The 71,713-nt window shown below is 31.7% G+C and overlaps 4 protein-coding genes across 6 annotated transcripts in view; 2 read left to right on the top strand and 2 right to left on the bottom strand.

Moving 5' to 3' along the window:
• The first annotated feature begins 15,206 nt into the window (after positions 1–15,206).
• Positions 15,207–16,815, top strand: LOC102605706 (protein BIG GRAIN 1-like A). The gene has a single exon (XM_006342886.2). It carries the CDS (start codon positions 15,559–15,561, stop codon positions 16,765–16,767), a length of 1,209 nt encoding a protein of 402 aa, XP_006342948.1. The 5' UTR covers positions 15,207–15,558; the 3' UTR covers positions 16,768–16,815.
• A 15,772-nt stretch (positions 16,816–32,587) lies between these two features.
• On the bottom strand, positions 32,588–40,834 carry LOC102605365 (developmentally-regulated G-protein 1-like). The gene is made up of 12 exons (XM_006342885.2): positions 40,663–40,834; positions 39,708–39,792; positions 38,597–38,664; positions 38,300–38,376; positions 36,237–36,417; positions 36,068–36,124; positions 35,337–35,411; positions 34,689–34,808; positions 34,414–34,584; positions 33,834–33,947; positions 33,453–33,623; positions 32,588–33,090 (listed from the first exon to the last, which is right to left on the bottom strand). The coding sequence occupies exons 2-12, from the start codon at positions 39,775–39,777 to the stop codon at positions 32,992–32,994; spliced, it is 1,203 nt and encodes a 400-aa protein (XP_006342947.1). The 5' UTR covers positions 39,778–39,792; positions 40,663–40,834; the 3' UTR covers positions 32,588–32,991.
• A 1,498-nt stretch (positions 40,835–42,332) lies between these two features.
• Positions 42,333–48,868, bottom strand: LOC102604816 (uncharacterized). Of its 3 annotated transcripts, XM_006342884.2 has the most exons (10): positions 48,578–48,868; positions 48,341–48,465; positions 48,105–48,241; positions 46,587–46,761; positions 46,366–46,427; positions 44,761–45,582; positions 44,149–44,286; positions 43,656–43,940; positions 43,479–43,535; positions 42,333–42,670 (listed from the first exon to the last, which is right to left on the bottom strand). In XM_006342884.2, the coding sequence occupies exons 3-10, from the start codon at positions 48,210–48,212 to the stop codon at positions 42,497–42,499; spliced, it is 1,821 nt and encodes a 606-aa protein (XP_006342946.1). In that variant the 5' UTR covers positions 48,213–48,241; positions 48,341–48,465; positions 48,578–48,868; the 3' UTR covers positions 42,333–42,496. The 3 variants fall into 3 exon arrangements, with proteins under 3 accessions (XP_006342946.1, XP_006342945.1, XP_015162223.1); XM_006342883.2 differs by lacking the exon at positions 48,341–48,465; XM_015306737.1 differs by lacking the exons at positions 48,105–48,241; positions 48,341–48,465.
• Positions 48,869–63,422: 14,554 nt separating this feature from the next.
• The window catches only part of PPS7 (transcription initiation factor TFIID subunit 12b-like), a 9,541-nt gene continuing 1,250 nt past the window's right edge, over positions 63,423–71,713 (top strand). The window contains 8 exon segments of the mRNA NM_001288381.1: positions 63,423–64,314; positions 64,793–65,002; positions 67,902–68,402; positions 68,868–68,942; positions 69,202–69,280; positions 70,510–70,574; positions 71,343–71,378; positions 71,459–71,685. Of these exon segments, the coding sequence (NP_001275310.1) occupies positions 63,535–64,314; positions 64,793–65,002; positions 67,902–68,402; positions 68,868–68,942; positions 69,202–69,280; positions 70,510–70,574; positions 71,343–71,378; positions 71,459–71,632 (1,920 nt within the window). The 5' untranslated portion in view covers positions 63,423–63,534 and the 3' untranslated portion in view covers positions 71,633–71,685.

Raw genomic sequence — 71,713 nt, 5'->3', positions numbered from 1 at the left:
CGCCGCCGGCAACGGCAGAAGTGTCGGCGAAACAGGGAAGTTAATGGGTGACTGAATTAAAAAGAAAAAAAAAATGTGAGTAATTTAGAGGGGGCGATTGGGTGGCGGAGAGCTGTGTGGGACCGGAAGAGGGAAAACAATTAATTTACGTAACGTGGCGTGTAATATTATATTAACATACTGTTTGATTGATGAAGACTGTTATGTACATTTTATTTTAGTAAAATCAGCGTGCCATAGAGGACCAAAGGAGCTGATTAACCGGACGATTCGTTTTTCGTTTGATGTTTGATATTTTTAGTAACACATCAACTATTTCAGCCATGTGTGAAGTTGTGGAGGAAATCAATCAATATATTGGTTGTATGGAGAGTGGGGACACAACTCAATAGTTCACAAGAAGTCAAACTTTTTGAGTAGGATTGTAGGGGGTTGAGTATGCAGGAAAACAGCCAATTGTCAGTGTTACTACTCCGGAAACTTCTAATGTTGGACCACAAGAATTAATAATGGGCAAATTTTATGTCTCACGATCTTTGTTAATTAACTTAATTTAATGTATGATATAAGAATTTGAATTTGAAAATTTTAATTAAGTGTGGAACAATACATTAGATAAAGCTTCTTTTTTATGATTAGGTCTGAGAGCAATTTTATGATCTAATATATTCCCTATAATCAAATGACACAAAAAAAATATAATAAGCCGATTGACCTAAACAAATAATATGTCAATTAAAAAGGATTTGCGAGTTAGAAAACACATAAGCTAGGTATAGTTTACAATCTTGTATTTTATTTATTTTTTTGGTTTATTATTGTTGTTCACTTTTGGATTTGAAAAAAGGAAAAAGGTAATAAACGTTTGGAATAATTTGCATTGTTGAATTATTTTGTTTATTATTGTTGTTAACTTTTGAATTTGATAAAATGGGAAAAAACGATAAACGTTAGGTGAAACCTTTTGCCACCATTTCCATCTTACGGGATATTAAATTATTTGTTTGACATTTTAAAAATACATATTTTGATTGTCCCTATTAATTAATTATACATTGTGTAAACAAATGATGTGCAATTTTAGTCACATGTCACACAGATCTATAGTTAGTTTTCATTGAATAAAAGCTAACGTGTGTCGTCACATGCCTTCACGTCTTTAGACTTTATGTTTAATTTTTATTTATTTATTTTTTGGGGTGGGGGAAGGGGGGTGTGGATTTAATTAAGTGATATGCAAAATCTTTAATTTGGATATCATCACATATGGTTGAAAAACTGATTTAAATTTATTTTTTTTGCTTGTGTTAACTATTTTGGTTGACTTCCTTTATGGGAAAATTAGCAATTAAGTCATAATATCTAACATAATTAGTTAAAATAACAACATTTTAAAATATTTATTTAAAATGACAGAATGACAATATTTTTATAAAATAATATGTATTCATATTTTAGTATTTAAAATTAATTTTATTTATGGAAAGAGTCCTATATTGGGCCAAATTACATACCAACAACCGTTTAAAAAGAAAAAAAAATTAAACTAATACCTATTAACTTCACCATTCACGTTCCTTCCCCACCTTTCATGTTTCTTCCCCTCCTTCCACGTTTCAAAATTATCTTTCTTCAAGGTGCTCAATTATTATTCATCAAGAAATTTTCTTTATTGTTAAACGATATCTCTTTATTAATTCAAGCAGATTTCTCGATTGGCAAGGTAATTTCCATTATCTATTTTGATTTGATGTTTAAATCACCGATTCTATATATTACGGATTTACAGTCGAATTTTTCAATTTTTATGTGATTTTGTTTAGATATTCATCAAATAGTTATGATATTTTACATATTACGGAGTTATTGCTCTGTGCATTTGTGGCTACTTGCTGCTAGTGACCCATGAATATTTTACATGAGTTGAGACTTGAGAGAGAACTTGAGGCATAAGTTCTTATAATATATATTTCAAACGTAGCTTTGGGCTTCCATAATAGTCTATATGGACTTGATATATTAGTTGGGTTGTAACAGTTTTTTGGATGAATTGTACATTTCATCAAACATGTTGAGATATAAGAGTGGAAATTACGGAAAGAGAATACAACATGACTCACAAAAAGTTCTACTTTATTAGGGAAAAAAGAGTTTGAATTACAATTTGTGTTATGGAGAATATAGCTGAAAAAAATAGTTTAAATTGAGTAGCTTATTGGGCTAACTGTATTCATTCTATCTATATATAAAAAAGTTTCACATTTTTTGTTTTTACTATTGTATTTCAATCTCAATTAGTATACCAACATATTTGTATTTCCTTCTTAATTTGTATTCATTCTAACTGTATGCTAACAATTTTGTATTTTATTGGATATTCATTATGTATTTCAATCTCAATTTATATGTGAACAAGTTTGTATTTTTCTTTTGTTTTGTAGTCAACCTAATTGTATACCAACAAGTTTGTATTTTATGTGCCTACTTTACCTTTCAAAGTCACTTTGTATTTCAAATGAAGCGAGTATTTCTTTTGTATTTCAAATGAAGTGAGTATTTCTTTTGTATTCACAACTTTATATTCAATCTCACTTTGCATATTCATCTCACTTTTGTATTCATATATTGTTGTATTCAACATATAGTTCATGATCGATTAGTTTGTATTTTACCTTTCAAAGTCACTTTGTATTTCAAATGGAGAAAGTTTTTCTTTTGTATTCACAGCTTTATATTCAATATCACTTTGTATTTATAACTTTGTATTTTCATTCTCACTTTTGTATTCATGTATTGTCGTATTCAACATATAGTTCATGATCGATTAGTTACATTAACTTAATGGGATACAAATTATAGTATGCATTCAAACAGAAAAAAAATAGCTACTAAACTAAAAAAAAAAACAATTTCATTCATTATACATCATAATTTGGATACAAAATGTTAGAAAAAAACTATAAATTCCAATACATACAAAGATTTCACTGATTCAATAAAAAAAACATTCTTGTACTCGACATATACGAATATCTCAGTCAAACAAATAAAAAAAAACCTAATTATTTTTCGATTGTTCACTGGATGCGACAAATTTATAGTCGTCAATTTTGAAAAATTCTGTTTCAAAAATATGCCGTATTCGACTTGAAGAAGCTTTGGAAGTTATCAGATGAATGATTCGGAAGACAAACTAAATTATTTTTTAAAAAAAATTGATCTTCTTAAGAAGAAAGCAAAAAAACACTCGACAGAAAGATGACTATTTATGCTGTTTTCAAAACGTAACTAATTTGTATTTAAAATCTTTTTAACCTTTTTTGAATTTTTTTATTCCCTGATTTTCTCTATTCTGTTATTAATTATTTGTATAATTTCAAATTAATCAAAATAAAATAAATACATAACTAATCCCTTAACAAACTAAAATAATGACATTTTTAATAACTAATGAAAATGTTGTTAAGGAGTCCCACTTAAAGCTAAAATATTGTTGTTTTGAAAATTTTCCCTTCATTTATATTTGAAGTTCATGCACATAAGATTAAAGTTTAAATAGAAATGAGTAAATATTAGGAGTATATGTATAGTCAACGTTCAGGTAAAAATAATTAAAATCCATCTATTTTTGCATTGCGTGTCTGAAGTATCATATGTGCAAAAAATATAATTAAAAATAGGTACAAATTAAATAACGCCATAACAATGTCAAAAGAAGTTGTCCTGTGAATTTTTACGTGATAGCTGATTCAAAAGAATTTGCTTATTGTACGTAAGCTTTTAATACATGTGATTTGGATCATAATTTTAAGTTCTAAAAAAAACATGATTTGATTTCAAATTTTTTAAGTACAAATTTTTTGTTTTGACTCAAATTTGATCCAAGAAGAAATCTTGGCCCAAGAAACAGATGCAGATTAAGAGCAGAGAAATATTTTGGGCTAAGGCCCAACTATTTGAGGAAAAGCAGGAATAAGAGAAGAGTTGGGTTAAGCCCAAAATCATTCAGTAGAAAAAATTTGGGCTACGGCTTGAATTCATTTAAGTTTTGTTCTTATCATTCTTTGTTTGATTGACATTTAAATATTTAAATATCTACTTTTAACTTAGATGAATTCCCACAAGAGTTTGAATTTATTTAATAAGTGTTGCTATGATATGAAAAATTGTCTTCATCTTTTTATCCTTGCAATTATTTATCAAACTTCATTTATTAGGTAAACTTAAGCTTTGAGACTAACTTGATGTTCTTTCATAAAGTGATTTGTTGTTTGTTGGTGTGACTAAAGTGGCCAATCTTTTAAACTGGCACAAAAACGCACCAGTTGGGCCTCTCTCTTTGTTTCGATAAGTGTCTCAATACTCGCACTCTTGGGTAACTATTTGGAAAAACCTACTTAATTAGAGATATTTTACTACCATATATACTATTACTATCTATACTTTCAAAATATTACGTATCTTACCACTAATTAAAAGTTTCCCACCAAATATTAAAGAAGATACACTTAGATACATATATTTTCTTATCAGATACACTAAAATAGGGAGAGAAGCAAGCGAGATGGGAGGGAGGCGAGCGAGATACATATATTCTGAACGTATCTAGATACACTAAAATTTGTAGATGAATTAACTTAAATAGTCGTCAATTCAACTCTTTAAACTAGAAATAGTCAGTAGATGTATAATATACGTGTATTATCTACGTATACCGATTACGAAAAGTTAACAGATGGGCTAGTTATTTGATTAAAGATTAAAATGATAAATAACTGTCTTATTCATCTTTTTAAAATGAAAAAATATTTAATATTTTATAAAATTTAAAATCTTACATGTTAAATAATTTCTCTAGATTTAAATTATTTATTTTTATTTTTATTATATATTAAATAAATTTTACTTTAAAAATTATAGAAATAGTCACATTAATTTAGAATAATTTTTTTTTCATTTTAAAAAAAGAAGAAGAAAAGAACACGTCCCTTTGCTTAGTGGTAATATAAAATTAAAATTACTTAAAATGCAGAAAGAAAAATCGAAATAAAAAAAGTACCCATTAAAACTTCCCACTAATTTAAAAAACTGTTGCATGAAAATATATAATTTTTTTTAAAAAATAATAATAATAATATGATTTTAAATGTGATTTTATCAAATTATGTAACAAATCCAGTTAATACTATTTTTAAAAAACTGCTCTACCCATTATCTCTATTCTCTATTTATACACAAACAAATTCAATTAAAAAATTAATGGATATATTCTTCTTCCAACATGTAATTTTTTTGTTAAACTATTAGGAGTACTATTCTTCTTATCTTCATCTTTTTTGCCATTTGTAATATTTGTTGAGTCTTACTGTGATTAATATTAATAATATTTTTTAGGATTGTGTGTTATTTTGGCATCTTTAAGATTTTCAATAAAGAAAATAAGCGTACACTTTCTAGGTTTTTTTACCCAACAAATAACATTGGGAGAATTTGTAAGTATGAAATTCACCAAAGACCAAATCTTTGATCCATTTGATAAATTTTAGAGAAGAGATTTCGTACTTGAAGTGTATGCACAAGTATAAAGTATGTATCGAAATTTTATTTAATTTTTCAGTTCTTTTTTAGTTTGTAACCATCTTCAAATTCAGTAGAACATGCAATTTCTATAAATAAATTTCGCTTTGACTTCTTATTTAATTTATTTTGTGTCTTTTTTGGTGGATTTTTCAGGTTTTGCTTTCGTTTATATAGTACAGTTTTAAATTTGGTTTACGGATAACTTTTTTTAAAAATATTTATTGAATAAAAAAAAAAGATAAAGGAGAAAGGTGTTCCAATGAAAAAGGGAGTTGATGCATAGTTTTTTGAGCAACTTTCACATATAGCAAACACAAAAATCATATTTGTATGCTATAGCTATAGTTTGCATAATTGCGCTTCATAGCATCCTTTATGTTTGCTATGATTATTTCGCTATACATATATACAAAAGAAAGCAGTGTATAATCTGTTTCGGTATACATACAAAAGATCAATTGTATAATCTGTATTTGTATAAAGCGAGAAAGAGAGAAAGAAAATTGGGCAGGGGAAGATTGTATTTATCTAATCATAAGTGTATAGGACGAAAATATATACATTTGTATTTGTATATAAAATTTTCTTTCGCTTTATACAAACACAAACGCAATGTATACATTTGTGTTTGTATAAAGTGAGAGTGACTAGTGAGATCTGGGAGAGGGGAACGAAAATATATGTATATATACAATTTTCTCTCGCTTTATACAAACACAAACGCATTTTATACATTTGTGTTTGTATAAAAGCGAGGGAGGCGAGCGAGACTGCCACCAAAACAAGAGTGACGAGCGAGATTCCACCAGGGAGAGAGGCAAAAATAGCAATAGTTTGTTATAGGGTACAATTAAATCAAACTATGTCTATAACATTTAATTTGAATTAATAATTTGCTATTATATACAATTTTCCCATTAAAATTCCCATTCATAATATGCTAGACACGAGAACAATATTACATGGGGAGGCATAATAGTCGTGATGCATGCAAGTTGACCTGAACATCACCCTCGGGATACAAGACAAGTGAGGTTTGGTTGATTTGCATCATGATTTCAGATTCCTGCTGATCTGCTTTGGTAGTTACTAATTTTAAAGTAACTTACAGTACGTGTGAACAGCCAGAACAAAAGTTCAAAATTCCCTCTTGATCTCACTTTAATTCCCTTTTCTTTTCTTTTTTGCTTTTAAGGTGTTTTGCTTGATAGAGAAGCTGACGGACTTTCAAGTTTCACATCTAAACATCTTATAAGATGATTCCTTTATATTTTGTTCAATTGTTTTTTAGTGCAAGCGTGCAGTTTAATCACCTAGGGATCAACAAAGATTACTTTATAGGAAAAATCTTTTTGGTCAGAACAATATTTTATCTATGTTATTTTATCTTTTAAAAAATATTTTTATTATTTTAACTTTAATACCTTTTAACTAAAAAATGAAAAAAAAATTAATTTTAAAATTAATTTTTTTTTCATTTTTTAGTTAAAAGGTATTAAAGTTAAAATAATAAAAAATATTTTTTATTATTTTAACTTTAATACCTTTTAACTAAAAAATGAAAAAAAAATTAATTTTAAAATTAATTTTTTTTTCATTTTTAGTTAAAAGGTATTAAAGTTAAAATAATAAAAAATATTTTTTATTATTTTAACTTTAATACCTTTTAACTAAAAAATGAAAAAAAAAATTATTTTAAAATTAAAAAAATATTATAGTTTTTTAAAATTTTCTGGCCAAATTCTGATCAAATTTTCTGGCCATTTATCACTTCCTTACTTTATATACCTCATCTTCATTTTTGTTTTCTACACCTCTTTAATTTTAAACAGAATAAAGGAAAAAACTTTGATACTTTGGAGGAATATGGAACAATCTTACGCTCTTTTTCCCTTTATTAAACTTGAAACTAAAGCCTTTTTTTCTTTTTCTTCTTTGTCTCTTTGGTCATATATAATTTGATCCAATACTTTATGTAGATTCTTAATACTACTATTTCGCATCAGGGATTGTGAGTGCTAAAGTAAAAAAATTCGTTAAGGATATTCAAGATTTAATAGAATATGTATGAAAAATAATTTTTGTCATATATATTTCGTATAATTTGCTATTTACATAGTATAAGACGAAGGGCGTCGAATAGGCCACCCTGAGCTATATGTGGATACATCATTGTCCGATTGTAGAAAATAGGAAACTTCGAAAATTGATCGAGTTAACATTTTATTTCGTGATGAGCTCTCGTTGGTACCACTAAGACTATATATAAGTCATAATGGTGTTCTTAACCTGAACCTTGAATCATCAAAGTTTTTTTTTTTTTATAGAATCGGCCTACGCCGCTAGGTAATTAAAATTTATGTGTGGATTACATGAATCTGGTAAAAAAATTTATTCACGGAATCTCTACAAATAATCAACTGTAAATATGGTTATTATCATATGTTAACTTGTAATTGTTATAAGAATTTATATAATTTAAATTCTGAACCTACGTGTTAATTGATGCTTCAAAAGGAGAAATTGTTGTAATTTGGTTACCTATCTTTAGTAGGGACCGGAAGGCCTTTAGTCTTTTGATTAAAGTAGCGGTCATCCGTTATTGAATTTTGTACTTCATTTTTTTATGAGCTATTTTCCAACTTTAATGGAATTGCTTGGTGGAAGCTTTTAAAGTGTCTTAAACCCTAATAAACCCTTCACTTAATGACTGAGCTCTCAGTATGTGAATATATTGAATGAATGTGTGCTTAAATTATACTGTCGGCGCTGAATTTTAAACAGTGATTACGAAACATTGCCGATTTTGTTTTCTTTCTTTAAGGCCGGCCTCTCTTGACAAAGACAAATCCAAACTCTCTTAGGCCACGTTTTGTTAGGGTACAAGTTATTTTAAGATTAACTATTTCAGAATAAATTATCTCAAAACTGTTTTAAATATGGAATAAGCTATCTTAAAATTAATTTCAAAATTGTTAGCAATTAACATAATAGTTGTTGTGGAAATTATATGCTCCCACGTGATGATAATAGAGGCGGATTAATCATGATTTTGAAGTTATAAGTTTCACTTCATGTTAATATGGAATCTACACATACATATATATGGTTTATATAAATTCGTAATCAGACTTTTAAATCTATCTTCATATACAAATATATACATGTCACCGTCAAACTAAAAGAATATGGTATAATGGACGAATCTTTTCGCTCTTAATCAGATATGTCACATTCAAGTTTTAGGAACAAGAATACCTCATTTCCTATTTTACATCATGAAAAGTTGAATTAGTCGAATCGGTATATTTCAGATTTAACAAAATATGGTGTGATGACACGATATAGTAGCATTAATAGAATGGGACAAATTGTATTGGGATGAGCACTAACGTCGATTGATAAGACAAGTGCAATTGGAGGATAGCAAAGAGCGTGTTTCTCATGAACTTTAGTTTACATCTAACATGACTCCAACGTAGTACAATGTTTTTCTATTTATTGCCATGCATGGAAATAGAATCGAAAATGGATTGACACTTTTTCCCTAAAAAAAATAAAATTGTTTTCCTCTCACTTTCATGGATTGTACATTTGGTCATTTCAATATTTAAAAGGAATCTAACTCCCTTCTTTTATATTATTTCCCCTAAATTTAAGAATCTTTTGTTTTAGTCTTCTCCTCTTTCATTTCCTCACGTATATCACTTGGACTTTCAAGAGACCTTTTTAATAGGAAAAACTACCTAACTACACATACATCACTATCATATATACTATATTTACCTCTAGTTTAAAACAATTACATATACTACCACTTTTAATATTTATACCACATATTTTAAAAGATTTAATTAGATACACAAATCCCTTAAATATGATATTGAATAATTATCTTAAATTTAATCTCCTTAATTAATGGTCCACATTAACAATCCAAATTTTTTATCACATAAATCACACCTGCCGTTCCCCACCCCACGTCCACTAACCCTCATTCTTCCTCCATCTTCTCCCTTTTTCTTCCTTCATCCTCTCAATACATATTTGCATGTTCAAAATCAGCATTATACATATATGTTTGTTTCTATTATTTTATTATTCTCATGTATCTTGGTTTTGTATCTGAGTTAAAGTTCATAATGTTCTGACATTCAATTTTAAAAAGTTCTATAAATTAGGTTTTATATTTTTTGATTTTGTTGTTTCTCAAATATTTTAATGGTTGGTCATTCTCATAATCAGATGATTCTTGTTAAAGGTACTACACATTAACAATATTATACTAAATCAAACAACTTCTATTTGTTATTTTCACTCATGAGTTTTTCATTGTAGGGACTGACTCTTCATCCGGTAACATTCAAGCCGAGAATAGATCTAAGTATAGGAACGACTCAATCAAGAGGGAAGAGTTATGCCAAGCTTTACTTAACAAAATAAATACACTATTAGATATGCAACAATGTTGGATACACATCAGATGTACATGTATCTAGTTAAGAGTTGATGTATCTAAGTTAAAATTATATGTATTTGTGAGAAAAAATTCAGATCCTAAAAAAAAGGAAGAATTTTGAAATTCTTTACTTTTTTTTTGGATTAGTGATAAGGCAGATACTCTAACATCGTGAGTTGTTCCTAAATTCGATTGTTTCAATTACATTCCATATTTAGATACACATAATTTATGTATATGCTTACTATGTATTCGAGATACACGTTTTTGAATATAATGTATGAAATTGATACTTGATACATCAAATTAATACTAGATACATATGAAAGATACATGAAATTAAAATTAGATCATATACATACATACATAAAATTAATAATAGACACATATAGAAAATACACGAAATTAATACTAGATACTTCTATTTTACATATGAATGTACTTGTATGATACTCATGTATCTAAGTGTTTAGTTTGTTAGGATACATCATCTATTGATAATAGATACATCAAATTAATGAATTTATTATTTTAAGAGTAATAAAATGAAATTAATCAAATTACATGACCAAGATATACATGTTTTTGTTTTTATTAATAATAATGTTAATGAATTTATTATTTCAAAGAATAATAAATGAAATTAATTAAACATAAATGCACTCCTTGATTTGCCCTATATTAAGAGATTTGATTAATTTAATTTCCAGAATTAATTGTCCATATATTCTAAAAATCATCAATTACTCCTACTAATTAAGGAAATCAGTTATAATCAATTAATTTAAACAAATAAAATACGTATCTCAATTTTAAAATTCGGCAAATACATGTATCTCACAAATTCAAATCCATGTATCCTAAGTATGAAATATGGTAGAGGAAGTAATATTTGAAACTATTGGGAATCTTAGTAATTAGGACCAAACTAGTGGGATTTATGTAGTTTCCCCTTTTTAATAATCATCGTATTCGTGACAGTTTATATGTAGAATTTTATTAATTGTATGTAATGTTTGTTGATGAAAATATCATAAATTATAATTGGAAATAAAATGATAAGAAGTGAGTAAACAAATATATATTCTGATTGAGGCACATCTCCTTTTTTTAAGGGAGATTCAGATTCGCTATGGTAGTAATATTCATGGATCCAGAATAAACTCAAACAACTTCAAATTTGTTGAAAAGTATTTGTTAATTTTTCATCCAATACATTTATCGAGTAATTCTATTCACCAAAACTTGGTCAGATGAGGAGAAATCACAACTACTATTTTTTGCATTTACTAAGCTCTGAATCTTATAATTTCCAACTATTCACACTTGTATATTCATTAATTTTTATATTTTGGAATTAGTAGTTTGAAAAATAATATAAATTACTTGTTATAATACAAATAAATTATATAGTTTTTCTTATGCTAGTAGAATTAGAATTCATAAATTGAATTTTTTTAGTATTATTTGTAGGTCAATTTTTATGAATTGTCATATATTTGTGATATTGATCCGTTACTCCATAAAGATTGACAGCCACGAGTGCAATGATTAATTTAGCATTATGTAAATCATGTTTGACATAAAGTTGGCCACTTTTGGGGTCTCTTTCTCAATCTAACACATATCTTCTATACAAATAATAATTATAATAATAATAATGAACGACTTGGAAGTATGCACTTATGCACATCATTGAAATTTCTGCCATTCTTTCTTTTATTATATGATAGAGAATCCTTTTTTCGATCTCATATAATAGTCATTTTCGTAATCGTATTAAATCTCCGAGGTGAATAATATAATCTCTGATCGATGAAAATAAAAGTAAGAAAAGTTGATTAAAATGGATTAATAATTTCAAGAAAATAATTAATCTTGTATATGTCATAGAGTCAAAGTCCCGAAAAAGAAGAAATCATTTTTTGTAAATTTAGATTATTTCAAAATATTTAGGTATTTCTAGACTCTAGAGCTTAGGAGAAGGTTTATTACCCCTATTCCTTTCTTCTTTATGGTCGATTTTTTGCTTTGTTGATGTATATATTGGGTAATTCAATTTTGATGGTCAGGAGGCTCCGTTATTTTTGTAGGTGTTATCAAACTTATTCCACATATGACATCTTCTTTGATCAATTTTATAATGTTTTGATCCGAAAAAGAGAAATAAAAGTTACTTACGAATCCTACCTTTTTAAAACCTAATTTTAATGCTCCAATTAATGGGTAGTTGAGATATTTAACAAGTACACTGAATAGAAAAGATAAGTTTGGACAAAACTCTAATAATTAGAATTTAGAGCTATTACTTAAATGTTTTTTTATGAATGAGAGTGCAACAACAATCCCGTTTAAATAATATAGACGGGATGGAGGAATATTTAAAGATGATTTTAATGCTTAAAAGCTCCAAAAGAATTTCATCTTATAAGGTTTAGATTGATTTCAAAATAAATTAAGCAAAAAACATTAGTTAGAAGTTAATTAATTCTTACAACTGATTGTTAATAAGATATAGTACGTCTTTTAATTTAATTCATATACAGTTACAAAATTTGGGATGAACGCAAAATCGTAAAGATTATATAAGTATATATAGTGTTTATTTTAGGCAAAGTAAAAAACTAAAAAAAGGACGAGAAATTAAAGTAATGATCTTTTGAGATTAACAAAACATGAGACTATCTTGAAATCATGCAACCGCTATCATTCAAATAAGCGTCGGATATATCTGTTTTCATATAATAGCTTGTAAATTACATAAAAAATATACATTATACTATATGAATTTAATAAATAAGCTCGACTCAAATCTCGACCTCCTTTATAAGATATCACCAGATACATCAACTTAGTCACCTTCACGGATATTATAATTAGATTATCTTGATTACCCTTTTTCCTTTCTATTTTGAGTCTTCTATTTTCGTAATTTTGTTGTTAAAGATAATGACTAGGAGATTATCTTCATTCCCTTTTCCCCTTTCAAAGCAGAAATTATCAATTTTAATTAAATTAAAAGGGAGATATTGTTTGGGAAAAAGAAAAAGAAAGATAATGTTGGAGATTAAGGTAACATAATTAAATAATATGCAGACTGTTGTGTTAAAAGGAATGTCTAGCTTAATATGGCACATTGCTTCATCTTTAAGACTCTTTTTTTGCTAAATCTTTTCAGTTTTCACACTCGTCATTCTTTTAATATATTTATTTATATACAAAAATTAATTATATTCATAGATATAATAAAAAAATGAAATTTAAAAGGGGAATAATTTATATAATATTTCAGTTTTGTTAGGATAAATTATTCTGAATAAGACATAATACCAAACAGCTCAATAGTATTTTCTTTCGCACTCGCTTGTTAAATCAATACCTACTGTTTATTCATATATTAAAATACATGTTAATGCATGAAGTAATTCAGATACGATCAAAAAATCTAATGAATAAACGGTCTAAATTATGTCTTGTCAACTATACTTTTGTAGTTCATTTTATAAATCATAATAATTAAAATTAACGTGAATTTACATTTACTAAAAAGTTCTAACATATAAATCTTGGCCCCTTTATTTAATTTCACAAGTGGAGTAAAAATGAAAAGTAAAAATATATTATTGTCCGAAATTATAATCTCTTGACACTGAGTTATCTACTTAACTTTCTTCAAATAACGAACGACATCAACAAAAGTTGGAAGCAGCAATTCACTCAACATCATAATTATTTTCTTAAAAAAGTATATATATATATATCATTATTATTATTATTTTTATTTATTTTTTTAAATATCGTAGCTTTTAAAATGTTTTGAAATTTTAAATTTTAAATACACAATAAGAGAAAAAGAGTAAAGACTATTCAATAAAAGAAAAAAGAAAAAACTATTCAATAAATATCTCTGGTTTCAATTAAGAATTGTTACTTCTAGTCTGGCAAGACAGATTATGATGGGCAAGTATTTTTTATATTTTTTAGAACCCATATAAATTAATAGTCACTAATTTTTTAGGTGCACAAAGTAAATTTATATTTTTACAATTATTTACCAATCACAGTAGAATATAAATTACATTAAACAGATTTAATGCGACCTAACTCTAATAAAAAAGATATTGATAGAAAATCAATAGTTGGTCTCCCTTTATGAGTACGAAGGGCAAGTATTATTATTGTTTTTTTTTTTGGAACTTTTGCATATAGTCGCTCAAAAATAGCTTCATTACGCTTTATAGCTATAGTTTGCTAATAACGATTCGTGTCTACATGTTATAGGGAGGAGAGTGGCGAGCGAGATTGAGGGAGGGAGGAGAGAGGACAAAGAGTGGGAGAGAGACGAATTGTATATGTATATCGGTTAGATAATTGTATATATGTAACTGATATACATATGTATTTGTATATCTGGTGAGCGAGATTGGGAGAGGGAGTAGACAGGTGAGCGAGATTGAGAGAGAGGAGAGAGGCGAGCGAGAGAGGGCAATTATTTGTATAATTCGCGAGTATGTTTGTATAATTCGCGTGTTTTGTATAATTGAGTAATACAAAGTCTGGAATTATACAAATATGATAAAACTCGAAATAACAAATTGATACAAACATAAACATATGAACTTTAAACAGTTATACAAATTAAGATTGATTGTATGTGGTGATAAAACTAAAAACCAAAAGAAATCATCGGCATATACATATACAAACCATCGTATACAAATACAAATCAAACAAAGAATTGTTAGTTGCGAATTATACAAATGTGGCGAATTATACAAACGTGACTAATTATACAAACTCGATGACAACCACGTAATTAATGATTAATGGTAGTCGCGAGTTGTAATTATAGCAACATATAGCTATGATGACTAATTAAGTAGTATAAGTTTGTTTAATCACATAATTTTCCATTATTTTTATCATATTAAGTTATATTATATTATACATTAACTTATTAAATTAACGTACGTATTCCTCGTGAAGAAATAAATACGCATTGCCATGTCATCATTGCCAGGTTGGCATTGCGTCCTTGTTGGACCACCCCACCCCCTACTTACCCCCCACCCCTCACCCATCACCCACCACCCACCCACTGTTCCCGTGTTTTCAAGTTTGATAATCATATAAAGCCCAAAGTGGAACAGAACACAGAATAAAAACACATACACACACAGTGTTCTCTCTCTCTTCTTCAGGCGTGTCATCCAAATTACAGTCTCTCATTATGCTCTGTTTTCTCTCTCCCTAAAACCATCATCAGTTATCCATAACTCTTTGTCTCCATTGTCTCTTCTTCGCATTCATATTATTATTATTTTTGTGTGTATGTGTATGTGTATGATGATCAATGGCATGAATTCCTCATTGACATCTCTATTTTCCTGCAGCTTTTGACTCATCTATAACAGACAATAAAGACATTCCTTCAATCATTTTTCACCCCACTCCTTCACTTCCTCTGTTTTTCTTCCTGTTGCTCTGTTTTTTTCTACTTCTATAAAAAATACTCATATATGGATAGGTATAGTTATCAACGAGAGAGGGAAATTTCTCATTCCTCAAACCCATCTTTTTCTTCTACACTTCTTGACGCAATTTATCGTTCAATTGATCAAGGAGAAGAAGAAGAGGTTGTTCTTTACAAAGAAACAATGCGTAAGAAACAGAGCAGCAACAATATGGAGAGTTTTCAAAAAGCTTGTATGATTGAGAAATGGATGGAACATAAAGTAAGTGAAAAAGTTGTTGTTCGGAGAAAATCTATAGCTGATTTAGAGAGGAAATCGAGGAATCTGATGAACTCGAGCTCGAGTTCTTCAGATTCCAGCTGTGGGGGTGTGTTTTCTTCTTCGGAAACTGAATCCAGTTACAATAATGTAGTAGTAAATCCAGCTGGGTCATCTTCTTCATGCTATGGTCTAAACAGGCCTAAACCAATCAGAACCTCAATTTCCAGTACAAACCCAGAAAAACTCAGCAAAAACCAAGCTAAACAGCTCAATAATTATGGCCATAATAATCCTCAAATGGAAAGAGATTTCGCTCCCAAAACCAAAAGTGAAACTGGTTTTATAAAGACGAAATCAAAAGCTTTGAAGATTTACGGAGATTTAAAGAAAGTGAAGCAACCAATTTCTCCGGGAGGTCGATTAGCAAGTTTCTTGAACTCACTTTTCACTGCTGGAAATACAAAGAAACCCAAAGTTGTTTCTGCAAATGCATCGTCTACGTGTTCTTCAGCCTCTTCATTCTCCAGGTCATGTTTAAGCAAAAGCACACCCAAATCCAGCAGCAACGGAACGAAACGTTCTGTGAGATTTTACCCAGTGAGTATCATCGTAGACGAAGATTGTCAGCCATGCGGACACAAAAATCTGTATGAAGAAAAAATACCCAATCCAGAATCTCTAAAGAATATCAGAAACTCCATTAACGACGAGCTCAAATTCCATTCAATGGAGAAAAATCATCGAGTTGAGGAAGCTACTAAAGAGTTGCTGAGAAATTATCAGAGAAATTCAAATTCCCAAATCAAGAAAATGGAAATTTTCGACGATGAAGATGAAGATGATGGTGCAAGTTGTGCTAGTTCAGATTTATTCGAACTTGATAATCTTTCTGCAATTGGAATAGATAGTAATAGGTATCTTGAAGAATTACCAGTTTATGAAACTACTCATCTTGATACTAATCGAGCCATTGCTAATGGTTTAATTTTGTAATAAGTGTATTATTTATTGTTAACTAATGTAATTTTGTAATTGGTTTGATTGGGGGTTTTATTTTACATTTGAGAGAAATGAAATTTCTTCTCAAAATTAATCTTTAATATCTATCTTGTGTATGTGTAACTTATTTACATCAATTTGCTTGTTTGCTTAAGGAGAAAAATAGGTAAACTTATCTCTTTGTCATAGGTTGGGTGTTGAGTTGAGATCGAGTTCAACTGAGTTATAAATAATAGTAATATTGAGTTGAGCTGAATCCAATCGAGCTTGTTATAGTAGTATTAAGTTGAGTTTAATAAAGCCTTGTTAAGAGTATAATTGAGCTCTGATTGAGTTGAGCAAGTTTGAGTTTGATTCTTTAATATTTGATTTTACATAGTACTATGTCATTGGAAAAGTTAAATTAATAATAAACTGGCTGATTAAGGGGAAAAATGTAATTACTAGTAGTTTAAATTGGTAATTAAATTTAAATATGATTGAATTATTAAAAGTAAAATAAGGTTAACTTAATGTTTTTTTTTTTAAAAAAAAGTTCAGTATAATAGTTATTAAACTCCAAAAATGAAAAGGAGGATTATTGAGAGATCATGTTCACACGAGAAGAATATGAAGTAAAAGCAATTCAAGAAAAGGTCACAAAGGCAGATCGTTGTATTCATCAAAGAGAGAGTTCAGACTGTTTCTTTCTTTTTTAACTCCGTTTCTATGAGCTCGTTCACATTATTGTTTTGAACTCCAGATAGAATGAAGAATTGTCGAAGGTTAATCGAAAACATTTTTCCTCTCCAATAAAAGTAAGAATAAGGCCACACATATCTTGTTCTCTCCTGATTACATTTATAAAATTTAACTGAATTTATTGTTGTTATCGTTATTCTATTGCTTCTTTTTTTCTTGGTTATTGTGGGTCCTTTTTTTTGCTTGAGGATGGAGCTAGCATCACTACCATAAATATCCCCTTCGAATTATCAAGTCAAAAAGCAACTCCTACTATAGCTTATTTATCAAAACTAGAGTAGTACAAATGCTACTTCTTCAACTTGGATACATTTATTATTTCCTTTATTTATGAACTATATTTCACTGCTAGTAAATGCTACTTTTACTACTAGTTGCATGTAGCAATTTTTCAAAAAAAAATTGTTTTTATTGCTCCAGCAGAGTGTTAATTAATTAAGATAGATATTTGAGAGAGAAATAAATAAGAATTTAGGCTAATATAATTAAAATTGAAGTGATTTAGTATTTTAACAAGTGTATAAATATTTTAAAAGATAAGATAATAAGATCAGGAGACATTAACCATGATGGTAATTAATAAAGCAAAGTAAAAATGTGGATGATGAAAATGATAATTGAAAGAAGAAAAAGATGATCAAAGGATCAAAGAGGGATTGCTCATGGTCTCCAAAAGTTTAGGACATAATATCTATGGTCAGATTTTTGTTGGGTCACCCTTTACCTATTCTTATTTTTTTATGTTTTATTTCTTACTCGATATTCGATACTCACTTCATCTCAACTAATTTAAATTTGCTATGAAAAGTTTCAGTTTGAAAGTAAAACATTCTCAGTGACAGAGCTAATATTTTAGCTAAAAATTTCAAAATATAAAAAGGTAAATACATGAAGAAATCAAGAGAATTCAACCTCTACTATTTATATATAGATAAAAAATATTTTTAACCTTATACATATATATATATTACATATATAATATATAGTGTAATTTTTCCAAGAAAGAGGTTGGGATAAAACCACGTATGGTACCTTGGCTCCACCCCAGCTCACTTCCAAAGTCAATTTATTTCTTAATTCTCAAATTCAAGACATTTAATTAAAAATAAAGAAATTAGAAACATATATATAACTAAAATATAAATGGATCGAACTGAATAATTTTGGTCCAAATTTAAAAGATCATTTTTTTGTTGGGTGAGGAAACTAGTCATTATTTTCCATTTCTACTTTTTTTTTTAAGTAAAAAATTAAAATAATAATCACCTGATATTTTACAGTTATAATTGAAACTCGATCACATATGCGCCGAAAAGTTCTACTTAATTAATAAAATATTCTATTTTCTCCACTCAAACTCAATATATCTAACAAAAATAGAAAAATATTTATCATTCCGTCACGAGCTTTGATGTTCACAGTACTGCCACCTATTTAGGTAGAAAAATGAAATGGTCCAAGAAATTAATTAAGTATACTGACAGTACTACTGGTTTGTGTACACAAAGGTCAAATTAAAGAGTCTTTATTTTTCAAAGGGAACTGTTTTTCTTCTCACCCCAATATGCCAACAATATACAATTTTGTTCCTACTGGAACCACATTGATATGATGACCTCCAGTGGAACTCTCAAGAAACTATATTAAAATTATCATATAAAAACTTTATATGATAATTATTAATATTAATAATAATGTGTGGTTGTCCACATATATAGATCAAACATCAATAGACTGAGGCCCCTCATTTTGGAATCCTAAGTTGCTTAATAACTCTATTTTAAATAAATATATACAATAGTAATATGTGCATTAAGTTTTGAAAAAATATATATTTTATAGACAAGTTAAATATGTAGGGATCATCAATAATACATAAATTGTAATGGAGAAATTAGTAATCTAAATAATGCAATGCAGGAATTGTTTTTATTAGGTGTTTAGTATAAATATCAAGTATAAATTAGTATATACTGTATAATTGAAAATTCATATTTATTATTTGATTAAACAAAATAAATGTTTGTTTTACTCACTATTAGAAACAGAGGTTTCTCTGTCATGAATCAATGGAACTTAAATAGTGAGAAGCTTTCTTATTTTTCTGTATGTAAACATTATAATTTTTTTCTCACAATTCAATCGAGATATTTATGAAAATAGTTACTAGACATTTTTGCCCGAAAAACTTTAGTGGGAAAATAGTTACTTTTTAGTAGTTATTGTTATGAAGGTTAGTTTTTATTTATTTTTTAAATAAATTTTAGCGTTTTTAGTTATGACTATAATTGATCACATTCCGTTTCATATAAAATAATATATATGCATTTATAGGACAATTTTTAAATTTACTACTAATAAAAAGTTTTTTTTTAGGACTAATAAAAAGTTTCTCATTTTCTTATTCATGCTTTTACTATTCGTTTGATGATTAGTTTTAGTTCATTTGTTACTCATCCTAGTACTGTTAACTTTAATTAATAAATTAATTAATTGCTGGTTAGGGGCCAAATGTACAATTTCTACAGCTAAAAGTATGCCTATTGTGAGCTGTGATACGTACTGAAGTAATCAGAAATTTTGTAAACAGTATACTAAAGCAACTTAATTAATTAGTACACGTGATGTCCACGATCAAAAGTTCAAATTAAAGTAATTACTCTACTAATTAGCAACTGTAATGTTAATTATCTCGTGATTACTGTAAAGATATGTGAAATCTAAGAAAAAGGAATGCTTAGGAGAGAGAAACGGATTCAAAATTCTGAATTTATTAATTTTGGGACAGAACAGTAACTGGGTTTAGAATAAATCATTTATGGGTTAATAACTTCTTTTTTTTCGTTTTTCACTTAGTTATGATTCTGATTTTAATCTTTGTAACAGCCGACTAAGCACATTTAACCTTCGATCACTTGAAATATATATTTTTGATTCCTTTGCTCATTAATGATCATAAATTTCCCGAAGTACAATAACAAAATCAATATAATCTCACAAGTAATGTCCGGAGAGGGTGAGGTGTATGCAGACCTTACACGATTGTTTCCGATAGACGATCAACTCAAGATTTTTTTTTTCTTTTTCAGAAAAGTACAAGCGTAAAGAAAGTTATAATGAAAATATCGATGGAAAAATATTGACATTAAATTGTTAATGTGCACATTTGACGGTAATATTCTTCTAAAAATAATTTTAATATAATATATTAATCGCATAAAATAATAAAAAACACATTAATTAATTGAAAATATCATAATATATACGACATAAAATAAAGTCTTAACGCTATTATATAGTTTAACTTAATATTGTTGAATTCAGTCAAATTCGTAACTTGAGAGGTGGACCTTCCGCACTTATAATTAGAATAAGTACCCTAGAAGGGAAGTTAAAAAATAAAATAGGAGATTAGAGATGAGGACCACTATCATAACAGTTTGATACGCTAATTAAACTATATATATATTTTATGCTTAACTTCCACATTAGTATAATATAATATAATCACAAAGTTAAGGGTAGCTTGAACTATAGGAAAAGAAAAGCCTATATCCTACTTATAGACTTTGAATTGCCTATGCACAAAAAAAGATATAATTTTTTTATTTAGGACCCATTTTTGTTAGTTCACAACCAAAGTTTGATGGCTCTAAGGACTTTAACGTACAATATTTAATGTAATTAATTATAGAAAAGACTTTGAAGTGTATAGAAGGTTTATATCAATAAATTTTAGTACTAAAAGAGAATACTCATTATTAGGTAAACGGCTCATTTAAGACCTAGCTAGTACTCCCTCTGTCTCAATTTATGTGACACATTTTGCTTTTCGAAAGTCAAACAATTTAAGTTTGATCGAGAATTTGCTTATTGAATCTTCAATTTTTTCAAAATGAAATTTATATATTTTATAAACTACATAAAAAGTACTATAAGTCACAATAATTGATAATTCAAAATATTTAAAAGATATATGAAAAATTTACGGTCAAAGATAGACTTGTTTGAATTTCAAAATCTAAAATGTGTCACATAAATTGGGACAGAGGGAGTATATGATATGCTAAGACTTTAAGCTATGATTTTTAAATTTCATACTATATACTAAAATTTTAATTAATTTCATATATGAATAAGTACATAATACTTTTGTTGATCATGCACGCCTATAAAGTAGGCATGTTGCATGCTCAGATTCCTTGTCCCATTTCACATTACACTAAACTAGCTAGTTAAATTAGTGGTACTACAATATATAGCCCTGTCTTATTTTTCAGGCTATTGATTTAACTTGTATAGATAATTATATGTACCGAAAAAAAAAAAATTGGACAGAAAATTTGATTAAAATTTGGCAAGAATGATATTTTACCTTCTTTTTTGTTTTTGAATATTTTTACCTTCTTGCTTAAACCTTTTAACTAAAAAAAATTAAATTAGTTTATTTTAAAATAAAAAAGATATTATATATTTTTAAAATTTCTGGCCAAATTTCGTGGTCATTTAGTGAAAAATTACTAGTTTTTCAATGCAATTTTGTGCTGAATAATGTTTAGTGGTTATTTTTTTTTAGATATTTTGATTGAATCAGTGTGAAAATAATAATAGTGTTTTTACACAAAAAAAATAAGAAGTTTTTCAATATTTCAGTGAGAATCTGTTTAATTTTCACCACATATTTTTTCAGTGAGCTGATTCGATGGAACATGAATGAAAAATTATGTTTGGTGGGAAAAGCCTTTGTTTCTAGTTGTGTGTGTGCATGTATGTATGTATGCAAATCTGTTTCTAGTTTCTAATTCCAAAATGTCGGTGTCTATTGTTCTTGTTATAGATGAATGTTTAGATGAAATATACCTCCTGAATTTCATCCTTCATTGCATGCATTTGTTAATTCACTTCCCTCAACGACAATGAAATATATATATATATATATATATCCCAGGATATAATACAAGATTATTTTATCTCACATAGAAAATGGGATAGCTAATTTCATCCTTGTGTTTATCTCATCCCACATACCAAACGATCCTACGTGTGATGACCGTGTTAAAATTTAATTACAATCTCAATCTATAAAAGTTAATCAAACTCAATAACTATACATGAAATATGTGTTTGTTTTTTCAATTCATTTTTAAAAAAAGTTTAGTATTCATTAACCAAGGAATAGTGGGGAATCAACATTAATCATGAGAAGAAAAAGGAAACTCCTCTACTCAAGTCAAAAGTTGCTAAAAGAACATTCTCTAAAGTTTATTTAGTTTGGATACATATATAGAAATGGATTTTTCAAATGAGAAAAATTAGCAAAACAATTTAGTTTAAGACGTAAAGCTTTGTATAGATTTAATTAATTAATGGCGCGTTGAGATAAGATCCTAAACTTGCTTTATAATATATGGTTGGTGAGGTGGGGAAATTAAGTTAAACTTCAATTAATCATGAAATTAAATAGGAGTCTAGACGTGAGACCACTCTGAGTTGACTATTTTGTTTAGTTTCAAACATAGAGATAATCATGATCCTAATCTTCTCCATAATGTAAAGTTTGACACACTTACTAGAACTAGCTAGTACAATTTTTTTATAATTATTTCCTATTAGAGTAGGTTATTTCTTTTATTTTTCAGGTTACTAATTTCAACAAAATGAATTATTATGAGTAGTTATTTTTTTTAGTTGACTTGGTAAATTATACTACCTTCTATCTCGATGTAAATTACTATAATATCCATTTGCAAGTTTGAATTCTATGCACCATTTTTTTTATTTTTTTTATATATATATATTTGGTCTCTAATAAAATAATTACTAATAATTAATTTCTAGGATAATCATTAATTAGTGATCTGGTAAAAATTGTAATTGATAATCAATTGTTACAGCAGGTTAAACAATACTTAGAGTCGGAGGTAAAGCATAAAGTTGGTCATAATTCCGTAGTTGTGGTTCAAATTCTATATAGGTTTTAAAAAAATACTGTATAAATTTAAAACTCACGAATTCAAATTTTGAATTTCCATCTGGTTATACTAATATTGAATAATTTTAACACATATATATCAGTGAAGCTAATTAGCTAGCCAAAAAAATCTGGAATAATATGCTGCCCCAATCAATAATTAAATGAATGTTTCAAACTCAATCTGAGTTGTTACAATCACAGCATAGTTAGTGTCTTTTTGTGTGCATGCATATCCTATACAAGATCCAACTATAACTCATCTTTGAATATGTATTATTCTTATATTATAATTATATACAATTATTTCTCCTATATATTATGTGTAATATGCTGGAGTTGTTACATACCAACCATGCACATGGAATTTTCATATATGTGGCTGCTGTTACTGAATTTATCAAGTGTGTAGGACACATTGATTCAAAGTTATATACTCAAAAGAATGACACAAAAGGTAGAAATTAATTGTTTTTTGTTTTTATTATTAGTAGTTGGTTCGTTCTTTCGATATGTTGTGTACTGCTTTTCATTTCGCATTATTTCGTTGTTGTTACTGTTCTCATTTATGCATTGAAAACAACTTCTCTATCTCTACGAGCTAGGCCCTACGAGTAAGGTCTGCTGATCTCACCTAACCGACTTGTAGGATTACACTGGATATGTTGCTATTTGTGGTTTGAAAAAGAAGAATTAATCAATGGGTTCTTCATAAATAAGTTGTTGTTTTAGAAGGGTGCATAGAGGGTCATAGAGTAAGGTACCTACCCAGACAAAACTGATCCTTTTGTAAGGCTGTGTTTCATCTGTTCTTGACTTGTTACCATCTTTTTATTTATAAAATGATTTGTCTATTGTCTGGTCTTGATGATAATAGTTTCTCTATACTGTCCTTCTCCTGAATTATTCACAATGGAAACATAATATCTATATTGTTCGGATCCTTAAAAAAATATCGTTGTAGTCGTGTTAGACTTACCTCTAAATTTATAACTTCTAGAAGATTCGATTAGAACTGAGCTATAGTTCTGCTTACGAATTCGATAAAATTTAATAGCTTCAACCTAAACGTTGTATTTATGTTAAAAATTCACTTAATATATATAATTAGTTTTTTCATAATCAAGTAAATTTTCTATTTTAAAAATTCAGAACTTATAAAATTGAAATACCTAACTGATGCTGAAACTATTATTTGCGTGTACATGGAACTGCCTTGTCGTGGAAGCTAGGGGTGCACTATGGACTCATTGATTAGTCCCCATCCACAGAGAACAACATATATATATTCTGACTCTAGACACCGAGTGGGAAACCAAAAAGAGAACATATAGATATTTTGATTTTAATTACTACAACATTTATATCGACTAATGAAATCAGGTTATGAGTAACCGTATAGTACTGCCTGGTACGTGATATTTTATGTGACAAGCTTTCTTTAGTCTACTACGAAAAGAATCACATATTCTTATATTCAGTAAAATTTAACTTGAATTTCTCCATTTTTTTCTTAATTCCATGGTTTTATAGCAACGAAAATGCTTATGGCATGTTCTAGAGTACCATATGTTTTTAAAGTTCTTATTTCTTTCTTAACCTTTATGTTCAGTCTAACAACGTCATATAAATTGAGATTGCAAACGAGATGCTTAACAAATAGATATACACTCAACTAAAGCTTTATGTGCTTAACAATATCTTGCTTTACGAAAATTCCCAATACTATTACTATTATTATTATATATACAATAAACAATACCATAAACCTCATGTAAAGTTTATGTGATCTGTTTATACATGTTAATCAAAGACCAAAACATAGAGTTATATCATTTAATTACTTTGCAGTGATAACATATAGCAGTAAATATGGTTAAATGTGAGAATGATACCACGTAAGGCAAAGTAATGCAACAGATTCTGATAAAATTGATTGAATCCCACTTCTCAGATTACACTTATTACTGTCGTAACCAATATCCACAAAAAGGAGACAGCGCCACTCCGAAATAAGTCATGCAGTGCATGATTCAAATTTTAGCCGAGACTTTAATGTGAGTTTCATATAGGAACAAAAGAAGAAGAAATAAGGGAAAATTATGCAGAATATCAAATATTTAGCCTATATTAGGTACTATAACTATAGTTTAAGAAAATTGTAATTCACGGCTATAGTTTCCACAATTCTTTCTATTTCTCTAACTTGTATAATTCACCTATTTTGTATAAATGCAGAATATGTATAATTTGGTTTCTGATGGTATAAATTCAGAATTTTATATATGCTTACCCCTATCTATTTGTATATGATTCATAATAAATTACCTTGTTGGTATATTGGCAAGCGATATACAAACCGCAATCCCTACAGCAAATAGAGCTATAGATTTGAAATACAATTATTGAAATTATAGCTATAAAACTTTATTATATTTGGTATTTGTAAAATTTTGTTGTGAAATAATGTGAGAAGACAGGGTGAGGGCCCAGTGTTGATCTGGCAAATCTGTATATGTGGTTGGGTACGGGCCCAAAAATGACTTTTGGGCGCACGTGATGGGCTGGCCTGCATCTACAGTACCCTTTTGTCGCGCATGCACACGTGCGTTCCTTCTTCACTGATCCTCATTACCCCCCCCTCCAATTATTGTACTCTTCACTCTTTGCGTTTCATGGTCCCGTTGAAAAAGTTTTGAAAAAAGGTGATTAGATAAAATATGATATATATATATATAACTTATTGAAGATATAAAAGTCGGGGATCATATAAGGATGTTGAGTCGGTAAATAATCAAACATGTCTAGTTTCGTTTCGTGTTGTTAGTATTACTCTTTCGATATCTTATTTGATTTGATTTTAGTGTTATTACTTGTTTTATTTTCTTCAATTATCATATTATTTGTGTAGTTATCGTTCTTTTTGTTTTTAGTTCTTACTTTACATACTTGATATTTGATAATTGATATGTTTTATTTAAGTTAAGGTTGTGTAATGTGTACACACTATCTTCACCAAATAGTACGTCTTATAATGAAATTACATTGAGTATTTAGTAATTGTAATTTTTACGTCTATTAATATTACTACATTTTATCCTAAATAAATTGAATCAAAAACTCAAATATTGCGCATATATATATTATTCTCACTTGAAATATAATTCTCCAACAGAAAAATTCAATTGAAACTTAATTCTTTATCAGTTATGTGATCTGCCATTAATATCTAATTTTAGTAGTTATACTTCAAGTGAGAAAATATGCCACTTAACTATATTATAAAAACATTTATAAAAGACACACGGTTTCTATTATTGGTTTAGCCAGAACACAGTAGGGATATAAATATTTTAGATTTGTTTAATATACCATTCATTTATCAACACCTGTAGGTGTCACTCCTAAGCTTTACACAAAATGTAAAAACTTAACGAAATATCTTATATTAACATCGCTATTTAACTAATATCCATTTAAAAAAAAACATCATTTAGATAAAAATAATTGAATTTTAGTTAGATCTGTCTTCTGAATAGACATAAGTATAACCGACTTAACTTCAATCATATAAGGCTTCAAACATGATCAACGTTATTTTGAAATGGATACATTTATATTTTTTGACATACTACGAATATGATTTAAATGATGATCCCGAAATAGGGTGGCAAATATCAGTGTCTGTGGGTAGGCAAGTTGAAAGATGGGCCTTGAAAAAAGAGAGTAGATATACATACATACAGTAAAAGAAAAGCAAATATATACACTAATAAAGAGGTGGAAATTAGTAGATTTATAAGATTAGAAAAGAAGAAGAGACAGAGTGCAATGCAGCTTTGGTTAAAGTTAAAGATGAGAGGAATAAAGAAAAAGTAAAACAGTACAATATTTTTTTCAAAGTAATACTCTTTTGTTTTGGTGATCCCAATGTTATATATTGTCCTTCAATTTTCAGTATTATTCAAGTGGATGCAGCTTTTTGTTTTATTTGGCTTTTCTTGGGAAAGAGTAGACTCACCCCTTTTTCCTTTTTCAATTTTTGAATTTTATCGTATTATTTTGTTATAGTTTCTTCTTTGTTATTCTTCCTTTTATAAGATCTTTTTTCTTGCAACATTTTGATTCTAGTTTTGCACATGATATACTGAAAGCCACAAGATTAAAAGACATTATAGTATGACATAACTTTAATTTAGAACCACAAAATGTGTCGCTCAATCAAACTCTATATCAAATCAAATTAGACCATTCATTTTTAAACGGATGAAATATTATATATTTGTTATTTTTTTATACTTTTGTTATTTCTTTTTCACATTTATTTTGTAACAGAAGAAATAATACAACTTTTTTGTGCTAAAACATTGGAAGAGAGACAAGTTGAATATCCAAGATATTGGTATTAGATAACTTAAAAGATAATTATAATTTAATATTGCGATAAGTAGAGAAAAAGAGGTTAAGTAAATTACTATGTATGAATTTATAACTAATTTCCTTTTACATCTTAATTTAGTGGATATAACTTAATATTTTTTTTTATTGCTCCTCAATTTAACTCATATAGTTGAACCAATTTTTTTTTCTCCTATATATTATTTATTAATGTTCCAGCCTTTTAGAAATAAAAATAAAAAAGCCAAAAACAAATTTAATTTACTCCTAGGCAGTGGCGTAGCCACATGGGTTGGACATCCATCGTCAGAAAAAATACCGTATATGCAAATAAAATGATACACGAAATAATTAAATAAAATATTTTGGATACCCTCAACACAACGAGCTATTGTAGCCTAGTGGTTTCACCTCCTTGAAATGAGGCAGTGATTGTGTGTTAGAATCTCGCTAGTTCTACTTTTTGAAAAGAATTTTTATTGTGCTATTTCTAGACACCCTTTATAAAATTATTGTGCTATTTCTGGATACCCTTTGTGAAATTCCTGACCACTGCTCCTAGGTGTAATGGTAGATCATGATGAGCACTAATTGATATTGCTGTAAAATTAATGTTAAAAGGACAATAGTAGATTAAAACCGAATTTACTGTTTAGCAAACCAAATTAATTTTCATGAAAGAAGTTTTGTTGGTTAATTAATTATTACTTCCTTCTTTCTGATTCGCTCGTATTATTATTTTTTATTTTAATTCGTTTAAAAAAGAATGTTCTTTTTTGGTATTTCTTTAATTTCAACGTTCCGCATGACATATTTAAGATCATATTCTGCATTAGAAAAATATTTTCTAAAAATTAATACAAAATCAAAATCAAACAAATAAATTGACGAACGCAAGTGTCGTGTTGTCAAAGAGTCTTGAATGCAGATATTGAAGAGTTGCATATCAGTTTGGTTTGATGATGGCAACTGTTGAATTTTAATACATAGCACAGAGTCATTGACAAAAATAACCCCAACTAACCCAAAGCGGCCACGTGGAAGGATCTACACCGCTAGCTAGCTATAAGAGATTCGATAGATTTTAATAATTTTAATTCAAATAATATATTATATTAAAAATTTACTTAGTATGTCGCAATAAGCTACATCTAATTATGAAAAATCTAATCGTTATACTATTTTAAAATTTATAAATTTAAAATTTTGAATCCGTCTTTTTGACGAGATTGTACGATTCTTAATTGATGTTTTTTTCTATTGTCTGCTTGTCTAGTGTAACTAGTCTCTCCAGTCACAATCTGAATTACTGCTACTGTCTAGTATTATTTTTTTTTATTTGACAAGGCAACCATAGTTTCTTTATAAGAATCACACGTTTAATTTAAGAAATTGACAAGAGAGAAGTATGTATTTAATTCATAATATGACTAACTGAATGGTAAGGACATGAATCTATCAAAACTGTATCTCTATCGTTGATTTGTTGATAGATTGGAAAGGGAAATCTTGGCGTACGCAACTGGTAAAATTATTATCATGTGATCAGAATGTTACGAGTTTGAGTTGTGAAAATAATCTCTTGCCGTCCTTTTTTTTCCAAGTACAATTAATAGGACGATTCCGCACATAGTGGGCACTTATTACACCGTGTTGTCCTTTTTTTCAAGTACAACTTATAGACGACTTTTAGTCGTTGAATCTAGTAGTCATTTTGTTCTAAAATTCAAAACTCATAAACATAAAATCTCGAACTAATCTTTACCAATATCTCTAAATCCTTGCGGTGCTAATTAATATTATCTATTGTCTGCTTGTCTAGTGTTACTGGTCTCTCAAGTCGCAGTCTAATGTGTCAAACTGTTTGTAATTGAAAATTGAAAAGGCAAGCAAAGATTGTAAATAACAATCACACGTTTGGTTTTAAGAAATTAAAGTTGACAAGAGAGAGATGCATTTAATTCATAGTTAATCTCACTAATGAATATTGCATGGTGGGTATATGAATCTATCAAGAATTCCCTATCCTTGATTTTGTGCAACTGCTCAACTAATAATATGTTTGGTATGAAGAAAAATATTTTCTAAAAAATATATTTATATTAGACTGAGTAACACCCACCTCCCCCCTCTCTGTATTATATCGTTCACACTCATATTAACAGTTGAAGCATGTAGGATGTTAGAATGGATTAGAGTCCGCATCAGCTGAGTAATGAACTAATTTAATGATTTGCTTATATGAAATCGGAGTGTGACATTTCTTACCTCCTTCTAATAAAAGACATTATTGTTACTTATTTTATATTATTTCAAACATGATTTGACATATTATCAGTTAAAGCTGTGTTATACTCTTATTCATTTTTGAAATTATCATTTTAGGAAATACTTCTCATAATAATAGTAAGTTAAATCATTTAGCTTTATTTCCGTGAAGAAGAGATAAGGTTTCTCAGAGAAGAGAATAATATCGAGTGTCCCACTAGTATATTACCCATGCAACTTAGGGTTTAGAGTCATGAGTATATAAATATTAGTATTATATAATTTCTCATTTAAATTATGATGACTCGTTTGATTTTATTTCATTTCTTTCTAGTGATTGATTGATGGTAATGTACTACCTATTAATTAAACATAACTAAATTATAGTGTTAGTAATTTTTGAGGAACCCGACATCATGTTTTATAAATGACTTCCACTAACTTTGATCTGATTTTGATGGGACAATAATTCTATATGTCACATTTTCTTTGGTAAAAGAATTCATAGCTAGACACATAATTAGACACTCAAATTTAATCAGGCATCAACGGACGATTAAACACTTCAATTGATTCCTATCAGGACATCCAATCTTGATGCAACTTACATAAATAAATTATGGAGGTAAAAAATATTGATTTAATAGCAGCATCTTCCAAAAATCTAGTAATTGGCAAAGGAAGCATGAAAGGCATTTAATTTTGAATTCAAAACTACGTAACTCTATCATTTACTTTTACCTAAAAGTTCGGCCTATGTAACTTTCAAATAATTATTATGTGAACTTGTTTCCACCTAACTAAGTGAGTATTTTTCAATCTAGTCTAGTTTAGTACTCCTACGTAGGAGTACTATGCAACAAAACATTAAGAGACAATTTTCCTGCAGGAATTAAAGAAAATTAATTTTGACATTGTACAATGTTTTTGGTTGGAGGAAAATAATTAATGCAACATTTTAATTGCAATATAGATACCCCATAACTTTAATTTGCTTGAGAAGATTATTTTTCTAAGTTACTATACCTCCTTTCACTTGGGTTAATTTTTTTCCCGAACTTCTTGAGTTGATGGTCTACTGGAAATTAAAGTGTCTTTCTGCCTCTCAAGTAAAGCTTGCAGACACACTATCCTCCGCCCTTTAAATTCAATTATACTAAACATGTTGTTTCATTGTCGTAGTTCATAATCGAGTCGTTCTATGAGAATTGGTAAGTGTAGGAAAGTGAAACCCTACTAAAAAATGTAAAAGGGAAAAGTCACTAAGAATAGGGATAGAGACTAGACAAGAATGATTGGACGTTAACCACTTCCTCAGCAATCTAAAGTGATCGATATCCCCACATATATATACTAAAACTAAATGATACTGTATTATTATGAGATAAAGAGTTACCTGACATGCACAAAAGCACTGACCCCAAAATATAATTACTGAAAAAGAAGGAATACTCCATTGGCTACCTTTCTTTGTTCACTGTTTTCATACACTAAATTTTAGGCATTATAAGTTAGGCCCCTTTCTTGGACTTGCCGACCTGCCTATGCGTTAGGCTACTGTACACAAGTTCGGTTCATTTGACAAAAGCATAATAAATATAGTGTTCATTTAATTTGGTCCATCTTCCGGTTGTGCATTTGACTTAATTTTGTATAGAGTAAAACAAATAAATACACACATCTTATGTAGAGTTTTACGCGTTGTGTCATAAAATGTGTATATCTACTTGTCTTATCTTATACAAATTTAAATGTCTACTTATGCACTATACCCAAAATTGAAGGGTATAGATACTAGTTGAGTTCAAGTTAAAAAGGACATATTTATAAGTTATGCCTTCGAGAAATATTGGAGAAACAACAAGAAACTGCAATCGAGTGAAAAAACTAATCACTGTCTTCATTAAATTTTAAAAATAAATTCTACAAACGACAATTCATGCCAAGGATGCCACGGAAACCGTCTATCTATTTTCACAAAGTAGGGACAAAATTGAATATACATCACCCATCTCAGACTCCACTAATGAAATTATACTGACTATGTTGTAGCTATTTAACGACTCACAGTTGGGTTAAACAAAATGACTACATTCATCGTGTGATGGTCAGCCTATTAACTATTGAGATCCATTTCCAGTTCTCGACTTCTAAAGTCCAAATGTTTGAATGAGCAATAAAGAGTAGAAACAGTGAAAAGTAGCCATATTGTCATGGAGTTTTAAGAAGGTTTCAAATTCCCCATAATAATGTCCTAATTGCACCTAAAGAGTTTAAGACACCATCACTGTAACTTTTCATGACTAAAAAGTTGGCTATTTGTGAATCATCGCAACGGAAATTATAGTCTGACACTAATACGGACTGTCGAATTATAAGAATGTCAAGTTCACAAAATCCAACGAAAAGAATATTTATCTAACCTGCATTGGCATGTAGTCCTTAAAATATACTTCTTCAACGATGAACAAACTTGCAGTTACTCAATTCGGCTGCAGATAACATGAAGCTAAGATATCCAATTATTATCGCCTAGACACTTTTAGGATCTAGGACCAAAACTTTTTATCTCACATTTCACAAAATGAACAGCAGTAAATATTATCTGGAGGACTAAAGCGTGTCCCCAGATATTATACTTACTCTAGAGTGTAACATGATCAAATATAGAATACAACACTGAAATCTTCGAGCCACTTCTGATAAATAGGTTTCACTTCATAAAGTTGAAGAAACCTCTAGCTATTCTCAATGTATAGCTCATTCTTCAATAGTAATACCTGGCACATGCATTCTTCCAGATCGGCATATAGAACTAGCACCTCCACTATCTGGCTCAATCAAGTCTTCAATGGAGCCTTCTTTTCACGGTCAGATATACGAGAAGGAGCATTAGAATGTGATTTGAACCGGCCTCTACCTCCTCCATCTTCCTTCTCCTGCATAACAATAACTATTTGTGAGCATCACAGGCATCAGCTCTCTCTGGAACACCTAGTTTGATGACATTGGCACCAAACTACACCTCTATACATCTTAACCTTAGCTGTCCTAACTTCCGCATCCTGGGTGCTTTGGTCGATAAGACCACTCATACTTTTGTGACACAAATTCCTATTTAATTAGACTAGAAAGAAGCTAATGGCATTGCATGTTGCCTGAAGAAATGCCAAATCACCATATGATCATGAAGCTTATACACCTGTGAATATGATGGCCAGAAGAAATAGCTCGATATGCCAGAGCTGATAACACTAATGACGGAGAGCAAATGTGAAAAGCACAAGCAGAAATCCTTTACCTTTTTCTTAACAATCTGCACCACATCTTCATCCTCAAGCATTTGCGCAAGGCCACAATGCTGGGGGGAGTGCCTTGCACTAGTACCCCACACCAACACATACTTCACATCCTTAACAAGACTCCGATGTATGTGATTACAGAAATCTTCTACCGTACAGCCACCTCTATCCTAAAATCATTAACAACAAAGAAGATGCATCAACACAATTAGAGAAAAGTAATGAGCAGGAAATTAATTATTTCCCTCTGTGGGGGTTCTCAAGTTATTATTTTAACACGGGACCATCTCCACCAATCTATGATCAGTGAATGAAATTTCTAGAGTAACCAAGCATGGAAAGAAAGAAAATCTTCAAGCATGATGTGCAACATAACATACAGCAGAAAGGACCACAGGATCTGTGAAGTCTGGTTGCTGGCCTTGAGGCTTTGTGTAAATTCTGACAAGACCCATCGCTTCCCACATTTTTGCAAGCAATCTGTCCAGATTCAGCTGTATCATAAAAATAAGTGCAACATTAACTATTAGACAAGACAGAAAACTTCTAAAGAGCATGTCAGTATGTAGAGATCGTTTGCCAAATTCAAAGAAAATCTTTTTTTTCTGTACCATCATCAAGATCAAAAACCAACTTGAAAGTATCTTGGTGACCCTGGGAAAATAAGAGTTCTTATTATTTACAGAAGGATAAACTACAGGTAAGAGAGATGTTTCCTTGTCAAACCAAGTTTTGGAAATTCTCCAGAGCCACACAAAAGAAAAGACTTCATTACTATCATGAGCTGCAGTTAACTTTATGCGCACCCAAAATACTCAACTATGTTATTTGATCTTGGTCCCAATATATATGTTTGCAAATGTCAAAAACCGACGAATTATAATGAAAGTAGCACCTTGACACAAAATTAGATAGCTCATCTCATCAGCAGTCAAATGAATCTCACAAATTTTGAAATACCTTCATGTTGCAGCTGATGACAACGGAGTTTGGCTGTCGGGATAATCTGTCTACATCATCAATACCAACAACATCTATCTTGTTGTAGACATATATGCACTTCATGTATTTACGATTGCCCTCAATAACATCAATTAGGTCATCCACTGTAGCATCTTCACGAAATAACACCTAAAAAGGTGAACAAAAAGACTGTAAGGTAGGGAAACAAAGCAGAAGAAAAAAAATTCAAACTGGAGTTTTCCAATGATAAAAATCACCGCGTTCAACAATACCTCAGCATTGTGGATCTTGTATTCATGCAGAATTTGATAGCATAGCTTCTCATCCACATGTGTCAGATGCAGAGTGCTATTGAAAGAAATTCCACCAGTCTTTTTCTTCTTGAAGTATATCTGCAACCATTGCACAATTAAGTTAAGCCCTGACATTCAATCTTTTCTATCTGAAGATACACAACCAATGATCTAAGTTGCTCGGACTCTCCAAAAATGTTGCCGCGCCCGTTTTGGATCCTCCAAAAATGCACTACTTCTGAAGGATCCGACACGCACCCGATGAGATTTTTGAAGAGTCCGAGCAACATAGCCAATGATGGCATGGATTTTAAATTAACACTTTAAAGACCAGGAAAAGGTCTTTTCTAGACAGAAATATTGTGAGAAAGAACATTTTCTAGCTAACTACTTAAGGACAGGAAGGAGCCTAGATCTATATAATGTACCCTGCTATAAGATCATGCAATAATAATAAGGCAGGCTAGTTGTGTGAATAAGCAATTAATTATTGAGAAGATCTTCCAAACACATGTGGAAGTCTTTGGAATCAGAAAAACAGATAGAGAAAAGGAGACAAATGAATACATATGTTATCAGAACTAGGACACAGAACCGCAATATGAATAATATAGCATAATGGATCACCTGAGGAGGTCTCTTATTTAATCGTAGGCCCACCGCTTCCAGCTCCTTTGTCAATATTTGCCGATGGCCTTCACTCTGTTGTTGTATATTTAATTAAGAGTCAAGTGAATCAAGGAAAAAAGATAGAATAAGCTAACAGAATGTCTAGACAGATAGATGACTTAATTCTTATTCGGTTTAACATGTAATGAAACATTGATGTTGCTCGAGATTAATGCTGGAAATAAGAATAGAAACCTAAATGAACTCTTCTTTTATCATGTTCCATTTTTTGTTGTTTTGGTACCATGTGTGCGGTGTGCCTTCTTTTTCTGTTTCTTCTCTATACCAATGAGATCAAAGAACAATACGTAATATGCTTTTTGGGTCATATACTATTATGTTGTTTGTGATTTTTTTCTGTATTGGCGTGCGTAATTAATTTTTTAATAGGTGAGAGCATATATAGAGGGATCATCCCCAGGTGTTCACTAGCTGAGAAACAGACTGGCTTCCTTTCTTTTAATTATTCGGTTCTTTTTTATGACACTTTTACTACAATTCTGGCCGTGCCAACTCAGCCCAAGCTCGAATCTGCTACAAGGATTGAGGCGGGCTCAGAGCAGCTTAATTTAGTACAGCCTGAGCTTGGCCAGAGCTGAGGTGCAATTGTAACCAAACGAATATGACCAAAAGAGAATAAAAATAAACCCCAACAGGCACAATTATCAAAATGAATTATCATCACTTACTTTTGAAGCATCGAGAACCATTAATACAATGTCTGCTGACTTAGAAACAGCAATGACCTGTACAAAATGACTATTGTTCAGAGATTGTATTCACAATCAAGAGCGCCAGCAACTATACAAGGTACAACATACATTGTTTGTCAATTTGCTAAAGCCATCTTCAATTTACCTGCCTACCACGCCCCTTGCCTTCAGATGCACCTTCAATGATTCCCGGAAGATCAAGCAATTGAATTTTAGTATCATTGTAATGGATAATACCAGGGATGCAAGTAAGTGTTGTGAACTCATATGATGCAGCTTCAGAATGTGTTCCTGTCAACATTGTAAGGAGTGTAGACTTTCCCACACTATCAAAAAGAAAAACCAAAGAAGGTTAATAGCTAATCTGAACAAGCTTTTGAAATGTCTACAACAACGGTGAAAAGATAAAGTAAAGAACACTTATTTTACATGCTTTTTAAATCTCTCCCTTTTATAATGACAACATGTAGGTGCTTTCCGGCTCAAACGGGCGGAGGATTTCTATTTGCTTGCAATGCCGGTTGTTAGCCTTTAGTTAGAAGTAGAAGTAGAGGGCGCCATTTGCCCCACACTTACAATGAGTATGCGAATTTGCAAGCTCACCCAACGTATTTTAGTTTAAAAATCTCAAGTGGATGAATCAGAATCTTAAGAAGAATAATTGGAATCCATAGCTGTTATGCATTGTTGTGGATCTCAATCCAAAGGCTTTGTCTTGATCTAGCAACAAGGAGGGGGGAGTATGAAAAAGATAAAATATGAAACCTAATAGAAATGTAGATAATGTTAATAGATTGTGTTGCATGATTTCTTTGTGTGTTCTTATAGTTTAGGGTAAGACTTAATAACAAACACCACCACAGGTCAATGTGGTGGTCCACCACAAAGCTGCTGTATAAGGGGAGGTAGAATTCCAAACCTTTTCTCTCGAGCATACCCATCACCAAAAACTATACGTCACTTTGGGATACATGCGCATAGCCAAAGTCAACCAAAAAAAAAGAGCTCAAACTCTTTTCTTTTAGTTCCACTAAAACTTATTTGGTGTTAAATTCAAGAGTTGTTAAACTAAATCTGAAATTACAAATCATAACATGCAAGCTTATTTATCTATTTAGATGATATTTATCTTTTAATGAAGCCCATATCTTATTAAAATTAGACAAATTTATTACTAGAAAATAAGTGTTTAACCAATCTTTGTGAGCCAATTTGCTAATTGATTAATAGGTGGAAACTTATATACATATACTTTTCGTAAGTTAATCACTTTAAAACACTTTTTTTTTTATGACAAAGGAAACCCGCAGTTGCTACCCTTTGGGTGCGCACAGGGTAAAACCCCCGCTCCTATGCAATAGCTCGCAAACCACATAGAAGAGGTAACCCGCACTAGGCAAGCCCGGTGCGACGAGCTTGACCCAGAAGGCAAAACCCCTTGCTTTCGCAAGCAAGGGATTTCGAACTTGAGACCTCCAACATGGAAGTCCCAAGCCCAAACCACTGGGCCACCCCGAAGGGTACACTTTTTTTAAAATATTGGCCAAACACAAACTACTAACAAAAACACTTCTCAAACAAGTTAACCAAATACTAATTGCTACTCTCTTAATTCACTTTTTTTAAGAAAGCACTTCTGATAAGTACTTCTCCAAATAAGTTTTAAAAAAAAATAAGTACTTCTCCAAATAAGTTCATAGCTTGGCCGAACAGGCTCTAAGACACCATGGAGCAGGTAGTTCAGGCAAGTGCAGACTGAAATTGTGTGCCTCATTACCAAATAGGACCAGTTATTATGTCTTAGTTTAAAACCATGCCCAGTTCTCCTCGCCTAAGAATATCAGAAAAAGGGGCACTAGTATCATAGTTAAATGATGAGGATCAACCTTCTGCTCTCATTACCAAACTGGCCGCACTTAAAATGTCACTAAAAGTCACCAAGATTCGGATTAAGTTAACACTACTTATATGGTCTCCCATGCCAAATCTCATGTCAAATGGCACCAACATCTTAAGTTACTAACGTTCAATATATCAAGACCAAGGAAGGAAATCAAAACTATAAGAAGTAATCAAAAGCAATTTATGATTCAATTACATAATCTATCAGAACTATGAGTATATCAAATGCTTTGGAAATTGTTCTGCCTGATGACAATTAAACTTTTATGACTGGCCAAAAATCACGAAAAAAGGGAAATGATAAACCTTGGAAATCCTATCAGTGCAACACGTCCATGGCCAAATTTCGTAACTTCAAAACCTTCTCCAGCACCACTAGAACCCTGTTTCACAGACATAATCAGGAAGTTATTGCTTGGTCTATCAGAAAAGGCAAGAACACGAGAAAAGGTGGTCACCAGTGGAAAAAATAATGAGTACAGCGCAACTGTTTTTGTTGATATGATAATATAGGACACAATTATATCATGGGAACTCCATGAGACTAAGATAACAGGAAATTGACCCCTCCCAATTAACAGTTGAAATACCAAAAAGACATACTTTGGGGGGCTCTAACAATTGTGTCCTCAGCTTTGCTATCTTAGCCTTCAGCTGACCCAAATGATATTCTGCATGACAGTTGAAGTCGATTATTAAGCTTCTGAAGAAAATATTTTGGGAGAAGTTCAATAAACAGAGAGGAGTTCACAAAAGATCCTCAATCACAAAGGAATTAAAAGCATAAGAATGGATCTCCAAGGCACTCCAAGAAATGTAACAAATAATTTTCTTTTGAGTATTAAGTTATATGCATTGTCGGTGTAAAAAAAATATTTGCACAATCATGTAACTTAGAAGGCAATGACAGGTGCTTCTTGATTACAAATATCAATTTATAACCTTAAAGAAATAGAAAGCAACCTTCTATAATAGGTAAAAATATACTTGTGACTCCCCCAACGGAGGCAAATGACGAGGACAGGTCAGGCGGGACGGGCAGGCTTCTAGGTTGGCATGCTTCGGAAGATAAGGTGCACATTACACGTTCGGTGAATCCCACAGAGAGGAAAGTGAAGAGTTTTATAAAGCATAAATCAAGTTCACATGGTACGCGCACTTTTGGGGCTCGATGTGGCGTAGCCCAAACAGACAAATTTGTGCCGCCCTAGGCCCATAATGGACAATAAGTGCCATTGAACCGACTAGTGTAAGAAAATCTTTGCATTGTCCTAGCATACAGCTTAAGCTCTCGTCTTCTATATATAAGACGAAAAAGTAACAAATATAATCCTGTGCTAAATGGCAAAGGGTGATCTCTTTTGACAAATTCCTGCTTTGAAATCTCGTTTCTGAATTTTGAATATCCAGTGGTGCCCCAATGAAAAAGATGGTGTCCTTTGTAGGACTAAAACCCTATAGTTCTAATCTACCAATGTTGCACAGACTCTTAGTAGACTTTCTGAGTTTTCTATGTTGATTAATGTGCACTAAGATTGAGAGGCAATGAAGATTCATTGACAGTGATGCCTAATGGGGCTTCAGTAACAGTAATACCAGTTCTTGTCTGAGTTATAGCTTAAACTCAAAGTGAAACAAACATTCTAAGTCAGTAGTATAAGACACAACAGATAGGTAGGCATAAAGGCTTTAGTGATGTGACTATGGAAGTTACCAGTTGCTTTATTTTTCTGGGTACGAGCCATCTCGGCTTCAATTTCCTTGATCCTCTCTACAATCCCCATGGTTCTTTAGTTTATCTGCATAAAATATATAGAAGAGAAAAGATCAAGTTCAGTTCAACAAACAGTCCCATGACAAAAGTGATGCTCAAGAAAAGTACACGCAACCAAACATGAAACAACTAATCTTTCAAGAAAAGAAAGAAAGTTGCAGTAAAAAGACCGACAAGCAGAACAAGGAAGCCAGAGACACAGGGACCAAGTTAGATATCATATATTTTGACAATGACCCATAGGTCGTCTGTGTCACATGTATAATGTATTTAAAAAATGGAACTAATACAGAAGAAAATGCTATGAGAAATGGTTGTCTGTGCTATAATGAGCTATAATTATAAGCAGTAAAAGTTCAAAAAAATTCCAAGGACATGGGTTGGGAATTAAATGGGACTCGTTATGTTTTAACTTCCATTTCAAAACACCATATAGAAAATGTTCGAAAACGAGGAGTGAGCATAAATTGGATAAACATGCCACACAAATAGATAAAATAAATCAAACAATAGGCAATAGTATTGGAGTATCAAACTGTGAGGCCACTCTAGACTCCAGTAGATATAGATTGGAAAAATTGGGGGCAAGTAACAGCAGAAATTAACCAATACTTGAACAAAAATGAGGCGTGCAATTAATACTCTTCATACTCAAATGTTAACTAGCAAATAAACTAAACATACTAACATTAACCTACGGGCTCATTGAGATATACCGATTCGATTTGACCTCTTTTTTTTCAATAAATTCCACTTAGCTAGAGAAGCTCAATTCAGAATACGAGACGGTATGTTTAAGTCAATGCGCGATTCAGCAGAATATTTAACAAAGAGAAACAATAGGAATGGAATTGTGCATAAATTGAACAGTTTTATAAACTTAAACAGCTCTTACTTCTAACCACGCAGCTCAACTGAGATTCCGGCAGCCGGCCACTGGATTCTGCTTGTCCGCCGATAAAGTGAGTTGGAAGCAAAAGATAGCAGAAGAAGAGCAGCCGTTCGCCGACGAGGAAGAGGGTTCAGAATGAAGAATGCCTCAACTTGGAGCCCTCATTTTTAATTTTAACTTTATACACTTCTATTTCGTGACGGTAAGAAATACTCCATTTACATAATTATTTCATTTATTCAAAAAAAAAAAATACAGACAAATTAATTGATAATCTAGTAATGATAGTAATTGACGTTGTTGTGTATTATTAAAAAAAAAAAAAAACTTACATATTAGAGTGGTTTGATTCACGGATTAAATTATTTCAAAATTATAATCCTTAAACTAATTTTATCCCAAATTTGATATGGAATAAGGTAGGTCATTTAGAATTAAATTTGAAATAAAATTTATATATAAGTATTTGATAACGATGTATAAGTTTTACCCCATTTTTAATTTTGAGATATTCCATGTTATCTCGTGTAACAAGCAAATACAACATGTAAATTGTATATACCATGCATATACATACTGGTATTTTATAAATATTTTTTTCTAAATATGTATGAAATACTATTATTTATGTGTGTGTATATATATATAGATAGATAAGTAGTAAAATTGTATATCCCAAACAATAATTTATAACTTCACATCACCTTACGATTTCTAGTTTGTTATATACTCCCTTTGCAAAACTTAAGTGCATATATCTAATAAACATATGATGAAATCTGTTAGCTCTTTACAATTTGTTCTTCTCCTATTCATGCACATTTGAGTTTGAAAGATATACCAATGATCCATCTTATAAAAGAGCAGCGATGAATTTATTATATTGTGTAAGATCTGAGCACACACTGGATATATTGTTGTAGTGACTTGGGGATGAGACCTCATCATTGAGAGTCTGGACATCCATCATAACTGATTTTAAAAACTAGGTTGCTATACTAAGATAAAGTTGTTACCATTATCATTTTCCTATATCAGTGTTGCTGGAATTTCCCATTTTAACACACAAACACCAATCTTCTTTCTCAAATTCCCTGTACACAAATCCACCATACTTTTATTTGCAGATCTGATTGTCAATACTCATCTTTCCTTTGCTATCCAAGAAGATTTGCAGGTAGCTAGCCGCTTGCTCTGTTGGAATAAACCTTAGGATGTACAACAACTCTGTTATTTCTCCCTTTCAAGTATGGGTTCAATGGAGCTTTATTTAAAGAACAGTAACCACCACTTTGACTGATGCAGACGCGGCAGTGCAGTAGTTGATGGAGATGTACCCAGTATCTTGTTACATATGTCAAACGAATTGGAAAGCAAATCTTTTGGCATGGTAGATCAAATCAAACTCTGCCTCAGCCTCAGACAAGTGGTGGTCGGCTGTATAAATCTTTACTGCTTCATTCAAGGTCAACTCATGTCACATGGTAGACCAAATCGCTGCTTTAAAAAGTTGGGGGTTGTACCACCAAGAATTCACGGGCATTGGATACCGGGCGGGAAATGTGAGCTGGGATATCAAATTAAAAATATGCTGGCTGGGATATGACCAACTAGAACAGTCTAAGCAGGAATAGCAGTCTTACTAGCTGTCTGATGTGGGAAGGAAAACAAAATTGCTCTCAACTTCGCGACCTTGAATTAAAAGCTACCAAGGTGTGTACAAAAGGTTGAATCACACAAAAAGTAGCATTAGCACATGAAATATAATGGTTAGTGAACTGTCTGCCAATCACCATGGGCTTATTCCAAAAAAACAAACCTTTTTATGGTGTTGAAATTACAGGAATCCAGACCTAGCTTCATGTACACTTCTATCACTACTACTATGTCCACTTGACTTGCATGCACTGAGAACTGGTGGGATCTGACCTTGCATATCAGCAAGCTCTCTCACACGCGAGAGAATTGCAGCAGGGATCGGAACTGAAGCTTGTTTCCGGGAATTCAGAATCTGCACCATCACAAATATGAAGTTAAAGAAGGATACTACGATCAGTCCCATAGTTTCCACAAAAAAAAGGAGGTGGGGGGGGGTTGATGCTCAGCTAAGTTGCTCAAACTCGGGTGCAGGTGTCTGATACAGGTGTGGATCTAGAGGTCGGATCCTCTATGATCTAAATTTTATGATTTGGGGATACGGATTCATGTTGGATACGGGTGCGGGAATTTGGCTTAAAATAATTCAAATATCTAAAAACAGAGTTATTAAACCTAAATTATGAGAAAAACTTGAGGAGAATATTGATGCAAAGGAGAATCTAGAAGGAGTAGAAAGGAAAGGGAGTGACAATAGAAATTGATAAGGTTACTCCATTTTCTTCAATTTCACCTTAGTTTTTGTTTTGATTACAGAAATCATTGAAGCTTTCCAGAATTTCTCCCTATAATTTGGTCAAAGTAGCCAAAACCGGTCGACCAGATTGGGTACGGATCCCACATCCACGTCGTCTCGACATAGGTGCGGCACCAAAAATGAAGAGTCCGAGCAACTTAGATGTTCAGACTGTTAACAAATACGGAAACAAAGCCTACCAGCCTCCCCCCCCCCCCCCCCCCTCCTTTCTGTGCCTGTACAAAATTAGTGAAAAGAACTTTCAAGTACGAGACAAAAACATGTTTATAATATCACACAGTAAATCACCACTTTCTACTGAAACAGAGTGAATGTATGAAGCCGTCTTATAGTTGAAAGAAGTCCTTGATAAAATCATCAACAACAATGAAACAACATGCATAATAATAATTCAAATAATGCTAACCCCTTTTTCTGCAGGCAACTGCACAAAACTAGCTTTCAGCAGATTTCTCCACTTGTCCTGCAAATACATAGATAATTTGCAGCATTACATCACATGTACAAAAAACAGTCCCGAACTAATTTATTCCCAATGAATTCCAATTACTAGATTCTATTAAATCGACAAGCCAATACCAACCTTCAGGTCCACCGAAGTTCGATAAGGGCAAGATGAAAAAGCAAGCCGTTTTATCTCAGACCATCTACCAGCACCATACCTGGCTACACCTTCCACTAGCTTAACAACCTCATTGATAGTCCAAGGTCGATGATGTTTTCTCCTCATTCCTCCTTTTTGGGTGGGTACAGTCACCACATTATCATCTGAATTGTCCTCAGAGCAGTCATTCACCTCTATGTCATTCTCTAGCTCAACAATTTTCATCCCACTGTAATGCTCATCCTTTTCACAAGCAGCAATAAGCTAGAAAACAAAAGGAGTTACACAAAATATCATCATCAATTTGAGAGGGAGAAAAGGAAAATAGAGAGTAACCAACAAAAAAAAAGGGGGATGATTCATTTGGGTTAAAGGGAGCAATATTTGACTAAAGAAATATTGTAGTGATTTGAAAAAATCATGCGCACACAGAATTCAAAGGCAAATAGTAGAAAAGGGAAGTTCTATTTACAGGCTGTTGAGTCCATCCAGGAGATGAGCTGGTCTTGATCAGGTCATTATTTCTCTTATCATCTTCTTGTGGCCCAGATATGTCAAAAGCACTCTTTACTTGTCTGGTCGCCATGTCCATACCACTGGGCTGAAGTTTCTGCAATATTCAACTTGAAGTGCATCAATAACCCAGAGGAACAAAAATAATGTTTCCATCAGCCATAGTAGTACATGACATTAAAGCTGAAATTCAAAGTCTAAAAACCACGTAATTTAATTCAAAAGATCAATGATTCAACTTGATATAGATAGGCATAATGAATTCATTGAGAAACACACACACTCTGACATGTACATAGTACGTTGGAAATGCAAACAGAGAATCATCTGACAAATGCAGTTCAAACTGAAATTAAATAATCTATGCAAGGAAGAAGAGTATAGCAAAATTGCAAGTGATCCAAGTAGCCCAAAAGTTTCATTCACATGGATAAGGAGTGCAAGTCATGTCTATATGCGGAGTTTTATACTCATAGAAACAATTATAAATTATAAGTCCCAATATACAAATACATGCTAGGAATGAGCCATGTAAGCATTTATAAGTTTATATTTAAGATATTTATATTACCAAAAGAGGCATGAAGTTCTCACGCGGACGGCTCCTTCGAATCCGGGAAACAAATGGAATTTGAACCCCAGAACCTCCCAGAGAATCTTGCCTGGTGACCAGAGGTCTCGCATTTGACCTCACATTTTTGGTGGGCCTTAAATGAGTTTCTGGACATGCAAATTGGTATCTGGAGATTTTATCTGGTGATGCTAACTTTTCACTGGTTTCCCTAGATTCTATTTCTGAAAGCTCTTCAATATATCTTTTTGTTGGTTTGCGAGCTCTTTTGGCTGTTATCTGCTCTGTGTTCAAATCTTTAGTAACATTACAACTTTCAAAGGCTGAACTGGAAACATCTGCCCCAGAAAGATCAGCATCATCATTTATTCTGTTATCATGATCACTTAATGACCCTCTAGAGTTTGAATTTGCCACTCCATCTTCAGAATCTGCAGAAATTCTGCTCTTTACACGATGACATATTTGTTCTTCACCTTTTTTCACCACTACATTATCTCTTATTATGAAAGTAGTGCATGAAAAATCACATGAATTGGTCAGACCCATGGTAATCCTCCTCTTAAGCCACTGTTTATCCTTGACGGAAGTTTCCCTTCCAAAAGTTGCTTTAAAAGTTTCCTGAAGTTCTTTAACTGGTAGGTCATCTAAACATATCTTTCCCTCCAACTTTGAAAAGTCTGGCTTCCAACTAGAACCAGCAGCAGAAGTTGATGGTGTATCCTCATTTGGTGCATCCTGGGAATAGGAGCATACATCAGTCCTCACAGATTGATCAACATTGCTGAGTTCTGAGAGAGGAGCCAATCCATGAACAGCCACCTGGAAGTTTATTCCAGTTTAAATCAGTCAAAGACGACTAATAAGTCGCAATACAGTCACTACTAACATTAGTAGAAGCAAAACGAAGTATACAAAAACCATAATATACTTCTTTTGACTCTCTAATGTCGCACAAAAGAGAAACACTAAACAAGATACAACAACTAACTCTAATAGGTGAATGATTCAAAATCAAACAATTACAGTTGACCACAAAGAAAAATTTTGTTAGACACAGTAACATGACAAATAAGTTGAGCCAAACTAGTTTATTCCAACGATATGAATCCTCTGAATCAATTCCACTCAATTCAGGCTCATGTCAGCCAATGTAAAGCACTCCTAGGTGAGCAGCAACATATTGTTCCTTCACAGCAACCCCTCTCCTATTTTTTAAACTGCTGTAATATCTTTAATATGATAGTCAGCATACTGAAACCCCCTCCTCTATCTAACACAACATCTCATACTAAAAAATCACTCTCTACATCTTTTGTTCTATTTTATATGGCACTCTGTCCATTTCAATTTATTCCGAACGTCAGATTCTAAACTTGGAAACAGTTTAACATTTAACTTATCATTTTACCTTTAATGGCATACTTTTATAACCACATAAATGTTATAGCATGTTTAAGACTAAAAGATCAAAATATCGTCCTTCTTTTCTAACTCCATACCCAGTCAAATACCACCACACAAAAAATGAGAGAAAGGAAGTAAGAAAAAGGCCCTAGATCAAGGAGATGTAGAAAGCAAAGCTGAAGAGTGCAACTTACATACCTTTTCAGGAGCATCTATTTTTCCCAAGTCGGGCACTGGGTCAACTAACACATTTGACTTTTCTGCACCAACAACAGGATATTCAGACTCTAATTTATCAGAAAATAATTCTCATTGAGGAAAGGCCAAAAAGAACCACCCTTTAGCTCCAATAATTTGAAGTAAAATTAGTCACAAATTAATTTGAAGACAAGTGAATTATTTAAAATCAAGTTCTAAACCTTCTGTAACTTGAAATGAATTTCTCTCAAGAAGGTATCCTTCAGTTATGCAGGATTTTGAAATCTGTCTGGTATCTGGAACAAGCTTGGATTCACACTTATCATCTTCAAGCAAGTCCTCAACCACCATAATTTCATCCTGAGTTGCCGGGACTAATCTCCCATCGCCATCAACCTACACAATTGTAATGACCATCAATTACTCTCTAAAACCACACCAAACTTGGTTCTCCGGCTATAAGTTGAATGTGTGATTTACCTTTACAACTTGGGAAAAAAGTTCTAGAAGGAAATTTGGAGGAAAAATATAATCCTCCTAATAGAATTCTAACAAATATTGACCCAAGTATGGTATTACACTTAAAAGCCACTGCGAGTTGTAAAATAGGACCAATTGAAAAAAAAAAAACATTTATGAGGAGAAGAAATGTCAACCACAAAACAAAAGGTAACATAGAAGGCAGTGTAGAAAGAAAACACCTTTCTAGAACTACCTTTCTGAAAAATCCAAAACTTGTATTTATTTCCGACAAGATTGAGGATGACCCCAGACCCTTACAAAAAGAAAATAGTTTTTGTTGCCACAAAATAGGGGGAGATAATCAAAAGGGCGATGGTGATGCTAATTAATCCCTCCATCCCAATTTAAGTATCTACCTTTCCTTTTTGGTATGTCCCAAAAGTGTGCCTGTTTCTATAATCATTTCTATATTTAGTAAGTTTTCCAGTTCCAACATGGCAAGTTCAAGACCACAAGATTTACAGGACTACACACATTTTTTAATTTAAGACCACAAGATTCAAAAGTCTCCCCCTTTATTTCTTAAAACTTTGTGCCTAGTTACACTGAGACACTCAAATTGGGATGGAGAGAGTACTATATAGAGTGAGCTCAAGGGATACTTCTTTCTAATTAGTCTTAACCTAGAGCTATTCGCTGAACTTATGATCTAAAAATAAGGGAGCTAACATCAACGCTCTAGGTAATCACCTAAAATTTTCTCAAGTAACTATCTCAACCATCACCACCCCCTTCCCATTTGAGAAGTACAATAAAATTCTCTTTCAACTCTCTTTGCCTACGGATTTAGCCTTTAGATGCTTTTCTATCCTTCTTTCATTTTTTTATATTATTTTTTTTGAGAATTAGTACTTACCTTCTTTCATTTTTTTATCAATATAGAAGCAAATGATTCATATCAATATTTTTAAAAAATGAACTTTCTTCCATTATTTGGCCGAATGGAGAATAAAGATGGAAGATAGAAAAATGATCAGGTTATTAACAAAGAAGCTCCCTCAAAACTGTAAGTAAAACATTTGTTCCATGTTGAGGAAGCAAATTATTCTCCTACCATTCGCTGATCACTAGCAACTCGGATCTTTCCATAAAGTGCAGAAAATTAACACAAGTATATACCCTAGTATTATGTTTACAAACTATAAATAAAACATAAGCCCTTATGGTGCTAGACCGATAAAATGACAAATTTCAATTACTGTATTCACAAGTCATACCCGGACAAGCTGGTAAACAATAGGATGAGCAATCTCCTTCTCCAAAGCCCTGATTGTGCTTGTTACCGGAACAGCACAATCCTCAATTTTGGGTTCACTTGCCTCCATTGCAAATGCATAATATGTAACTGGAATTTCTGAAACACACATTTGACAATTTACAACAACAACATACCCAATTAAATACCACAAGTGTGATCTGGCGAGGTTAAAGTGTGTGCAAACCTTAGCTTTACCTGGTGGAATTAAAGAGGCTGTGTTTCAGAAGGAGCTTACACAAATTTGACTATTTGAGAGAGAGAATTCAATAACTATGCGTCTAAAAATCAAAACCTAGGGTGCATGCAGAACAAAAATCCACCTAATTACAGCAATATCGGAAGAATAATTAATAAATGTATATAAAACTCAATCAAAACTTTTAACTAAATTTAATCAGAATCAATAAATACTGGAATTGAAATTGAACTCACCATAAGGGAATTCCACAAGAACAGTCACATCATTCTTCCCAGCTGAAATTCAAAATTTTGATAACAGCGCCAATTGGAAAGGAAAAAAAAAGAGGGAGAGATGCGTGAATCGAAGAGCCAAAAAAAGATTGTATAAAAATCGAATCAAGAAATATATATTATTATTTTTTTGTGATTCGGGAGAGAGAAATAAACTGAAGTATTTTCTTGCTTTGGGAAATTGCTTTTCCAGTACGCTCAAAAAGTTCCGGAACCGAAATTTTTTTTTGTGAGGAAAGAAAGTGTGACGCCTAAGAACGCGTGAAGTCCGACTTTATGAAATGGCACTCCCCTGACTCCTGAGGCAATTGGGCTTTATAATTATTGGGCTTAGAGAAATGCACCTACCTAGTGAGTATTGACGCTTAAAATTGGATGTGTCGCAAAAATTCAAGACCACTCATAATATGTTGGTTAGATGGGCGATTTTAATCGAAATCATATATATATATAAATATAAAAGATAATTCTAGACCCGTCTACGTAGCGTCACCACAAGCAAGAATTTCCTTTTAAATTTATTTATTTCCAAAAATACCCTTTTCCTTTCATGAAAAATGTGACTTTTATGAAAAATTGCGACTTTTATAAAAAAAATTGAAACTTTTATGGAAGATTGTAACTTTTATGAAAGGTTGTGACCTTTCTGAAGAGTTGTAGTTTTTCCAAAGAATTATGACATTTTCGATAAGGCACGATAAATATTTGTTCACACTACCTTTTTTGTCTATAAATAGAGGAAATTTCTCTCATTTTTAAAACAACGAAAATTCTGAACTTCTTCTATTTTTACACAATTAAATATTCGTGTACTTTGCTTCTGTTCAGTGACTCATTGACACCATTGGTTTTGTATCAATACACTTGTGAATAGAATCGTTCCATCATGAGAGGATCTATTCCTTTAAACTTCGGGTACTAGAGGAGAATAATTTCCTTAAGGTGACATTGTTTTAGTGGCAACATTAGTCGCTGCTAATACCTATAATAGTCGCCACTAAAAGACTGTTTTAGTGGCAACATTAGTCACTGCTAATGAATATAATTGTCGCCACTAAAAGTATGTTTTAGTAGCAACATTAGTCGCTGCTAATACCTATAATAGTCGCCACTAAAAGACTGTTTTAGTGGTAACTCTAAAAGTATGTTTTAGTAGCAACATTAGTCGCTGCTAATGCCTATAATAGTCGCCACTAAAAGACTGTTTTAGCAAAACATTAGTCGCTGGATTAGCCTATAATAGTCGCCACTAAAAGACTGTTTTAGTGACAACATTAGTCGCTGGTAATGCCTATAATTGTCGCCACTAAAAGTATGTTTTAGTAGCAACATTAGTCGCTACTAATACCTATAATAGTCGCCACTAAGAGTATGTTTTAGTGGCAAAATTAGTCGCTGCTAATGCCTATTATAGTCGCCACTAATAATTTGTTTTAGTCACAAAGGACAAAACTTTCGTTCTTTTAATATTTTTCTTTTTTTCCTTCTCATTCAACTCTTCTAAATATTTTTGGTTTCAATTATGACTATTTTCGATAAGCTTAATTTGAAGAATATGAAACAAAACCTGCTATAAATAAAAGTAATATCTTAAGCTACAAAAGATATGTCTATTAACATAGATTTATTGTCATTTATGTCCCAAGTTATTGTTGAACATTTGAGTTATCTAGGTTAGACTCATTTTTAATTTTTTAATGTTCGAGAATATTTCTTTAACATGAGTCTAGATTTCAACATTTTGATCTACTTGTACTTTCATAATGCAACAATTATACATACAGATTTCTGAAAAAGTCGTAAAATTGCATTGATGAATTATCTAAAAGGGCCTTCAAAGCAGCAGTTTAATAAAAAATGAATTTCTAAAAGGGTCAACAATATTATTTTGCTGTTGTTTCAAATTAATTTTTCTCCTTCTATAAATTTTGTTAGAGTAACAATAACGAAAAGTACTGAACGTTTGACCTCAGACAAGTAGATTGTCTCTAAAAAAATGTATTTATATTGTTGTGGTGTACATTATTAACGGTCTTGACTTATTTATAATTAATATTGATTATCGAAAAATTTTACATAATTTTTTTTTCACAAGGAGTTATTCTAACCATAAAATTATCAGATTATATATTTTTCATTTACAAAAAAATAAAATAAAAAATTGTTTAATCGCTACATAAAAACATCACTCAGTTTTAACAACACAATTATATCATCAAACATATATTATAATAAATTATGTAAAAGATAAAAATGATTAGATCTCAAGATATTCTTAATCATTCAATATATATTTACAATTCTTTAGATATGTAATAATGTCAAATCATTTAATTTCTGTTGAAATGTTTTTAAAACCTAATAATTTTATTTTTTTTCATATAACAGTCAATTATTGAAAAAATTGTTCAAAAGTTTAGAAAGATTTGCGCAGATAAATTACCTAGTTCAATAAAACGTACCGAGAAAAGGCAGTGTCAGAACAAGCTTACCCTTTAATAATGGAAAAAGGGACGGATTTACCCCCGAACTTTAATAAATGGTACGTATATGCCCTCCGTTATACTTTGCGTCCACATAAGCCCCTGCCGTCCAATTATAGGTACACATATACCCCTCTCACTAACGGACCCCTAATTTCTTACACGTGTCTTAATCCTATTGAACTACCCGTTTGACCCTTTTTTTAACCCATAACCCAACTATCCGCCCCATAACCCAATACCCACTAAAAATCGTGCTTTGCTTGCTGTGACTGCTTCTTCAACTCACAACACCATCTCTGTGATTGCCATTAGCTCTAATAAATCTAGGACTTGGAAAGCCATTTGCAGATTACTCTTGCTGATGTGGCTGTCATAGCTCAAAACTTATACAGACTTGACTGGAGGTGCATGCTCAATTGGAGAGCAGCCAATAAAAGGGTCTCTTGGATCCAAAAGCAATGGCAAGGCTGGCTGTCGGAGAAGCACTCACAATCTTGTTTGGGCGAAAGTTACATCTCTTTCTGATGTTAAAGCAAGTGGGAATTGGATGTATGCTGCAAAAATTAGATGGTGAAGGAGCTGCAATGTATGATGCTGTTGTTGCTCTTTCTGAAGCTATGATTGAACTTGCCAAATTGGACTTCTTTGGAAACCTGCGAACAGCACACACATTAATTTCTGGAATGCCTCTTGGATTCGACCAAATACCCCACTTAAATCATCATCATCTTATCACAGCACTCAATAAATTTACCTCTGAGTAAATCATCATCTACTTATCAGTTCAATATCAGTTCGACGAAGACAAACTGGAATTGCGGCGGATAGTTGGATACGGGCTACGACTAGGGTTTTGGTGTGTGAGATACGCGGGGACCTCCGACTAGGGAAAAGGGACTGATTTTGGTGTGTTAATTTGGGTGTTTTAATTAGGATTCCTTTTAGAGGAAATTGGGTGGGTATTGGGTTATGGGGCGGATAGTTGGATTATGGGTTAAAAAAAAGGGTCAAACGGGTAATTCAATAGGATTAAGACACGTGTAAGAAATTAGGGGTCCGTTAGTGAGAGGGGTATATGTGTACCTATAATTGGACGGCAGGGACTTATGTGGACGCAAAGTATAATGGAGGGCATATACGTACCATTTATTAAAGTTCGGGGGTAAATCCGTCCCTTTTCCCTTTAATAATTTAGTAGTATGTTGGGACATCTTGCATTTCGCAACAATTTTCTCAACATATGTTAGTATATTTAAGTCGAAATAGACAACGATTCCTTGCTTGCTGAGTTGTCAAGAGGCGGAGAAAATGGATGCAATTTCTTCAGTTTGTAACTGCCAATGGATCTGGCTCATAATCAAAACAATTAGGCTAAATGATGAATACAACCACAAGACACATGGTGAACGCATGAGGGATCATCATGTCAAACAAAAGTTATTTCTTTAATTGTCGATGAACATTACAGATTAATTCCAAGTCGGACAGAAGAGAAACGAAGTGCAATGACACCCTCAGGGTGAGTTGATTTTGTACAGTAACCTTCTATTCTAACATATACAAATCAAATACATCACACGCCTCAGATACAACTATCTGGCAGTCATAGGACCTAAACTAATCGCCTCTCATTGGTAAATCACTAATCTGAGTAAACCTTAAACATGGACTTGCAAGCATTTTCAGCAAAGATTTAACACCAACAGCCTGCAAAAGCATTAACACGTAAGATGACAGTGAGCAAACAGTTTAAAACACTAAGAGTAGAACGGTTAAGATCGATGTATATCTAGAGAGACATGGATAAAATAGACAAGCAGAGATGGAATGTAATGCGATATTGCTCATTTGACTGAACTAACTTGAAGAACTGTCGCATGTTACAACCAAACAAACCAAAAGGTATAACTAAACTACATTTTTCCTTAAACATTACAGTGGATAAACAAAGTTGGGATAAATTATCCCAACATATATGTGGAGATAACTTGTTACATTATTATAGAATAAATGGTGGGATAAATAATCCCACAACTAGCCAATACCCCCCTAAGCAAACACAGGATAAAATGAACTTGCATTCTACCGCCTAAGGTGATCCCACAATCCAGTTAAGGTTCTCATTCACCTCAGGTATCAACAGCTTCAGCAGGATGGACCTGCTAAGAACGTAAATTGTTACTTAACCTAAGAGGAAATAGGTAAATTAGGAATTATTGAGATCCTGTAATAACAATACATGTAGAAGTATTTTCCAAACTCCTCTATCATGAAGAGTTCAAAGAAGCCTGACAAACTTCAAATTTAATGTAAGCATCGATGAGAAGCCTCTTCCACCCATTAGCAAGTGGGGGAGAGAATTAAGCAATGCTAGAACTAATACACTCTGATTTTAGCAACTTATATGTTCCACACACAAACTCATTTAGCACAAAAGCTCTTCTTCCAGGTATATGACAAATTGACAAGCTAAAAACATTATTGTATAGCACAGTAAGAAGCATCTTTCAATGTCATTCTACAATATAGAGAGGTTAAACATACTTGACAGAATACTTGGTCATAAATCATGCTCAATCACGTGCAGGAGCAACTTCTAAACTAAAAAAGAACATGTACGGGTGCGTTTGGTATGGAAAATGCTTTCCACTTTCCAATGTTTGGTAGGTCAAAAATTCTAGAAAATGGCTACAAAACTGGAAGTAGGAAACAAATATCATCCTCGGCGTCAAAATATAGGAGTTACATAATAAGGGGTTTGCAATAACAAAAAGAGAATCCACTGGAACTAGCCATCATCCCCTCACCATCTTCACACCGCTTCCCCACACACTCAAAAGTTAGAAAATATATTAGAACCCCACTTATTATCCAAGAAACATTTTCAATGGCACCAAACACACCCGTAATTAAGAGCTCACTCTTTCATGTGAACATTAAAAGGAAAATACTTCAACTTACACATAAAAGAAAACTAAGAAGACAACTCTAAGTACACTTGTATAGCACATAAAAGGAATTTTATGGCCGTAAATTGTAAATCAAAAGAGGCAATAGGCCAATTGTAGAGCTGGATACATGTTATAGAGTATAATTTGTAGGAGAAATATTGAAAACCCCAAGGATATAAACAAATTCAAGGAGCCAACCATTCTCCAAACTTTCATATAAGCATTGATTATAAACCTTTTCACGCATATAGTAATGGGAAGAGGAATAGAACAATCAATGCTCGTTTATCAGTACTGACAAGCATAAAAAAATATCAAGCCACAAGACACGCTACACATACATAATAAAGCACAATCAAGCCACAGGTGTATCAGATAGGAAGTAAGCCATCTCAGTCTTTAAAGAAGTCATTCACTCACAACAAATCATTTCAAACGATTCTCAAGGATCTAGAATGTCGTATAAGATTCCCAAGTAATTGTCCATAGTTTAGTTTTTAACTTCTAATCAACCTCAATAACAGCTTCAGCTCAATGGAGTGCTACAGACATAAATTACGATGAGTTCTGGTTGTAGAAGTATTGTCCAAACTCTTCTATCACAATAAGCAACGCTAGACGAATCCAGTCTTATTTTGGATACATGTATGCTATATGCATAAGGGAGTAATTTCCAAACACTTCAAGGTATATGACACCACAATCTATACCTAAACAAAAATATTTCAAAATCTGATTAATACAAAACAAGTGCACGAGAAGTCGAGAACTTTTAAACTCAAAAAAGAAACAGATACTTGATATCCAGTACTCAATTCAAAGATGATACGTTAACGAAAGCAGTTTGTTGGTGAAATCAAAAGTGATAATAGATCAATTGTAGATCTAGTTACAAGCTAGAGCAATGATGGATTATTTGTAGGAGAAATATTGAAAACCCCAAGGACATAAACAAATTCCAGAGGCCAACCATTCTCCAAACGTTCATATAAGCATTGACTAGAGACCTCTTTACATACATAGTAATGGGAAGAGGAATAGAACAATCAATGCTCGTTTATCAGTACTGAAAAACATCAAACACTAATAAGAAAACCACGATCCAGATGCATTAAGTAAACCAAACCCATTACTGGTACAGATATTCAAAGCGTAAGTAGGAAGACCCCAATGTTAATCTCTGATATGAATTTAGTATTAGAGGATCCATCATTGTCTAACAATAATGATGAATCCTTTAATGTTGAATCCACACAGAGGCGAGGAGGGGCTCCGCCATGGCTGTAGAGCCGTGGATGCGGCTGCCACTGATTAGGGTTTTTACACAGAGAGCGGTAGTGATGCTTATATTTATAGACAAACGTTTTTCAATATATTTATTGCGTTACAAAATAATTACTGTACTGTGATTTTATATCTAAAGTTTTTTCAATACATGAAATAATAATTAAAAAATAAATTGAATTATGATAAATGATTCATATTTGTTCTTGAATTCGGGAATGAATAAATTGTTGTATATGTATATTCCTGTATATTTAAGTACTATATATATATTCACAAATCTGAAGAACATTATAGAATAAGTTTGTATATAGTTATTTGTCTATTTTGATAGTTATATACAAAATTGTTTGAGATATATGTATATTTTTGTATATTTAAATGCTATATTTATATACTTATAATCATTTATATAGAGAGAGAGTTTATAGTAATATACAAATACAAATAGTTCTTATTTATACAAGGAAAAATCACTCCATATATCTATTTAAGACTTAATATTACAGTCTTAAGATGTACTTTTTTTATATTACTACTTATAACAGTTAAATTACAAGTATTAACAAATTAGTTTTAATTTATTTTATTTTATTTTATTAATTAATTATTGTTTTTATAATTACATTATAATTAATAAATAAGAGAAATAACATTAATATTAGAGAATCAATTGTCATTATCTCTTACACCATTTTAGGAATTTTTTTCCAGATTCACACAACAACCTTCACCTTCCTCTTTTATCCACACGCAAACCCCACACCCCCACCCCCACGTTTCTCTTTTACAGAGAACTAACTTTTTCTCTCTCACCATCTTCAACGTTCGCCTTCTTCATTCAAAAAGAAAACCAGTAGAACTCTTCCACATTTATATGATTTAATAGTGGGATGACATCTACACACGAAGAATATTAAAATTCCTGCAAATTGTGGTTCCTCTCAGTCGAAGGATCAAAAAGAGAAAAAAAATGAAACAAAGAAAAGGGTGAGTCCAGCAAATCAAAAGGGAAAGAAGAGGAAGGGGAAAATTGTAGAAACCCCTTTTGATTCGAATTCTGATCTTGTTATTGAAATAAAAAAGAAAAAAAAAACAAATGTAGAAATTGCTCAATCTTCAAAACCATCAACAAGAAGAACAACAAAAAAGAAGGAATCAGAAATCTCAATATCCAAAAAAGGCAAAAAAATTGTTTAGGGTAAGTATTATATTTAATTTATTTTCACATTATTCAAATTAGTGATTTTTTTGATAAAAATATCACATGCTTATTGTTATTTCGAAACTTTTGTTTGGGTGAAACTTGTACGAAATGTGAATAGTATTTGTATGAATCTAACTTTAATATATGATTTTGGGATATTATAAGAAATGTGATATAATATTGGTATGCAAATGGTATGAATTGTGTTTTGACATTGGTATGAAATTGGTTTGATATCAGTAGCCCAATGGTATGAATTGTTAAATTGGTATGCAAATAGTATGAATTGTTAAATTACGTTGTTTTGCATGAATTATGACTAATATTGATATGAAATTGAATTTTTTTCTAATAGGAAGGTTTCTTTTTCAATTTATTCATTAATGTATTTAAATTTTTAACATTGGTATAAAAATGGTATAAATTGATTTTTCTTTCAATTTTTTCCAGTGATTGTGGTTTGTACACATGTCTATTTGCTGAATACATCGGTAATAGAGTTTTTGATATGCGTTCTGTTGATATCGATGGAAAGTACCATCGTCAAAGGTATGCTACAATCATATGGCATTATGGAAAAACAAAGAATGATGATGGCGCAACCAATGAGAGTGAAGTAATTGGCATTGTTACTAGCAAATTTGGTGGACCCCGCATAGCAAAAGAACATGCTCCGAATACCAGCAATTATCCCACACCAAGATCACGGAGATCAAATTTGAGATAGTTGATTGCACCTTAAACTTTTTAGAATTACAAGTTTTTTTAAACTTTTGGACGATATTTTTGTGTTTGTTATAGCTTTAAGTATTTGATATATATAATATCCACAGTTTTATTCCAAAAAGATATCAACTACACATGAATTACAGATTGACTATTGTAATCGCAGGATACTAGTTATATACAGACTGCATTCCAAATTGATACACCATTCTAAAGATAAATTACACATTGACTATAAAATTCTCGAGATAACAGTTATGTACAAAATGCATACAAATTGGATTCAACATTTAGAGTTTATGATTTTACAATGTCTTATTAACTAAAAATAAATCATACTACTAATTTAGAGTTCATGAGCTAACTCTAACTTATGATTGGTCTCCAAACTGTACACCTTTGGCATCCAAATTCATATTCTAACACAAAAATAAAAAAATAAAAAAATGAAGTTGGTATCCAACATGTATAAATACCTTGTATAAACGATTATGACAATGTAAAATAGTGATAATTGTATTTTATAACAACCTCAATTACATTTTTGTTTTACATTTTTTTCATCCTAGACAATTTACAACCTAATTGTAAATTATATTGCCTTAACAAGCGTGGATTAAGTATTTTTAAAGATTGATGAGTCCACAAATTGGACTCATTTAGGGCTTTATTTTGATATAAATAGTGTCCTCAAATGTTTATTTTGTCTCAATATCTGATAAAAACTCTTAAGTTTCAGGTATTTGAAGTTTTAGTGGAAGCATGGACACTTAGGCGCAAAAAGGAACAAAAAGGCTGAAAAGAACGAAGAAGCTGAAGCCTGAGCACCGCAAATCACACTTGGCGATTCGCCGAAGAGACACACTCCGCCCTTTGTTCCAGTACGCGAAGCCCTGAAGGAGCAAGATCAAAAAGGCGATGAAAGGAGCAGTCGGCGTTTCGCCGAATAATTCCGCGAAGCAGTACCATCTTGCCCAATGACACAGAGCACGACCATGTTGAATGTTAGTGCAAAACGGCGACAAACTACACCAAAGGGCGAATCACCGAGTTAATCAGCGATTCCGACTAACCACACCGAACTATCCCCTCCATTTGAAAATCAACATATTTCCCTGTTTCATTAAAAAAAACAGTTAGTCTTACATAATACAAAACAATTATAAATGTGTTGTATTTATATTAACTTTTTCATACCAAAGATAATATAAATTTCATCCACAACTTCATTCTACTCACACAAAATTATACACACTCGTCATTACTTATTCATACAAATATCATTCCAGACAGTCTACTAGAATTCATACCATAAAACATATTTCATAAAAAAATAACATTTCACATTTAAGACCAACTTAATACACATTTCATACAAATAATCATACTTCTTACTCGTATTTTTTACACAATACTGAATAATTTTTCATACCAATTAGTTAATTCTTCTCACACAAATTTATACACAATCGTCACTACTTATTCATAACAATACCATTTCAAAACATTCTACAATAATTCACACCATAAAACACATTATATAAAAAATAACATTTCACATTTCATACCAACTTAATACTCTTTTCATACAAATTTTCATACTTTTTACTAAATTTTTTTTTACACAATAGTAAATACACTTTCATACCAATATCATTCAATTTATACTACCAAATTCATTCCTACCTATACATTTTATTTATATTTTTAGGAAACAAAACAGTATTCCATATTATAATTTTAATTTGCATACCAAATTCATCTAATTATTATTATCAAATTGACTAAAGAAATACCTGTTTCATAACAATGTTACAACAAATTTCATACTTTTTTCCCCACAAATTTCATAACTTTACAACGATAAAACTATTAATATTATATACTTTTATACTCAAATCATTCATATATTAAGCCAATTTTACACGAAATCAGGGTATATACAGTATACAAAATAACCAAAAAAAAATCAGAAACGTACCAACAAAATCAGAGATTTTCATTAACTACTGTTTCACAAAAATTATTATGTATTATGAACAAAATGCATTGTTTATACAAAAAACATCACAACTTAAATCTAGTAAACAAAAACAAAATCACAAAAATGTGATTTACAGTTTCATTGCTCTTTTTTTTTTTCTTTTTCATTTCAGTAATATACAAATACAAACAATTAATCATAGAAAATACTAACCTGAAGGATCTTATCTACCACCATGTTTAATTAATATAGATAAGAAGTCGTCCATCACAACAAAATCAAGATTTTTCAAAAAATAAATAAATTGATTTACTCGTCAGTGACAACAATTTTGGAGAAAAAAACGCAGAGAGAGAAACGTTGAAGAAAAAATGGATAAAATAAGACTTTTTAATTAATTTTAACAGATTAGAGTGAATTAAGGAAAACAAATATTCCTAATTAGTTTGAATCTCCTAAATTTATGCTAATTAATAATTATCATAAATCAATTCAAATTTAATTAATACACCTATTTTCGTTTTTTTATTTATTTTTCTTTAAAATCGATTTATTTTCCTTTTTTATCTTTTTTTTTTCAAAACATATTTTTACAATTAAAATTTTTTTTTTTTTTTGATAAATTGTTATAACCTGAAATTTTTTATTGTTACAACTTGAAAGTTTTATTCTACTGCTATAACTTGAAAATATTAGTCTAATAAATGTCATATATGAAATTTTCACTTTATACAAATAGTTTATACTTGTAAAGCATATAATTGTACAAAATGTGTCATTCAGTTTTTCTAACCAACAATTACAATATAATTGTTAATATACAATTTCTCTATTTTTGTATAAACAAAAATACATACTTGTGAACCATTAGAATGAACAAAACACTGATAATTCATTTTTGAAAATTTCAATTATATACTATACAAATCAATCGTATTCTTTTTTGCCGTTCAAAACATGAAGTTTAATTTCCGCATTGAATATACAAGAATATTGATGAATCATATATTTTTTCGTTTAATATTGCTTCAGTGGTATGAGGAAACCAGTTGTTATGGTGCTTGAATCATGTGATTATGTAAATTTTTTGTTACCTTATTTAGCGTTCATGTATCTAGTTATTAAAAAAAATATTGTATAAATTATAAACAAAAAAAAACGTAATATACAAATTAAATACTCTTATATCAAACTAAACTATAATCATGAAATGCAATTAGATAAACTATACCTATAGAACGTTATTTCATTAAATCAATTTGACATCTATGAAATTTTCCCAAATAAAAATAAACAGGGAATATGCTCAACATTTGATTTTGTTACTAACGTAACATATGATGTACTATTGCATTTTATTTTTGCTCATCAATTTATTTATTTGAATATATGGATTTTCCGCGAATTCATAAATATTATATTTATTTATTTATTATCAAATTTTGTGCTAACAAGTATTATCTTTTTTTCCTTTATTTTTTTTTATTAATTATTATAATAATAATAATATTGTTCTTCACTCTTCTACATTTATTTTTTATTATAGATATTCAAACGAATATTTCAAAGTTATTAATTATTTTATTGTAAATATTAATGAAATATATTTTTTACAATAAAATATAGTTGATGACTTAATAATTTTATAGTATATCTTTACATAATAATTTAAATGTTATTAGTTTCATATGCTTTTTTTTTTTGAACTAGAATATCACAAAATATATTTAAATTTCAAACTTGATCAATTTTTTCATATAATTATACATCTGTTAAATATTTTCTTTATAAATGGAAAATTATAATTTCTCTAAAAAAATTACTCAAAAAATATTGTGCTACATTTTTTTACTCATCCCCAACATTCATATCCCAATCAATATTCTAGTCCGGTCCTTTGACTTCAAATACATTTTCAAGAAATTTTTTACCTTGTTTTTAGTAATACCCCTCTTAATTTTTTTTCCTTTTTCATAAACGCTTTTTTCTCTATTTTTTTATTTTTTTCTTCTATATATATAGACCTAAAACAGAGAGATAGAGCGGCGGAGGAAGCACCAAAATAATCTAATTTTCTTAAAACCTAAGCAACACCATCTACAACTAGTCATTTTTTGTTCAAATCACAGTTTCACCACCAGTACATGTGAGCTCCTTCTTACTATAGCCATACTATCGTATTTTCTCCCTTCAATCACCTTAAAATTCATTGTTATACCATGACAATCTCATTTTCAAAGCTCATCATTGAATTTGATATAGTCCGATCTAAGACATTTATTTTTTATTTTTTATTTGAAAATTGCTTTTATCAAGTTGCATTTTGCAAGCTAAACAATTTGATATTGTATCAAGATTGGATTGGAGTTTTTTTTACTACACAAGTAAGTTCGTAGAAATCTATTTTTATCCCTTTTTGTTTCATTAATTCCTTAATCATTTTTGTCAACGTCTTGTTATTGTTGATTGATTTATTAACTCAATGGATCTTTAAGAGTATTGAATTGTTTGATACTATATAATATGTGTCAACTAGATTAACTATTAAAGAATTTTGATAAAAGTATTCGTTATTAGTTCAAAAAGAATTTTCTTATATATAATTTGAAGGTCACCGATCTTAATTATTTCTTTTAAACATGAAGAATAAATCTCATCTACAAGAGAATTGCATTGCCGTTAAATTTTATTTTTCTTTCAAATCATGTAATTATATACAAGGATTTAGATTTAATTTTTCTTTCAGATCATGTAATTATATACAAAGATTTATCTTCTATCTTATTGTGAGTAGTTCATATTAATTTTCCTTGGGCGAAAATCAATTGAAGGCCAAATTGATAATAAACTTTTGAGAAGCAAAAGTTGATGTACAAAATTAGTTCATATTACGTTATATTATGTAAAATGTAAGAAATTGGAACTTATGTGTTTATTTTTATAAAAAAAATATTTGTTATTTTAATTAGTTTAACACTAAGAACGTACATATTTTCACTGCTTTGAATTTCTTTTACATGTATATACAATGGAATGTCGTTGCTTGAAGTTCAACCACAACGATTGAATGAGTCAACTATGAAATAGAGTTCAAGTAAAATCGTTGTCCCGACACGCATCAGGTACATGGCAAAAAAGATAGCTATGCATATTGAAAAATACGAGCAATCATTAGTTTGATGGAGAAATATTATTTATGTTGCATGAGATATTTGTGAATCATTTTTAATATGTTAAAAATATTTTAACCCTTTCCATTAAGGATTGTTTGGCAGATAGGATAAAAATAATAATATCAAGATGAAATTTGAAATTAATTAACTCCATCTCATGTTTGATTTAAAGTATTAAATAATCGCGAAATTAGTTTATCTCACCATTTATTCTAAAACAGTAAAATTACTATCCCCAAATTAGTAGTATAATACAGGGGAAACTAAGCAAATATCCCATAAAAGTAAAATAATTATAAACATATTCCCCTTACATTCATACACCATTAAATAATTACACTATATATCCCCAATTAATTTCGCTCAACTGATACTAAACAAGTATAAGACTGATAATTTCGCTTATTTGATATTGTGTTGATATCATTAAGATTTCTTGTTTAGAAGTTACTCATTATTCAATGATAATTATAGTATCATAAGTATCATTGACTAATGAGTAATTTGTGAACAAAAAACCTTAATGATACCAATACAATATATATATACTGATTTAGTATCAGTCAAGCAAAATTATCAGTCTTAATGATATCAATACAATATATGATACTGCTTTAGTATTTGTTAAACGGAAATTATTAGCTTTAATGAAGGGATGTATGAATTGTAATTATCTATGAGAGAATGAATATTTCTTGAATTACTTTGAATTTGAATATATACATGTAATTATTAGGTTTTATGGCTCATTTACGTAGTTTTTTTCCTATAATATATATACTGGCTAAACAAGTGAGATTGGGATTAGCATATTATACTAGTAATTCACTTGTGCACAATAGTTAAACAAGTGGTTAAATATTAAATATCGGGTAAAAATTGGTTACCGCATGAAATTGTTACTTTTGACAATTGTTACACGTGGGCTACTATGGGACCCGCAGAAGTCTAATTAACCTATGCTAATTCACTTTCTTCTTCGACGACGGAGTCTCCCACAGTCCCCAAAATCCCCAAACTGAAAATTCAAAGTTTCCGATGACTCTGTTGATCTGAATTCCGTTCAGTCGACGAATCATCATCATCACAACACAAACCGATAAACAAATGGCTGAAATTCCGTCATCTTCACCAAAATTAACTCAACCATCGAACCCTATAATCGATACTACAAACCAAGTATCCGCCGCCGGAGCTGCATCGTCGGCGACGTCGTCTAATCCCGGAATTACGATGACTTCTCCGTCTAACAACAATTCAATCGCACAATCGCCTTCAATTGACCTCCCTCAAATCCCGTTAACCCAATCTCAGCAACAGCAGCAGCAGCATCAAATTCAGATGCAGCAGCCTCAACAAATGCAGCAGCAGCAGCAACAGCAATTGACACAATCTCAACAACAGCAGCAAATGCAGCTCCAGCAGCAGCAGAATAATTCGAGTAATCTTAACGGCAGTAACAGCAACTTGATGTCCGCCTCTAATTTTCAGATGCAGCAAAACTTGCAGAGATCACCCTCAATGGCGAGAATGAGTCAATTGCAAATGCAACAGCAGCAACAACAATTTGGTTTGATGAGGCAGCAATCAGGAGGACTTTATGGTCAAATGAATTTTGGGGTTGGAGGTACTTCGCTCCAGCAACAGCAGCAACAACAATTACAACAGCAGCAACAACAATTGCAGCAACAATTTCAACAACAGCAACAGCAGCAGCAACAACAGAACCAACAACAGCAGCAAATAGGTGGTCAGATGGGTAGCGGAAATTTAGCTAGGACAGCTTTAATGGGACAGACGGGCCATCTGCCCATGTTATCTGGACAAGCGGCTGTTGCAGCAGCGGCTGTTGCCCAGTTCAATTTGCAATCTCAATTTTTGAATTCGGTATCATTTCAGCACTTTTATTACACCTTATCATAGATTTATATGCCTCTAGAAAACTTATTTATTAAATTGTTGTTGTTGTTGTTATGGTTATTGCTATTGTTATTACTGCTATTATTTGAACATATTTAAATTCCTTTTCACTTTAATTTGGTATGATGACAACACATATGGAGAAACGTGGTGAAGATTCATAAAGACGCCCCAACTTGTCCGGGACTAACACGTAGTAGTAGTAGTTATTGTTATCACTTTAACACTTGTAGGATTCATGCAAATGGATTCAAAGTTTTATATTATGTTTTACCAACTCTATTCCGGGCCATTTAATGCATAACTTTGTTTGAGAATTTTGCAGCGTTTTAAAAAAAATTAAGAAACGCAGCTGCTATTTGTCATTGTTATTTTTCTTGATGAGGTTAAGTGTAAATTGCCGTGCTTTTAAGTGTTGCTGAAAGGAGTTTTATTCTGGTTTCAGCCACGGCAGAAGGCGGGTCTAATGCAGGGGAATCAATTCCATACAGGGAATTCCCATGGCCAGTCCTTACAGGCAATGGGGATGATGGGATCTCTCAACATGAGCTCTCAGCTAAGGGCAAACGGGGCCCTGGCATATGCACAAAGGATGAGTCAAAGTCAGCTGAGGCAACAGCAGTTGTCCCAGCAAAATCCTCTCACCACTACTCAGGTGCCAATCTTGAAACATGCTAGTGATATATGTTTCATGCTAAAAACTATCCGTCTCATTTGTTCTGCTGAATTTTCCACATGACACCGTGGTAAAATGGAGGTGACTCTTTCAGGAAACCTGGTTGCAATTTTTCTCACATCTGAGCTCAAGTTGTATAAACCAAAAAAAAACTGTCCACATAATTTATTCTTCAAATCAATCAGGTCATGAATTTGGTTGTTAGTCATAACAGCAAGCCAAAGAGAATTTTTTGTGTTTTCATTGTCATGAAAATTTCCTTTCATGTGAGAGGGTTTTTCGAGATATTTTCGTGAAAGATTTCTCTGGGTATCTTGAAACTTTTATTTTATTTTCCTAATGATATAAATTAAACTTTGAAACTAGGATATGACTGTATTTATTAAATTGATCACCGGATACTTGGATTATGCGAACACAACAATGACACATATGCATAAATGTGTAACGCCATTCAAGTAACTCAGCATATAGTAAATAAATGCTGATTCAGCACTAGGTCCACGCTTAACCTTTTTATTCAAAAAAATGTCTCATTAGGACGATCTCAAGTTTTAACACATGGAGACTTTAAGAGCCTTTTAGCACATGGTACTGTATCTCAGAGATTTTTCACTGTAACTACCCCTTTACAGTGTTCCACTCGAGGTGGCACAAAATTTCAATCCATGTAAAATCTTATGGTTAGATGTGAGAATAGCTTTGTAAGGAAAAAATTCCCTTGTGTTGATCCAAAGACACATAGGTTAGCAGTTAGCTGCTCTTACAGTTCCTCAGTACTATATTTCCAGCATGGCGTTCTTATCTGAATGAACAGTTTCTCATTGAGTATGCTGCAATTTCTCGGTTTATATGCTGTAATAGCTTAGTCCTGAGGTGCCAACTATGAGCATTTAACAGCAGTGGAAGTATCATTAACACAGTTTGTCCCTTTGCGGACAGATTCATAACTGGTTTTCTTTCTTCATGGAGTCGAACTCTGGTTTTCTTTTTTCCTAAAAATATGTTACTGCTGGTAGACCTAATTTATGACTTGTTTTCCCCCTTTTTGTTCATTTTTATGAAAACGTTAGGGTTTATCGGCTCCTGACCCTTTTACGACTTACAATTTCTCAAATTTGGTTAGTGGGGCAGATGAATGGAACAATCGTTCTGATATAATTAATTTGTTTTCCTAAGAGGTTGAACCTTTTTTTAAAGAAGTGCTAAAGAAAGCATGAGAATGATCGTCCATTTATAAGCTAAAATACACTAGCTTATTTATTGTTTTCCCTTCAATTCTTCTTTTTCCTAACCAATTGACCTCCATGCCAAGTTAGAACTGCTGACCTAAAGTAGGAGATTTACTATTTTTAAAAATTAACAAGTTACTTCGAGTTGACATTATGTCATGGAAGTGCAGTAGTCTAGAAGGAGCGAGAGATGGAGACACACTAAAAGTCAAGTGGAAGTTTTGGAGAGGGGCAAGATGCTTCATCGAGTGGTAACTCTGCTGAATGAAAAGGATGGAAGTGTTCTAACACATTGCAATTTCATACTTAAGATGAAGAAGTTTGAAAACAACATTGAAATGAAGAAATTTAAAAACAAAATTGAAAATGACAATGAACTTGAAATTGGTATGTTAGGGAATGCTGCAGTAGAATTAATCATTTCTTTGTCATACGTGGAATGATGTATCTCCCACTTGTAGGATTACACTGGGTATGCTGTTGTTGTTGACTGCCTAATTTGCTACTTTCTATAAAATACTTTGGGACAATTTGATGCATTTATTTTTGTGTAACTTCAAAGTTCAATCTTTTATTAATTTTGACTTTCTTAGTTAGCAACGTTTTTGGTTGTTATACTATTCAAGTTGAACGAGCTTTTCTTTCCTCTAGTAGACTTCTAACAAATGTCATTTTGTTAAATAATCCTATGATTTTAACCCTCAACTAGTTGGATTATGTTTTGTGTAAAACCATCTTTGAGTTAGTTGCTTCAATCACTTCATTTTCTCTAGATAACAAATAGTTCATCAAGGGAGAAGATTTAGCCTGTAGGATCTGAACTTTCTGATTATAATTATGCTTTAAGGCACGAAAGAGAATCTTGGTGTCTGTTTCAGCAATTAACAATTCACGGATAAGCAATGCAAATAATCAAATTAGGTTTTTACTTCTATACATTAATAAATTCTTTACCTTATGATTTTTTTTAATCTTTGGGATTTTATATTTCTCTTGTATATTGCCTGGGGTTTTGCTCCTTCACATCAATAAAATCTTTACCTTATTCAAGATTTAAAAAAAATTCGAACTTTGCGGAGAAGTATAAATGATTTTCTGGATAAAATATTCTTGCCAATAGATATTTTTATTGACATAGCAGTAGGAATTCCTTTTACTCGTCTTGCTAATTTTCACACTTGATACAAAGAAACCCTCTGCATGCTTTCTTGGTCGAGTTTGTCGCAACGGGATTGCCTAGTGGTTTATCTCTCCTGTGTGGTTGGCGGGCTATTACACTGGCACAAGGTTCACCCTGTGCACACCCGAAGGGTTGTGGCGGGTGGTTCCCTTGTCTTAAAAATTAAATTAAATATATCCTTGTGTAATTACAAGTTAATTGAATCTGCCAAGATGAAATCTGGTTATAAAGTGCTTCATAGTTGTGGATGTCGTCATATTGCTAGATATTTGAAGCTGATGGTCATTTAAGGCTGTCATAATTTCATGATTATCTTCACTTATTTAATTTTGCTTTCTCCGTTCAGTAGATCACATGTAATTCTCTTGTGGAATTTAATGTATATAATCCAATACTCTCTTGTCTTCCTTATTACGTTGCAATAGTTTGTTTTTATTGCTCACTTTGACTTTACAATTTGCTGTAGAAAATATCGGCTCAGAGTCTTCCAAGGACGTCATTTGCTAACTCTCAGTTACCTGGGTTGACTCAGAATGGACAATCTGCAATTATGCAGAACAATTCATCACAGCAGCAGTGGTTGAAGCCAATTCCTGCGATTTCTACTCCTAATTCCCCTTCCTTTCGTCTTCAACAGCAAAGGCAGCAAATGCTTCTACAACACCAAAACTCAATGGGTTTGAACCCACAACAACTATCCCAAATTGTACAACAGCAGCAACAGATTGGGCACCCTCAGATGCAGCAACTGCAACAGCAGCAGCAACAACAACAGCAGCTTTCACATCAGCAGCAATCTTCCCCGAGGATGGCTGCTCCAGCTGGCCAAAAATCTTTGAGTTTAACTGGATCACAACCAGATGCTACTGGATCCGGAACAACTACTCCGGGGGGAAGTTCAAGTCAGGGGACTGAAGCAAGCAATCAGCTTCTTGGAAAGAGAAAGATACAGGATTTGGTTTCACAGGTCTTTCCTCTGCTTCACTTTCTCAATCTTTAAAATGTTGTTATCAGTGTTGGGAACTTCAAAAAGAAATATGGATTTCTTTCCATCTGTCCTAGCCATGGTAGACAGAGTTACCTGGTACCGGCTGCTAGTGGTAGGTATCCTGTGAAATTAGTCGAGGTGCGCAAAAGCTGGCCCAAACACCACGGTTATCAAAAAAAAAAACTTCAGAATTTTCTGACAGATTATGAATACTGATGGTGATAACATTCCTCCCCTCCCTCCCAACTATAAAAGATTCACTTTGCTTCCAATCATAACATGTAGAATTTCTCTGAACTAATTTTCTGAAGAGAATGGAACTGACTGAAATTGGAATATTTTACTGAAGAGATTGAGTCTGACTAACCTAATATTATGGTCAACACTGGTACTATTGTAAAGTTCTCCTACGGCTGATTTTGCTCACTGATGTTGATGTTTCAGGTGGATGCGCAGGGAAAGCTTGATCCTGAAGTTGAAGATCTTCTTCTAGAGATTGCTGATGACTTCATTGATTCGGTTAGGCTTGAAAATGCTTTAGTCATGTTTTTTGTCTTTCTTTTCTGGGGGATGTTGGTTGCTGGGTTATTTTGGGGTTTGCTGTGTGTATCACATTTGACTATCGCTGCAATATATTGGTTGATATTTTTCTGAACTAAAATTTATTAATCTGGGCACTTGTACCAGTTTGTTCTAGTTTCTTCTGAAATTCTTTGCAGATAAATTGTTCATGAAAAATGACATACATGAATATATTTTACATTGATTCTCATTGTAGGTTACTACATTTGCTTGCAATTTGGCGAAGCATCGGAAATCTTCAACTTTGGAGTCCAAGGATGTACTGCTACATCTAGGTTTGTGCCTGCAACTGCAAATAAAAGACCTGTTCTTTAGTTTGTTTCCATTATTTTGAAAAAGCGCTATGATGGCTTGGGATAGTAATTACTTGAAAAGATTATATTATTAGGTGTAAAAGCTGTGTTTTACTGCTATATATGTTTTTAAATTTTTAGTATAATTTCTTTATTTTCTTTTTGTTGATCAGTATGTTCTTTACAGTCTTATGCAGTGAGATACTCCTAATGTAGGGAAGAAACCATCCTTCCTCTGTGGAATGTTTAGTTTCACAAAATTTGGACCACATTTTCATTGACATAAAATGCGCCAAAGGTTGTTATGTTTGTAGACAAATAAAATACCTTAGGTTTAAGGCTCTCCCAGTAGCTGTTGTCCTCTCCGTGTTCCTTAGTTTCTGATGATAATAGGAAAGCTCATAGATCATGTTCACAAATGGAGCTATATGCTGAACTGGGTAATGGCAGTTTTGTCAGCATTTTCACTTTGATACCAACGTTTATCGTATCATCTCCTTCATTTTCTTATGCATTTCAAGCTTTTCATCTGCTAATGGACGCATCGAAATGCTATGCTTGAATTGAAATGCCACCACTTTCTTACTTATAAGTAGCAAGCAAAATTTCAATGACGAAATGCAGTTTTAATACAAGCTCCCTCTGTCCCTTCGGTGACATCCGATAAAATTGGAATGATACCAAACTCTCTCTTATCATTAGGAGTAGTTGCAGCTTATGCTATATCTGTGTAAGCTTTTGAATGTGAGTTCCAGGAACTTAAGCATCAAACTTAACCCTTATGGTAGAACAATATGACCTTGCCTCTGAAAGATACACATATAAGCTGTATATATAGAGAGATCAAGTAGTTTTGAAACTTTCCACCCATTTCATGTTTTAACTACAACAACGTACCCAATGTGATACATGTATATTTATTGTCAAGGTACTATCTCAAATATTTGTAATATGTAAACATCAATATCAGCCCAATGTCATATATATTTATCGCTCATAGAGGACTACTTTATGATGTCTTCTAATATGCTTTCGGTGGGCGCACAAGCATGTGCATACACCCACAGACATTTAGGGTATGTTGTTTACACTTTACAGTTGGTATTTTAGGGAGATGTTTGTATCGTCTAAAGATGTTTTATATCATATATTAAGAAATAAAGGAAACTGAGGTATTTTTCTAATCTAAATGTTGTTGTGATTCTCTACAGAGAAAAACTGGCACTTGACTATTCCAGGCTTCTCAAGTGAAGAGAGGAAACACTATCCAGAAAATGTATGTAGCTCTGCCTCTTTTTCTTAGCCTTTTCATGGGTGGTATATTCCCTTCTTGTATCTGCACTAATGTAGAATAATGATGTGACTTGAATTATGACTACTAAAAGAGCACCAAGGGTGTGACCTAGTGGTCAATGAAGTGGGTTGAGAACAACCCTTCGGGGTGGCCCAGTGGTTTGGGTTTGAGACTTCCATGTTGGAGGTCTCAAGTTCGAAACCCCTTGCCAGCGAAAGCAAAGGGTCTGCCTTCTGGGTCAAGCTCGTCGCACCGGGCTTGCCTAGTGCAGGTTACCTCTCCTATGTGGTTTGTGAGCTATTGCATAGGAGCGGGGGTTTTACCCTGTGTGCACCCAAAGGGTAGCGGCTGCGGGTTTCTCTTGTCATCAAAAAATGAAATGGGTTGAGAACCATGAGGTCTCAGGAACCTCCCTCCCAGCAGAGACAGAAATACTTGGTGATTTCTCTGTCCTAGCCTTGGTGGACAAAGTTACCTGGTATTTATTGTTGTTGGGAGGTGGGAGATATCCTGTGGAATTAGTGGAGGTGCGCGCAAGCAAGCCCTAACACCACGGTTATAAAAAAAAAAGAATTATGACTACTAATAGTAAACTGTAACAATATCTTTAACTCATCCTTGCTCATTTGTTTAGTTGCTGATTGTAGTCCACAATTGCTGGTAATCTGCTTATTCATCAATGATTGTAGTTATTTAGATTGGGTGGAATCTCAGGCTACTTTTTGACATAATGTTTCTAACTCTGTGCAGTCATCAAGTGATCTCCACAAAAAGCGTTTGGATGTGGTGAGTGCAATTCTATATGATAATATAACCTGCCTCGATCTTGATGGATGATTTTTAGAATCATTGTTAATTTGACTCAGATACGTACCTTGATGGAGACCTCACAAACAGAAACAAGTACAAATAGTAGTGCTAAGGAAACCGTCAGACCAGGGGCGGGTGAATCAAATCACATGATCAGACCTCCAAGTTCAGACAACATGGTTTCACAGTCTAATGCTTCTCAAATGTTGCATGAGATGACAAGGTTTTGATGGTCCCTGGAGTTCTTGGTGTATCTCCCGTGTTAACTGTACAGACCTTGATGGTAAGTATTACTTCTTTTAAGATGAATT

Source organism: Solanum tuberosum, unplaced genomic scaffold, assembly GCF_000226075.1.
Source record: "Solanum tuberosum cultivar DM 1-3 516 R44 unplaced genomic scaffold, SolTub_3.0 scf00040, whole genome shotgun sequence".
Lineage (NCBI taxonomy): Eukaryota > Viridiplantae > Streptophyta > Magnoliopsida > Solanales > Solanaceae > Solanum > Solanum tuberosum.
This window is presented reverse-complemented; position numbering and strand designations above follow the sequence as displayed.

Coding starts and splice junctions, on each gene's coding strand:
- LOC102605706 (XM_006342886.2), top strand. CDS start 15,559: ATGGATAGGTATAGTTATCAACGAGAGAGGGAAATTTCTCATTCCTCA.
- LOC102605365 (XM_006342885.2), bottom strand. CDS start 39,777: ATGGGGATTGTAGAGAGGATCAAGGAAATTGAAGCCGAGATGGCTCGT. Junction 33,948..34,413: donor TCATCAGCTGCAACATGAAG/GTATTTCAAAAT, acceptor TTTATGATACAG/CTGAATCTGGACAGATTGCT. Junction 33,624..33,833: donor ATCCTGTGGTCCTTTCTGCT/GTATGTTATGTT, acceptor TAATGATTTTAG/GATAGAGGTGGCTGTACGGT.
- LOC102604816 (XM_006342884.2), bottom strand. CDS start 48,212: ATGGAGGCAAGTGAACCCAAAATTGAGGATTGTGCTGTTCCGGTAACA. Junction 46,762..48,104: donor TTGTTTACCAGCTTGTCCGG/GTATGACTTGTG, acceptor ACAATTGTGTAG/GTTGATGGCGATGGGAGATT. Junction 44,287..44,760: donor AGAACTTCATGCCTCTTTTG/GTAATATAAATA, acceptor TGAATATTGCAG/AAACTTCAGCCCAGTGGTAT.